General features: G+C 44.7%; 3 protein-coding genes and 1 pseudogene across 4 annotated transcripts; all 4 read right to left on the bottom strand.

The window, feature by feature from the left end:
• Positions 1-5,444: 5,444 nt before the first annotated feature.
• LOC310795217 (extracellular calcium-sensing receptor-like) lies at positions 5,445-10,927 on the bottom strand (annotated as a pseudogene). Its single transcript has 7 exons — positions 10,921-10,927; positions 10,373-10,580; positions 9,886-10,183; positions 8,799-9,589; positions 8,392-8,619; positions 7,690-7,813; positions 5,445-6,346 (listed from the first exon to the last, which is right to left on the bottom strand). The product of its transcript is annotated as an extracellular calcium-sensing receptor-like (transcript).
• A 1,116-nt stretch (positions 10,928-12,043) lies between these two features.
• Positions 12,044-24,538, bottom strand: LOC310795216 (extracellular calcium-sensing receptor-like; the record flags this gene model as incomplete). The annotated part of the gene is made up of 7 exons (XM_083657281.1): positions 12,044-12,769; positions 13,606-13,793; positions 16,408-16,531; positions 22,264-22,491; positions 22,670-23,464; positions 23,811-24,108; positions 24,306-24,538. The coding sequence occupies 7 exons, from the start codon at positions 24,536-24,538 to the stop codon at positions 12,044-12,046; spliced, it is 2,592 nt and encodes an 863-aa protein (XP_083513407.1).
• A 7,238-nt stretch (positions 24,539-31,776) lies between these two features.
• LOC310795215 (extracellular calcium-sensing receptor-like) lies at positions 31,777-38,241 on the bottom strand (the record flags this gene model as incomplete). Its single annotated transcript, XM_083657280.1, has 6 exons — positions 38,021-38,241; positions 37,527-37,824; positions 36,441-37,235; positions 36,031-36,258; positions 34,993-35,116; positions 31,777-32,690 (listed from the first exon to the last, which is right to left on the bottom strand). The coding sequence occupies exons 1-6, from the start codon at positions 38,050-38,052 to the stop codon at positions 31,777-31,779; spliced, it is 2,391 nt and encodes a 796-aa protein (XP_083513406.1). The 5' UTR covers positions 38,053-38,241.
• A 3,252-nt stretch (positions 38,242-41,493) lies between these two features.
• Positions 41,494-62,225, bottom strand: LOC310795214 (extracellular calcium-sensing receptor-like; the record flags this gene model as incomplete). Its single annotated transcript, XM_083657279.1, has 6 exons — positions 41,494-42,407; positions 52,202-52,325; positions 52,454-52,681; positions 53,980-54,774; positions 61,491-61,788; positions 61,993-62,225. 6 exons carry the CDS (start codon positions 62,223-62,225, stop codon positions 41,494-41,496), a joined length of 2,592 nt encoding a protein of 863 aa, XP_083513405.1.
• Between the last annotated feature and the right edge of the window lie 9,864 nt (positions 62,226-72,089).

The raw sequence follows: 72,089 nt of genomic DNA, 5'->3' as shown, positions 1-72,089 counted from the left end.
ACAGAATTACAGTACATATGCTACAGTCATCAAAGAGCATTCATTTACCGATTATCAACTCACTTTGTATCATTATAATGCTTGTTAATATAAGCAGATGGGCAATGTTTACCTTTGCTACATGTTTTCCAGACTGAGAGCTCCCAGTTCATCCTCTGGCAAAACGTTCAGCTGTGACGCTTTTCACATCACAACGCATCATAACGGAATTGCGGAAGCTCTGCTCCGAGGGCTGTTGATTCGGCTTCCAGGGCGCTGTTATTGTTAAAGAGCATTAATAGATGGTTATTTACGGTTAAGTAATGCTTATTCAGCACTCTTGTGCTTTTATGAAATGTTCCTTAAGTGATACATGTTTTCAGCTTTACAAGTGTCACAAAGAACATTAACACATTGAGTGCCAGCGACGCCATATGGCGTCATTAGAAATTTACCGTAGGCTGCCAGCGACGCCAAATGGCGTCAGTAACTCGAAATTGTTTTTTTGACGGGGGGGTGTCGATCTATGCCTCTTACATCGCCTCTTACAATATGATAGCTATTGAATGTGTCTAACCTATTTTACAGAACCCTTAGGTGGCGACAGCGCACTCCAGATGAGAGAAAGTGGAGTAAAACCATAGAGTAAAACACACAGAAGAAGTCGTTTGGGAAGAGGAAATCGCATCGCATCCGTCCGTATGCAGCTGCTTCATTGAAGCATAACGTAGCTGTGCCCCTGCAGCAGCCAATCTGCTGTCACAATTGAGCACCTCGTGTCCGCTGCAACAGTCCATTCGCATGATCAGCCGTGGAGTTCTCAACTGGAAGCATGGTGACATACACGCGGGTGTAAAAAAGCTGGACTAGCGGACTTTTCACTGCTGAGCACACGCAGAGCAAACGCACTCAGAGCAGAGCCGAGCAGAGCAGAGAGATACTCCTCCCACAACGGGGGGGGGGGGGGGGGGGGAGGAGGGGGGGAGGTGGGGCACGCAGGACACTACAGCATACAACAGACCCAGGCGGCTGCAGCATTACATCAGAAAATATTAGCAATGAGTCTGTTGAGGCAGGCTCACAGCCCTATACTGTAAGCCACCGAGGTGCTTGAATTACCGGGTTGAGTTGTGGCTGACTCGCTAGCTGTGCTGATGTTAATATATACGATAACATTGCACTGAGTGCTGTATAAGAACGACGAAGAAGGCTTGTCCTTGATGTTCGGAACCCATCCATTTATTCCATTTCACCGATGTGAATACAGCAAAGTTCTTTTCTACAGAAAGCAAATGTAGCACAAACATTACCGGCACGAGAGCACGCAGTGCGGTAAAAACCGTTCGCCCTTCCGGGTTCAAACACCTAACGACACCCAGTGGAAAGAGCATTAAATAGCTTACCTGAGCCCAGGTAGTCGTCACAGCGACGCCCCCTGGACACATACAATATTACACTCAAATAATCATACAAGAAACAAACCATGTCCCATTTGGCGCCTACAGAGTCAATGATGTGCTTGAAATGCTTCCTTTCACAAAAGGGTCATTATCTCAGCTCGTAGAAAAAAAGGGCTGTTTTTGGTCTAATCAAGCTATCTTCTCCGGCTCATAACTAAAGAACGGAAAATGGGATCAATAAACTTTTTTTTGCAGGTGATAGAAGAGAGTCTCATCGTTATTTGTGCGTGTTCAGTGTTTACATAGTAATTATTAAAGAAATTATATGACTGTTTTAAAATGCATTGCGGCCTATGTGGCACAGTACAGCACCTTTTGCCCAAGGGCCGTGGCACTCAAAGTGTTAATAAATGGTTTATTACAGTTAAGTAATGCTTATTCAGCACTCTTACGCTTGTTGTTATTCAAGGGATGTTTTCAACTTTACAATAAGGGTCACACAGAGCATTAATAAATGGTTAATTACGGATAAGTAATGTTTTTCAGCACTTTAATAAGTTTATGAACTGTTAGTTAAGGCATATATGTTTTCAACTTTACAATAAGGGTCACAAAGAACATTAATAAATGCTTAATTACGGATAAGTAATGTTTTTTCAGCACTTTAATCTGTTAATGAAGTGTTAGTTAAGGCAGACATGTTTTCAACTTTACAATAAGGGTCACAAAGAGCATTAATAAATGGTTAATTACAGATAAGTAATGTTTATTCAGCACTTTAATGCATTAATGAAGTGTTAGTTAAGGCATACATGTTTTCAACTTTACAATAAGGGTCACAAAGAGCATTAATAAATGGTTAATTACAGATAAGTAATGTTTATTCAGCACATTAATGCATTAATGAAGTGTTAGTCAAGGCATACATGTTTTCAACTTTACAATAAGGGTCACAAAGAGCATTAATACATGGTTTATTACAGGTAAGTAATGCTTATTAGGCACACTCAAGCTTTTATTAAGTGTTACTTAAGGGATATATGTTTGCAACTTTACAATAAGGGTCGCAAACAGCATTAATATATGGTTAATTACAGTTAAGTAATGCTTATAGAACATGCATATAAATTAGGGCCACATGAAGAAACGGAACCAGCAAACCTCAAATTAACGTTAATTAAGGGTTAATGGATGCTTATTAAGCACTACTAGTCATGTTAATTACGGTGTGTTAATTAATGCTTATTAAGCATTAACCAACCCTTACTTAATGCACATTAGTTCATGTTAATTAAGGGTTAATTAAGGCTTACTAAGCTTTACTAACCCTGTTAATTCATGTTAATTCATGCTTATTAAGCATTAACTAAGCATTAATTAACCCTTAATTAATGTACCCTTATTGTAAAGTGTTACCAAAATATGCATAGATAAAAGTGATCAAGGGTGCAGATTATTACAGTGTATGAACAGCAGAGGGAGAGATAGGAAAATGGATGGTGAATAGATGAGTTTTTAGTTTTCTTTTAAATATGGGCAAAGATGTGGCCATTCTAGCTGCAGCTAAAACCAGGGTCTTGAATTTAATGCGAGCCAGGATGGGAAGCCAATGTAGATGACGGAAGACGGGGGTGACATGGGAAAATTTGTTTTGATTGAAAATCAGACGGGCTGCAGCATTTTGAATGAGTTGAAGTGGTTGGATAGTGGAGGCAGGGAGACCGGCAAGCAGAACGTTACAGTAGTCAAGGCGGGGGAATGACCTTGCAGCACCCCCTACTTTAAAACTGTTCCAGCGTCCCTGGACATTTTGTAAAATGCTTATAAAAAAAATTATTTGCTTGGTCAAACTAAGCGATTCAGTTATATTTAGAATCCATGAGAGAATAACATTTTACTCTGACAAAAAAAATAGTTTTTTGTTAGCTTGTTTTCCCCCTTCTTGTGTCTGAGTGTAAAGGTAAGGTAAGGTCCCAACGATTGTCACACACCTGAGTGTGTGAAATTTGTTCTCCGCATTTGACCCATCCCCTGGTGGAGCGGTGAGCAGCAACAGTGCCGCGCTCGGGAATCATATGGTGATCTAACCCCCCAATTCCAACCCTTTTGATGCTGAGTGCCAAGCAGGGAGGCAATGGGTCCCATTTTTATAGTCTTTGGTATGACTCGGCCGGGGATCGAACTCACAACCTCCCAGTCTCAGGGCGGACACTCAAACCACAAGGCCACTGAGCTGGTAAAGCTGGTAAAATTCGGGGAGGGGGGGACCCTGGGTGCTTCAGTGAACAGGGGCCCCTGGGGGTGTTAATTTGGCTTTGCGGCCAAGCCTAGGAATCTAGCACATGTAGTGCGCGGGATTTCTAGTAAACAAGAAGACAATACTACTCCTCCTTAACCTACAAAAAAAAGCAGGAGAAAAGGGGGGAACAACAAAAAGGGTGACAGACCCCTACAGGGCTTCCTTAATTAACATTAAACAAGAATTAACAGGACTCAATAAATCAATAAACATAGTAGCAAAGTAGGCCAGCAAGAGAATACAGGCGTAACGTTAGGAGGGTACAACTAACAAAAAGCTGACGGCCTTGAGTACTGTATAAGCCAAGGCCAATAGGAAAGCTAAGTCAGCTACAGTAAAACAGCAAAGAGCCTGCAAATAACCTGACAGCTAATTGAAGTAGCTGTAGCTTCAGTGCACACACAGATAAATAGTGCTGGCTGTGAAGTGGCCAAAAGGCCATCTAAGAAAAAATGAGACATAAATGTATGTGTTATTCATTCTAACCTTTATTTAGAATCTCAAAGGATCATTGAGGTTTACCCTCATTTACAAGTGTAGCGTGCACAGGCTCAACCCGACGTTCATCTCGAGCCTACGTTAACTTTACCTGCCACCCCCTGCACATCACAACACAGGCTAAATGACGAGACACGAATATATGTAATTGTAACGTTATGGCATAAACGTGTTTTTATATGTTCACAACAATTTCACTAATAAATTGTCAATCAAATGTCATATATTCAACTAAAACAAAGGCACATGCATAAGAATGGACCAGACAGAAAAATATGTGATTTGACCTCGATTACAACCATTTAGTTAATCTCGTGGAGATTTCATTGGCACAATATTTATCTCTATGATTTATGTTTGCTGAAATAGGATTATCTTCTGGGCCAAATCTGACTAGTCATGATATGACTTGATCTGGACCCTATCGGGCTCTCATTGAGATCCGTGCTTGCTGGGATGCCATTGCTGATGCTGCTCCTCTTGGTCCTAGCTCTGCTCTGCTGTGCAGCCCAGGCTAAACAGCTCTATAGCTCAGAGCATGGCTCTTATGAATCTTCAAAAACAAGGGGGTTTAAACTCTCAAAACCTCAGGAGACTATAGACACCAGAGTTGTTTTTGTCATATAAAATAGTACAATACAATAAATACAATAATTTATTGTCCCAAAGAAACTTCAATTTCAGAATGAATTTGCGAATGAACAAACTATAGTAATGGCTCAATGGCTGACATTCCGATTCAAGTGTCAGATCATTGTTCTTCAATAAAATTAAGAAGAAGAAAAAAAGGCATTGGGTTTGCAAGAGCTAGTTTGCCAGTCTGAGAAATGAACCTCAACAACAACCTGTACAGAGGGGCGTTGGTGGGCGAGGTGGGTGGGGGGTGAAGGTTTGGGGTGACACAAACCACCACCGTCACATACCCCACCCGTTTAGCAAAGTGAGAAATTCTAAATTTTAACTGCTACATTCAATTTCCCCTTTGTTTACGCAGACAGAATCAAACCCAGACCCCTAAATTCCTCAAATTTGCACTAAATGTCAGGATTTTGACCTGGATTAGTCAACAACACTACTAAATTCCCATATACATTGATTACGTGGGGAAAGTGCTGACTATCTCTTTAATGATTGGAATTCATGTCAATGACAGTAACTACCATTATTTATAATAGTACCCTATTGCAATTATGAATGAAATGTGTTTTTATTGAAACAGGTTATTGTCATTCTACGATGCCTATTATATTCACTTGTCATGATGATTTTTATGGCATTTTACTCATCATGTTCTTTTTTGTATTCTTTTCTGGCTTCATTAAGATTATGTAACATTTTGGAATAAAAATACAGATTAGCAGTGCAAAACTGGAGGCCAGAATTGCAAATATCTCCACAGCAACACTGAACTTTCCTGGAGAGCTGACATAGGCAGGGATAAAGGTGATCCAAACTGCACAGAATATCAGCATGCTGAAGGTGATAAATTTGGCTTCATTGAAATTATCAGGCAGTTTCCGAGCCAAAAAAGCTAGAAAGAAACATAACATAGCCAGGACTCCTATATACCCCAACACAGCCCAGAAGCCTACAGCTGAGCCTAATGCACATTCTAGGATGATTTTGTCTTTAAAGTGTTTAAAATTCTTGAAAGGAAAAGGAGGAGAGATAGTTAGCCAAAGTATGCAAATCAGGACCTGTATGAGAGTGAAAGCCAGAACACTGAGTCTCTGCTGAGCAGGGCCGAACCACTTCATGATATTACTGCCTGGAAGTGTAGCCCTGAAGGCCAGTAACACCACCATAGTTTTCCCCAGCACACAAGACATGCAGAGGACAAAGGTGATCCCAAATGCTGTGTGTCGCAGCATGCAGGACCACTCAGAGGGCGGGCCGATGAAGGTCAGAGAACACAGGAAACACAGAGCCAGGGAGAAGAGCAGCAGGAATCTCAGTTCAGAGTTATTGGCCTTGACTATGGGGCTGTTCCTGTATCTGAAGAAAATAAAAGCCACAATAGCAGTCATGCAAGTTCCTAACAGGGACGCTGTCGTGAGCAGTGCCCCCATAATCTCTTCATATGATAGAAACTCTGTGTCTTTCTTTTCACAGTCATGTCTTCTCTCATTTGACCAGAATTCAGGATGGCATCGCACACAGGTGATGGAATCTACAAGTTAAAATCAAAACAGATGTTAGATTTCCTGAGTCGCTCCCTAAATTTCCCACGGCGGTGGCAGCAGGCCAAGCCGGGGTAAGAAGATGCCAAAGTCAGTACACTCACTCAGTCACTCATAGACATTTAGCGAAGGGGTGGGGCTAGGGAATAGGGGGCGTCGCGAGGGATAGGTAGGTCGTGGAGTCGGGGTTCGACGGGTGGGTAAGGGCAGTGGCTATGGGGATGTGGGTGGTGGGAGGTAAGGTGCGTGGCTAGGGAAAAGGGACCATAGCTAGGGATAGGAAGGTCGTAGACAGTCAGGATTTTGAGTAGTGTCTTAAAACAGATGTGTTGGCTCCTGCAATTTGCAAATGCTTCCGAATATACCCATCTGTACTTCATAGAATAGCATCAAACTTCCTCCGGTCTCTCAAAACAGAATAACATGGGACATCCGCTGAAGACAGGCACATCCGCAAATTTCTCCAATCACCAGCATCGGTTTTGTCACATGTATCAGACTGTCTCTGGAGTATTCGAAGATTGTGGAAGAGATAGACTGGCTTGAGAAACTAGGGTTCGAGGGGTGGCTGGGGGGATGTGAAGATGGGGAGGGGATGTGGAGGGGGTGGAGAGGGGTCACGTAAGGGTGTGGGGCTGCGGAAAAGACACTGTAGCCAGCAGTGGTGGCTGGTGTTTTTTTTGTCCAGGGAGGGCTAACAAAAATAGGGCAGGACGATAATATGGTTGAAATCAATACCATGATAATCATAAGGACTTTTCTTGTTATCAATCCCCCTTTCCTGATTGACTGGTTCTTGATAATCTATTGATTCTGAAGCCACAACAACTGTAAAAGACAACTATTACAGAGATTATTACAGAAATTAGCGCATGCTTCTCGTGCTCATTTCTAGGCTGGAGTCTCTGGAGACGTTGCACTATGGGTGCACTTTTTTTGGGTGCGACCAAACTGATCCCGGAATTCGGCACTGCACTCTGTTGGGCCCCCAGCAGCACACCCCCCAAATTTGAAGTCGATTGGACGAACGGTTCTCGAGAAACGTGAAAGCCATATTCTGATTGGTTGAAATGCACAAAATTCTACACTGCACTTTCTTGGTTCCCCAGCAGCAGGTTCTCGAGGTAAACCAATTTTTGTGTTGCCAGTAGGTGACGCTATCACTGAGACTTCTACTCCCAAATTTGATATTCAAATGCACTGATGATGTACTAAAAAAAATTTACTAGGAATTGTACACATAAATACTGGTATCATTTCAATATTTATTTGATTGCTGAAATTGAATTTACAGGCATTGTACTCTGATCCATTAATAATAATAATAGAGTACCTGTGGTGTTGCTGATTTCTCCTTCTGCACATGGTATACAATCATAGCAGCAGACCGGGTTTCCTTTCTGGAGAACTTTGCGTGTTCCTGGGGGACAGGTCTCACTGCACACTGACACAGGCACCTGCATGAAGAAAAAAGCAGTATGAGATACATTTTGATATGCTGTTGTCATTACAAGCCACAATTTGGAATTCTTTCTTTCCAAGGTTTGTTTATTGGATGACAATGTGTAGAACATTCCAAATACAGTATGCATCCCCCCCATGTTAACCCAACCCCAGGCATCCCACTGACAAGCACAATACATAAATCCCAGACACATGGCCACATACAAAAGATATTGACCAGGGAGGTTGAATATACAGTCTGGAAATTACACACAGAGAGATAAACAAATAAATTAATAGATAAAACCCCACAGACCTAAGACAAAACAAAGATATACAAAACAAAAACAGAAAAAGAACAACAAATAAATAAAAAAGATAATAAATAAGAATAAAGTAAATATGTAAAATTATGTTACGAGCGGTTACTCAGAGATGACAGTCTCAGGTTTCTCAAAAAAGGAAAGGAAAGGACCCCATAGAGAAGAGGAGTGTATCTTGCTAGGGCCAATTCCCAAACCATTTGGAATTCTGATCAAATCGACATTACGATACAATAATCCTGTAAGTTAACAATCCATATGGTATTAACCTGTTCTGAGTTCTGTGCCCAAATTAAGGACTCAGTGTGCAGAGTTAGTTGTTTTTCTGCAGGTAAAGATGCGTCGTAAAGACCAACTGTGACAAACTCCACACTGTCATTTTCGTTCGGCTGCCAGTTTATGATTTCATACTTTGCTGCTGGGTCTCCATTCTCATCAAAGTGAACGTCCTCCCCCTCCTTTGTCTTGAACTGAACCTTTTTTATGTGCTGCAAAATCTAAGTAGATATATTACTTTACTTCATATCCCTAAATGTAAACCTTGCATTCTGCAGAATGATGGACATGCAACAATGTATTAAACAATACTGTGAAAAGCAAAAAACAAAAAACAAACAATTGTTCATGTGAAGCACATAATGATGAACTATCATTCAGCCTTCAGTGTTCAACTCACCATGAATGGATCTGGCTGTACCTTATTGCCACATGTGCCTTTACAGCCAAGAATACTATGTAGTGCGTGAGCCACAGCATACACTCCTTTATAGGCATTGTTAAAGATGGGCATGAGTGACATATCAGTGAAAATGTTTTGCTGCCCAGATACATCTTCAGACCCTGTACAGTATCTCTGATTCCCTTCTGAGCCCTTCATCTGCTTGAACCTACAATCAAACATTGTCTCCCAGAATTCTGTGAACAATTCATTACTAGACGAATTGTGTGACTTTACATCCAACATGAACTCTCTCATGCCTGTGACATGGGCCCTGGTGATGGACAGCCCTATAGCACCATCCAGGATGTGGTGTCCATTCATAGTTGCAGTGTGAGAATCAATGATCCAGCCCTCACTGCCTACCCACTGGTACCCAGTCAGGTTGTGGGGGGCCATCTCATGTATTACTTCCAAATCCATGTGGGAGAGGAAAGCGACAATCACCTGTGAAGTAGAAGCTTTGATAATGTCAATTATTGCCTGTAATTCTTCTGGTGGATCTGTTCTAAAGAAGGATACAGAGTACTCTAGACAGATGCCCAGCTGTTGGGCCGTCTCTGTGAATATGGCCATACCGTTATTGCCATAATCATTATTGCTCCTAATTGCTCCGACCCAAGTCTAGCCAAAGTGCTTGACCAACTGGGCCAGAGCTCTGCTCTGGTAGAAGTCACTGGGTATTGTTCTGAGGAAGGAAGGGTACCGGATTTGTCACTGAGACAAGCACAGGTGGCAAAGTGGCTGATCTAGGGAGTAGAAATGAATGATATTCCAAAGATGAGGATGCAAATTAAATCTACACAGGAAAACATAGAGCACATTAGCAGTAATTCTAACTGTCTTTACTGTGAGCAGTCAGACAAATTGCAGTATACTGTAATAATTACTGTATTATCGAGAGAGAAAAATTTATCAAACTGGCCAAGGTTCAGTAGAGTACATGATTGTATATTTGTAAAATAAATAAATAAAATAAAATAAAATAAAATAAAATAAAATAAAATAAAAGCAAAAAGAAAGAAAACGAAAAAAGCCTACCCACCAATGGGATATGAAAAGGTCCAATGACAGTGGATATCGCCATGGAAGGAGAGGAGGAGGTCTCTCCTATAATGGCCTGCACTTGGGCCGGTCTGGTGCAGGGTGCCTTGGAGGCTGTGGATATATCCTCATTACCGTTAGCCAAGGCCAGTGCCACCCTGACTCCCCTTGCAATGGAGCCACATTCATCATAGATCTTGTAGCCCAGAAAGATGCCAGGCAGCAAGGCTGTGCTGTTGTTAATCTCCTCAATGGCAAAGAGCATAGCCTGAGCAAACTGGAACGCTCTGAAATTCAAACTTTACCAAGTTATAAATCATTGGTGTTATAGCCAGTATGTCCTTAAAATGATACAACATTAAATGTGAAACTATATGAGCAAACATTTCTTAAGAACCCTTTTTTAATCCATTTATATATCGACCCAGCTCTTCTAATCTTCTATCTTACAGTACTTATGTCAAGCAGCTTGCTACATTGTGATTTACCTTGTGCACTGCAGTGGCGGTGGTCTGTACATGTAGGTGTCCTGTCTGCCTTTCCAGCTGCTGTGGAAAGAGAAGATTCCACCCAAAATAATGTCCCCATTCTTAGACAGCTGGGGGATCTCCGGCTCCCCTCTCTGCCGACACACTGGCTCCTCAGCCCCAGAGAGAGATGCCACCAGCAGCAGCTGCAGAAGGGCCCAACCCTGCTCTGTCCACCTTTGTCATGCCTTTGCTCATGGCACACTCCTGACTATCTTTACTGGGAGTGTGACCCTCTGTGCGCACAGTGGAACTTTTGGAATAAAATCCTCCTAATATACATTTTAAACGAGCAACTCATTAATTGAAGAATCAACAAAGCATTTTAGTCATTTTTCCATTACAAATCTTATTACATCTTACAAAATTACTGTCTCACCAGACAGAAAAATATGTGATTTGACCTCGATTACAACCATTTAGTTATCCTCGTGGAAATTTCATTGGCACAGTATTTGTCTCTTTGAAATATTTGTTGAAATAGGGTTATCATTTGGGCCAGATCTGACTAGTCATGATATGACTTGATCTGGACCCTATCGGGCTCTCTGTGCTTGCTGGGATGCCATCAAGTTCAAGTTCAAGTTTATTAGTGTCCCAAAGGGCAAATTGAGTTGCAGCATATAGACATACAAATAAGAACATTGACAAGAAACAACACAAGTAGCATGTTAAATGTTACATGCCTATAGTTAAAATAAATAAAAGGCTAAATAAAACATCAAGGACCTTGTTTGTGGCACACAATGACCGATAATGTGCAAGGTAGCATTAAAGTGCACAGCAATCGGTAAAGTGCACAGCGATCGGTAAAGTGCACAGCGATCCGTAAAGTGCACAGCGATCCGTAAAGTGCACAGCGATCCGTAAAGTGCACAGCGATCCGTAAAGTGGTTGGTGAAGCTGCTCCTTTTGGTCCTAGCTCTGCTCTGCTGTGAAGGCCAGGCTAAACAGGTAAACTCAGGGCATGGCTCTTATAAACCTTCAAAAACAAGGGGGTTTGAACTCTCAAAACCTCAGGAGACTATAGACACCAGACATTTGTCATATCAAATAGTAAAAATTAAAAAAAGAAGAAGAAAAAAGAAACTACAATACAATAAATACAATAATTTATTGTCCCCAAGAAACTTCAATTTGCGAATGAATTTGCGAATGAACAAACTATAGTAATGGCTCAATGGCTGACATTCTGATCCAAGTGTCAGATCATTCTGACAAATGAACCTCAACAACAACACAGTGTACAGAGGGGTGTTGGTGGGTGAGAGGTGAGGGTTTGGTGGTGAAACAAAGCACCAATGTCACATACCCCACCTGTTTAGCACATAGGAAGAGTGAGAAATTCAAAATGTTAACTGCTACATTAAATTTCCCCTTTGTTTACCCAGACAAAAATCAAATTTGCACTAAATGTCAGGATTTTTACCTGGATCATTCAACAACACTACTAAATTCCCATATACATTGATTAAGTGGGAAAAAGTGCTGACTATCTCTTTAATGATTGGAATTAATGTCAATGACAGTAACTACCATTATTTATAATATTACCATATTGCAATTATGAAAGAAATGTGTTTTTATTGAAACAGGTTCTTGTCATTCTACGATGCCTATTATATTCAGTCGTCATGATGATTTTGATGGCATTTTACCCATCATGTTCTTTTTTGTATTCTTTTCTGGCTTCAATAAGATTATGTAACATTTTGGAATAAAAATACAGATTAGAAGTGCAAAACTGGAGGCCAGAATTGCAAATATCTCCACAGCAACACTGAACTTCCCTGGAGAGCTGACATAGGCAGGGATAAAGGTGATCCAAACCGCACAGAATATCAACATGCTGAAGGTGATAAATTTTGCTTCATTGAAATTATCAGGCAGTTTCCGAGCCAAAAAAGCTAGAAAGAAACATAACATAGCCAGGACTCCTATATACCCCAACACAGCCCAGAAGCCTACAGCTGAGCCTAATGCACATTCTAGGATGATTTTGTCTTTAAAGTGTTTAACATTCTTGAAAGGAAAAGGAGGAGAGATAGTTAGCCAAAGTATGCAAATCAGGACCTGTATGAGAGTGAACGCCAGAACACTGAGTCTCTGCTGAGCAGGGCCGAACCATTTCATGATATTACTCCCTGGAAGTGTAGCCCTGAAGGCCAGTAACACCACCATAGTTTTCCCCAGCACACAAGACATGCAGAGGACAAAGGTGATCCCAAATGCTGTGTGTCGCAGCATGCAGGACCACTCAGAGGGCTGGCCGATGAAGGTCAGAGAACACAGGAAACACAGAGACAGGGAGAAGAGCAGCAGGAAGCTCAGCTCAGAGTTGTTGGCCTTCACTATTGGCTCAATCCCACCACACTTAACAGCCCTGCACAGCTCGTCCCCACTCGGCTCCACTCGTCTCTACTCGATGGATGTTTTGCTTCGACCGGCGCTCGATCGGCCCCCACCCACCCCCGCCCACAGCTGGTCGTCTAAAAATAGCGACCGCATATCTGTCCTTCGGCTATAACATAACGTTACAATTAAATCCATCCACAGAACTTTTAAACTGTTTATGAAATACTGGTGCCTCTAAATGACCTACAGTGTACATGGGCAAATGTGACAATCGGCCAAGAGAATGATATCACAGGCATGCTGCGCTGTGCGGGGACGGGAGAGGCGCAACAGAGTGAAGCCTACCCCGCAGCCTCTCACCAGGCAAGACCGGGGCTTCCAAAAACCCGCTGCGGCCTAGCGGAGCGCTGCAGCCTCCACTCAGCTACAGAGCTCCCTGAGCGAGCAGCGGACTTTTTTCTCAGACAATTGAACACCCGCCACGATTTTATTTCACCGGAGGTGAAGGCAGCGACACAAAATACTGATGGAAATATACATAACAGAAGATAAGGTAAGACCACTAAACTGGTATGCAGCCGCCAGCATTGCATTGACAGTCAGTAGACAGAGTAAACACGATTCTCTCTGACCAATCAGTAGCCATCAGAGTTTTACGTCACCATTTGGGACCTACTCGCCAGCCCGAAGTACCCCGACGAGGCAGGGACCAAAAGTAGCACGACTCAGCCTCAAATCTAACCGGGCTGGCCCGGTTTATACCGGTGGGATGAGACCATTTATCGAGTCGAGCGGAGCGGGACCGCGCTACTAGCTGCGGTGGAATTGGGCCATTAGGGGCTGTTCCTGTATCTGAAGAAAATAAAAGCCACGATAGCAGTCATGCAAGTTCCTAACAGGGACGCCGTCGCGAGCAGTGCCCCCATAACCTCTTCATATGATAGAAACTCTGTGTCCTTCTTTTCACAGTCATCTCTTCTCTCATTTGACCAGAATTCAGGATGGCATCGCACACAGGTGATGGAATCTACAAGTTAAAATCAAAACAGATGTTAGATTTCCTAGTCGCTCCCTTATTTTCCCACAGCAGTGGCAGCAGGCCAAGCCAGGGTCAGAAGATGCCAACGTCAAGACACTCACTCAGTCAATCATAGACATTTAGTGAAGGGGGCGCCGGGGCGGGGCTAGGGAATAGGGGGCATAGCGAGGAGGGATGTAGGTAGTTGAGTCGGGGTTTGACGGGTGCATAGGGGGAGTGGCTATGGGGATGTGGGTGGTGGGCACTGACCTAATAATATGGACAAACCCATCCACTATTTTTGGGATTTACGTTTTGCAGGAAAGTGTTGTCTGTTGCCATCTTGGGGTCCTTGCGCGGCAGCTCACGTGAGATGGGGTATCCCAGAGCCGCAGCTCCGCCTAATATTGGTCCATGATCAGCAAGCTGCGCAATCACTGGACAGGTGACCTGTCAATCACCCCCTTTTATATCTATCTTACTCCAAACGGGCGACTCATAAGAAATGTACAGTTGTTATGAAAAGGGGAAATGATCTATATAGACCAAAACCGTGTTTCGGTCCAGGCTGTAAAAATGCTTAATCACTGTTACAAAGTGGGTAATTTTAACATGGGGGTGAACGGGAATGATGGGACTTCTGTGTCCTGCCTCAAGTGGCCATTCGCGGAATTACAGCTTTCAGGGTTACTTCCGCATCATTGAGTATCATAAAGTCTTTCTGATTCTGATTCTGATTCTGATTGTGGGAAAACCTCAGAGCTTGCCCACTGGTGGTGGAAGGGAACGGGGCGGGGCTGGGGTAAAGGGACCGTAGCTGGGATAGGAAGGTCGTAGAGAGGCGGAGTTCGAATAGTCTCTTAAAACAGATGGGTTGGCTCTCGCAATTTGCAAATGCTTCCAGAATCGCACAGAATTTGGCACTGTATTCCACCAGGTTCCCGTCAGCGCACAAGTTTGAAGTCGATCAGATGAACAGTTCTCAAGAGAAATCGCTTTTTGTGTTGCCAGTAGGTGGTGCTATGACTGCGTGTGTCCAAAACTTTGTCGGGATCCCAGCAGCCCACCCCAAGTTGGAAGTCGATCGGATGAACGGTTCTTGAGATAAAGAGTTTTTTGTGTTGCAAGTAGGTGGTGCTATGACTATGCATGTGTCCCTAATTGTACAGAATTTGGCACTGTACAGCACACTCCCCAAGTTAGAAGTAGATCGGATGAACGTTCTCAAGATTAATCACTTTTTGTGTTCCAGTAGGTAGCGCTATGACTCTGTGCATGTCCGAAATTGGGCATCGCACTCTGTCGGGTTCCCAGCAGCTCACTCCCCAAGGTTGAAGTCGATTCAATGGATGAATGGTTCTTGAGATAAACCGCATTTTGTGTTGCCAATAGTTGGCGGTATGACTATGTGTCTAACTGTAATTGGCGACCCCACTCCTTCGGGTTCCCGGCAGCACACTCCCCAAGTTTGAAGTTGATCAGATGAACGTTCTCTAGATAAACAGCTATTTGTTTTGTCACTAGGTGGCATTGTGACTATGCACGTGTCCGACAATTGAGTACCGCACTCCGTCAAGTTCCTGGCAGCACACTCCCCAAGTTTGAACTCAATCGGAGGAACGGTCCTCAAGACAAACCGCTTTTTGTGTTGCCAGTAGGTGGCGCTATGACTATGTGTGTATCTAAATTTGGGCACAGCAAATTTAGGTGGCACTGTCCCAACAGACCCTTTTCACGGGGGCATTTTGTGTCGAGAAGGCAGGGTAAACACAGATGCAAGCAAAACAGTAATAAGGGTTTCCAACTTCCAATCATGCACTTCACAGTACTCCCAAATTGGATATTCAAATGCTCTGATGATGAACTCACTTTTTACTATGAATTGTACTTGTACTGTGTATATAAAAATATAAATACTAATATTATATCTGAATATTTATTTGATTGCTGATATTGAATTTACAGGTGTTATCCTCTGATCCATCTCACCACACTATAATTGGAGAGGGAGTGACGGCGTGGCGCACAATTGCCCAACTGCACTTGCACAAAGCGCAGGCCAGTTGAGCAGGTAAGGCCGCGTAGCGGGCAAGGCTGAGCAGCAGGCGAGCTCCGTATGTGAGCCCGCGGGGCTGGGCGAGCGCGAGGCCAGGCGAGTAGCGAAGTGGGCAAGACCTCGACGGCAAACCAACGAGAGAAGGAGGGTGAGGCTGCTCAGCATCCAAGCCGGGTATGTGAGCCGAACGGTAGAAATGGGCAGTGAGGAGAAGGACGGGAAGGGGGGTCATCCCTATGTTCCCCGGGTCCTATGTTCCCCGGGTCCTATGTTCCCCGCTTTTCCCAAATAGGGTCCTATGTTCCCCACTATGTTCCCTGGGAGAGGTTAGGTTTTGGGTTAGGGTCTGGGGGAGGTTAGGTTTAGGCGTGGGGGGTGGGAGAGGTTAGGTTTTGGGTTAGGGTCTGGGGGAGGTTAGGTTTAGGGTTAGTGAAAAACGGGGAATATAGAACCCGGGGAACATAGAACCCGGGGAACATAGACATGATCCCCGGGAAGGAGGATGAGGACGAGGCACAGGGCTAGAAAGAGCGTGCTCTGTTTCTAGTTAAAATAATACTCTAGTACCTGTGGTGTTGCTGATTTCTCCCTCTGCACATGGTATACAGTCATAGCAGCAGACCGGCTTTCCTTTCTGGAGGACCTTACTTGTTCCTGGGGGACATGTCTCACTGCACACTGACACAGGCACCTGCATGAACAAAAAAGCAGTATGAGATACACTTTGATATGCTGTTGTGTTTACAAGTCACCATTTGGAATTCTGATGAAATTGACATTTCCATACAATAATCCCGCAAGTTAAAGTCGAACTGAAATGAAAAAGGACTTTAACTATTTCAGATCACATCCCTGGTTGTACAGTGCCCCTATTTAGCAATGCATGCTGCTGAGCGTCGACCCTACATCTGGCTTTGTCCTGAAGGATCATTCACCAATTTAGGAACCACTTCTGTTCAGTGACATCTGCTGCACACCAATCCAAGGAAGCCTTTCAGCCTTTGGGTGGGATGCTGCGGTACTCTAAGCCAATCACAAATGCCTGGCAAACGGCAGCAAACTTGGGTGCGAGAGATTGCTGCCTTAAAAGTATTGCATTTTGTTTAGAAAGCTCTTAAATTTGTTCTTGTTACTTCGCACATGACAACAGCCAGTCAGTCCGCAGTGTTTGGCTTGCACGTCGAAGTAAACACCCATTTTCTACCTCATTGTTTGAGCTACCACCAGTGAAGTGGAAAACAGACAGAGAAGCTAACTGGACAGCTAATCTAACGAGTAAATACTATGTAAGTGCATGCGCGCATGACAGCCACCGAGACATGTAAACGGCGGTGTCTGTCTGTCCGATGCAGGAGTGTACTGAAAACAGCAGGCCAGAGAGCAGAGAAACAGCGTTTCAACATGCTGCTGAACGATGCCGAGATGTTTACAGTAGTCTGGGCACCTTTCACCCCACTTTTTGTCATGGGGGCGTAAACCACAGAACCAGAATGAACACCAGAAGGAAGTGCACCAAAAAACGTCTTTGTTGCCGTTAGCTTGACGTCTCTTTCCTCGATTAATTGTCTGATGCAAAGCTTCTGTATTGGCTTAAAAGATGTGAGATTGTGAATCCGCAATGTTTCTACAAGAACTTCTTCAAAAACTTTGTTCGGTACGTCCATCTTTTGTTTTGTTGTTTGCCGTTCTGATGCGTTGTGTCTAATTGTCAAGTTAACGTAAAAGTTGACGCTGTTACTTCCTGTCTAGGGCGGGCCGGAACTAACCTTGCATGCAAGATGGCTAACCTTGCGAGATCAAAAGAGAATTTATTCTCTCGACGTAATCCATCTTGTCATGCACAGGCAGTTAAGATGATTGGCTGAGAAACCCGAACCATGGCCGGCTCGACGAATCAGCGGCAGCCTTAGGCGGGCTTTCTGTGTGACGCACATGTTCTTTGTAGTTCTTTTCACTCATCAACATCGCTGCCGCCGCGGAAGTGACAGGAAGTCTGAATGAAATTGAATGTTACGTTCCCAATTCTATATATTAAATTCTAAAAAACGACCCTCAACATTTGGGAAGGCTAAGCCACACAACTAGTTCATTATAATCGAACGTCATGCTTCGAAGGCGACTTTACGACGATGAGGACGGTGAGGACTCAATCACTCTTACAGGCACAGCCACCTTCCTCCGGTCGCAAACGTGACGTCAGAGGCATGGCGATCTGATTGGTTGAAGTTAACACACACCAGCGGTGATAGACAGATGGGTCATCCAATCACCTGCCAAGTAGCTTGGAAAAAGTGCCCGCCTCCGTCAACGGGTTGGATTACTGCATTGCCAGATGGACTGGTTTAGTGAAACGTAATGTGAAGCTAACCCGTCCATCTGGCAATGTCAGGTGAGGCCGGAACCATGCAGGGTGACAAAATCAATTGTGAACGGAGGCCAGGCTCTTTCTCGCCGAGAAGAGCCTGGTGACGCGAGGTTAGTTTACAGCAACCATTGAACCAGCGTCAAACTATATACCGCTAGCGAATATATGTTTTCCGGTGGATGATTTTCAAAGTAAAATAATGATTTTGCACAAGTACAGCACACACAGAAGCCACTGAGAAATTATTATTTTGCCCATTAAAAACAATTAATTAAGCATTTAAACCAAGCTATACCCTACAAATTATGTTTCTCTATGACAATAATAACATTGAGAATGTTCTTCTCAGTATCTAAATGGTAGCTGGTCTCAGGACAAGACTTACTGTCAATGTTTTTTTTTCTTTTTTCAAAATAAGATGAATGTATGGTCTGACAATTGCCAGTTGTGGCACTTTTGACAGTAATCTACAGGTGTATTTCAAGTAGAAGTAGAAATCTGCAGCACAAAAAAGAGAAAAGGAAAATCTCTAATTATATTGTGACGATTCAGGTATTCGTCCAGGAACAGGAGACTTATAGTTGGTACAGGCTTTTATTCACGGCTCACACTCATAGCTTCACAGCTCTTAGCCAACTCGGCTACGCTCCTAGCTTCACATACGTCCACTCATCTTCCCCACATATTCAGACTGACCTCATGCCCAGACAGGAAGTGCCACTTACACCCCGTTCCCCCCAGGAACAACCCCCCCACATCAGTTCCTAGCTAAACACCGAATCACCCCATTACATGTCAAAACCCTGGGTTGCTACATTATCACCTCCCGACATAGCCAGCTCCCACGCTGGCACCCACAAACCACACATCCCCCTGTACCAAAACACACCAACACTTTTTTTCCGTCACCACATCAAATTCCATTCCCATTCAAATAGTCCCTTCTTTTTTTAACACACCACTTAACTCTTCGTTCCACCACCACCATCATTTCCTTACTTCACATTATCACACTTCAATTAACATTCCCCTCAACAACATTCCCATTCAACCCGTCACATTTTCCCTCTTTTCACCAACATTTAAATTCAACTCCAACCCGACCCATTTACATTATTTCTCTTCTTTTTTTACACACATTCCAATTCAACAATAACCCCAACATTTACATTATTCCTTTTCCATTATTTCTTTTTCCCTTTTACCTTCCTTTCGACCACCACCATTTCCATCCCCCCTTTCAAAGCTTCTGTCCCACCTGAAGCACACTAGTCCCTCTCAACCCCCAGTGGGGTCAGTCCTCTGCAGGGTGACTCTCTTCGGTCCCCCCCCTGTGTCCCACAGCCATCGCACGCACTGCAGTAGCTCCGCACATCCTCCTTGTGTTTGCCCCAGTAGAAAAGTTTACGAACATCGCAGAGCATCTTCTCAGGCCCGTCATGATCCTTACCGCTGCGGCCCCTGTGCGCCCACTGCAACACCAATTTCCGCAGGCACCTGGGCACAACCGTCTGGAACCCCCTCATCCCGTGCCTTCCTTTCCTCTCCAAAAGCACATCTTCACCCAGACGCAGGTCCGTAAACATGTTCCACAGTCCCTTCGTGGCACCGGAACACAGGTGAATCTCCTCCACAGGGGGCCGGCGTCCGGCCGCCACCCACGCGAGCATCGGACTGATATCCGCGTCCTCCGCCTGTTTGCGTATCCACTCACCCATTTTGACATCCGTGATGTGCCTGTCCTCGTCTGTCGGGTCAACCTCTAAACAGTACTCCTCGTCTTCGTCCACCTCTTGCACTCGCTCGTCCTCCCGTCCCCCTCCCCCAGGGGGCGGCGTTTTCAGGACAGCAGGGGGAACACCACCGGCAGCGATCTCCACCTTGGCTTTCTGCGCAGCAACCGTGGGGGGTGTGGAGCAGCTAGGCTGGGCCGGCTCCTCCGGCACTAACCCCTCTCGCTCACCTGGAGACACGAGCGCCGCTCTCCCGACTGTAACAGCGTTGCAGATGATGTCTCTCTCTTCCCTCTGGCTGCTCAACACGATCCCCGCTCTCCTGATTGTCTCGTTGCTGATGATGATGTCTCCCTCTTCCGTCGCGGGTGCAGAGCAGCTAGGCTGGGCCGGCTCCTCCGGCGTTAGCAACACCCGCCCATCTGGACACACAACCCACACTCTCCTGACCGTAACAACGTTCTCTTCTCCCCGGCCGCTCACCTCCTCCCCAGCCTGTGTCTCTCCCCTGTCCTCTACAGTCTCAGTGCAGTCTCTGGCTAAGTGCTCAGGCAAACGGCAAGTCCAACAGAGTCTCACCTGCCCGCCGCCTGCACGTCTCTCCTCTCGCGCTGTCCTCTGGTCTCCGACAGCCTCTCGACACTCCCTGGCTAGGTGCCCAAATGCTCCGCACGACCAGCAGACACCCGACCGTCCCCAGTACCGTTGCTCCGCGTACCTGGTCTGTCCCCCGGGACCGCCGCGACACCACCTCGCTAGGTGACCAGGTTCCCCACAAGTCCAACACAGTCTCTGCGGCTCCTCCGGCCGTTCCCCACGCTGCGTTACCTCTGTGCTCAACAAGTCCCCACGCTGCATGACTTCCCGCAGCGTCCGCATCAGCTCCACTGCCCAGGCAGGCGTAGCTTCCAACAGCCGTCTGACTTCTTTCAACAAACGGGCTTCCATGCCCGCAAGCACCGAGCTGATCACCGTCGTCAGCTCCTCTTTCCTCCAGTTCAGCGACGGCCATTCTCCGTCGCACACCATCGCACGTGGTGCTCCTAGCAGCTAGCACATGCAGCTAGCCTGCTACCGCTAGGTCGCTCGAGCCCTCAAGCCGTCAATTCCAACTTTCTCCACCTTTCCTTCTCACTCTCTCCCCTCTCGGCCGACGCGGAGGCAATACTTCCCGCTTAACTTCTGACACCAATGTGACGATTCAGGTATTCGTCCAGGAACTGGAGACTTATAGTTGGTACAGGCTTTTATTCACGGCTCACACTCATAGCTTCACAGCTCTTAGCCAACTCGGCTACGCTCCTAGCTTCACATACGTCCACTCACCTTCCCCACATATTCAGACTGACCTCATGCCCAGACAGGAAGTGCCACTTACACCCCGTTCCCCCCAGGAACAACCCCCCACATCAGTTCCTAGCTAAACACCGAATCACCCCATTACATGTCAAAACCCCGGGTCGCTACAATATATTTAGCAAAATGTTTAACAATGCTGCTGCTGCTACAGTAGGCTCACCAATGCGTTCCCGCTTCGGCCATATGCTAGGTTTCGACCTAACCTTTTTTTTCCTGACAAAAATATTTTTTGTTTTTTCACATCAAAAGTCAACCATGCTGTGTTCATTCATAACGATATCTACAGTGTGCTGACATCAGGTAGTACTATCAAATTTCAACCCAATTTCAACCAATACTATCATGATATGACAGCTGCCAATCGATCGTCATGGCTATGAGAAGAGTCTGAGCAGGCAACATGGCTGCCTACATCGGCAGACTTTTCTAGCCCATAAATGTTAATATACTTTGCAAAGGACATGTAACTGGCTTGTTAACTCGCATTCGACTCATCGGATGCTTCAAGGCAGGCAGCCAGCACTCTCCCTCAGGAAGAAGGAGGCCCGGAGAGAGCCAACCATCGGTCCTCTGCTCTGGGGCTTGGTGCAGTGAACCAGCCAGCAAACATGCAGTGCACAGGCCTGTATACATTATATTGTGTTTGTACATAGACTGTTATTGAAACGTGACCGGTAGCGTTCAGATTTGTCTGGTAAAAAAAACATTATTTTGCAGACAGTTGCTGTCTCGCACTGCTCCAAGGCACAGATCACTCGCCTCACAATGCTCGCACCGCCCCATTCAGTCTCATCAACTCCAGTCACAAACACACCCACTTTCCAATGGTGAAATCAAACTCCTACACTTATGCCCCGCTTCTCTACCCTGTTTCCGTCAAAATAAGTCATGATAAGGAATCACAGACCATGGGAATCCCATTTCAGCACGACTTTAACAATCCATAAATGATCATACGGTATTAACCTTTTCTGAGTTCTGTGCCCAAATTAAGGACTCAGTGTGCAGATTCAGCTGTTTTTCTGCAGGTAAAGATGCATCGTAAAGACCAAAGGTGGCAAACTCCACACTGCCATTTTTGTTTGGTTGCCAGTTTATGATTTCATACTTTGCTGCTGGGTCTCCATTCTCATCAAAGTAAACGTCCTCCCCCTCCTTTGTCTTGAATTGAACCTTTTTTATGTGCTGCAAAATCTAAGTAGATAGATATTACTTTACTTATTCCATTAAATGTAAACCACCTCGTATTAGCTCTGCAGAATGATGGACATGCAACAATTTATTTAACAATACTGTAAAAAAGGCAAAAAAAAACTGTTCATGTAAAGCACATAATGATGAACTATCATTCAGCCTTCAGTGTTCAACTCACCATGAATGGATCTGGCTGTACCTTATTGCCACATACGTCTTTACAGCCAAGAATACTATGTAGTGCGTGAGCCACAGCATACACTCCTTTATAGACATTGTTAAAGATGGGCATGAGTGACATATCAGTGAAAATGTGTTGCTGCCCAGACACATCTTCAGAGCCTGTACAGTATCTCTGATTCCCTTCTGAGCCCTTCGTCTGCTTGAACCTACAATCAAACATTGTCTCCCAGAATTCTGTGAACAATTCATGACTAGATGAATTTAGTGATTTTACATCCAACATGAACTCTCTCATGCCTGTGACATGGGCCCTGGTGATGGACAGCCCTATAGCACCATCCAGGATGTGGTGTCCATTCATAGTTGCAGTGTGATAATCAATGATCCAGCTTTCAGTGCCTACCCACTGGTACCCAGTCAGATTGTGGGAGGCCATCTCATGTATTAGTATTTCCATATCCATGTGGGAGAGGAAAGCGACAATCACCTGGGAAGTGGAAGCTTTGATAATGTCAATTATTGCCTGTAATTTTTCTGGTGGATCTGTTCTAAATACTGATAGAGAGTATTCTAGACAGATGCCCAGCTGTTGGGCCGCCTGTGTGAATATGGCCATACCGTTATTGCCATAATCATTATTGCTCCTAATTGCCCCGACCCAAGTCCAGCCAAAATGCTTGACCAACTGGGCCAGAGCTCTGCTCTGGTAGAAGTCACTGGGTATTGTTCTGAGGAAGGAAGGGTACCGGACTTTGTCACTGAGACAAGCACAGGTGGCAAAGTGGCTGATCTAGGGAGTAGAAAGGAATGATATTCCAAAGATGAGGATGCAAATTCAATCTACACAGGAAAACATAGAGCACATTAGCAGTGATTCTCTTAAAACTGCCTTTACTGTGAGCTGTCAGACAAATGGCAGTATACTGTAATAATTACTGTATTAGCGGCAAAAGAAAACAAAATAGATCAAACTGTGGCCAACTGTCTGGACCCCAGGAAGAGTAGTCGCTACCTTGGTAGTGGCTATAATGGGGATCCAAATAAATAAATCAAAAGGTCATTACAGTACATGATACATTTGTTTAAAAAAGAAAGAAAGATAGAAAGACAGACAGACAGACAGACAGACTACCCACCAATGGGATATGAAAAGGTCCAATGACGGTGGATACAGCCATGGAAGGAGAGGAGGAGGCCGGTCCTATAATAGCCTGCACTTGGGCCGGTCTGGTGCAGGGTGCCTCGGAGGCTGTGGATATATCCTCATTACCGTTAGCCAAGGCCAGTGTCACACTGACTCCCCTTGCAAGTGAGCCACATTCATCATAGATCTTGTAGCCCAGAAAGATGCCAGGCAGCAAGTCTGTGCTGTTGTTAATCTCCTCAATGGCAAAGAGCATAGCCTGAGCAAACTGGAACCCTGCGAAATTCAAACTTGACCCAAACCATTATAAATAGTTGGTGTTATATAACAGTCCTTGGAATGAAACAAAATTACAATTTAAATTAAATGAGCAAACATTTCTTATTTCACAATTCAACATGATTTTTTTTGTATCCATTTTGTATATCTACCCAACTCTTCTAATGTTCTATCTTACTTCTGTCAAACAGCTAACATTGTGAATTACCTTGTGCAGTGCAGTGGCGGTGGTCTGTACATGTAGGTTTCCTGTCTGCCTTTCCAGCTCCTGTGGAAAGAGAAGATTCCACCCAAAATAATGTCCCCATTCTTAGACAGCTGGGGGATCTCCGGCTCCCCTCTCTGCTGACACACCGGCTCCTCAGCCCCAGAGAGAGATGCCACCAGCAGAAGCTGCAGAAGGGCCCAACCCTGCTCTGTCCACCTTTGGGTGGACATCATACTAAAGACTGTTAGACACCAAGAGTGATGTGAATATATAGCCTAGGTAAACCCAGCCCCCACGTGACCTGCTCTCTCAGTTCCCAGTCACTTACATCATCTGCAGATCACCAGTTACTCGTGTCAATATTTTACCCTAAAATGTTTTAGCATTGATTTTAAAAGAATTGCAAAGAATAACAGTTTTATGTTCTCCTGTAGGATGTGTTTTGGAGAGCATTGATAAGGACTACTACCGGTTATGCATTGTCATTTATGCTGTGATGGTAAATAAAAGCCACTGATGTAAATGTCCCCATTTATTACAGGTAAAACCAAACATGAAACTATACTAACAAGTACTGTACATAAAATGTAATTGTTGCACAATTGCAGTTTTATAAAATTTAATATGTCCAGGTGATCCATATAGTCAGGGTCCCTACACATCTCCAATTGAAAAAATTCCAGAGCTTGATTTGTTTTGAAGGTTTTGTCTGGTACTATTCAATATGATTTATGCAGATAAGACAGCGTGTCCCTGATAACTAGATCATATCACTGTATAGATGATGACTGTTCTTCACAGCCACAAATATCTCTCCAGATCTGCGGCCATCTGCAGCAGGGATCGAGGTTTGGGTCCGTGTAGAGTGTAGACAGTTGTCCTGTTCCTCTTTCATTCCCTGACCACCGTCACAGGAGTCATTGGCAGAGGCAATGTTCTCTCTTCTTGGAAGCTCTAATAATATAAAACGTATTAGTTACTGTATGTTACACGTGGCTAACGTTAGCTAGCTTCTGACATGTTTTTCTAGAATTCATTAGATCGTTAAATGCTCCCGTAATCTAGCTAACGTTACCTCGCTAACCCACTACAGCTGATGAGGAAAAGTCAGTCATTTATCGAATGTCTTTCTTACCAAACACAATTACGCTAGTTTCTGAGATAATAGTGTGGCATATACCTGTGAATAACATATTCTTACCTGGAAATCACACATCGATCCGTAGGCCGCTCTGAGTCTGTTTACATTTCGGGCGGAGGGGCTGCATCATGGCTGCATGGTTGTAGCCATTGCGTGCTAGCAGTACTGAAATGAAAAGTGTTAGCTGCTGTGCTAACAACAAAGGTCGCAGAGTGATGACGCCATCTGTTGCACTGCGCATGTGCTCTGTGTGCTAAGCTGGTTGGCTGATGGAGTGGTCTATTAAGGGAGGTACACCCGCCCCTCCCCGACGGCAGAAACCGGTTTGAATGGCTCGTTCGCCAGACCCTAGTGACTGAGAACAGGTCTGAGAGCAGGTCACGTGGGGGATGGGTTTACCCAGGCTAGTGAATATACAGCACGTAATTGCGATGCGAATTTTGACCCACCTGTCAATCACAGCAACAGATCGGAAGCGAATTTCTGACAAATCGAGCCTGATCCTAGAAAAAAAGCAATATCGCTCAGTGGAATTTTGACCCGTTGGTATGACTGATATAGGTTTACAAAATATTATTGATGTGCGAATTAATCACACAAAAGTAAGGACCTTAAGAGACAAACTGCGGGCAGGGCAGAGCTTGCAGCAGTATTTATAGATATTAAAGCATGACAAATAGTAATGGAACAGTGATGTTCCATGCCTCCACCAGGGGAACAGGACAGAGGAGGGAGGTGCAAAACTGGAAAGTTCTTAATGAGATTGGCAGTATTCAGTCAGATGAAATTGTGGTCTTTATGCATCCAATATTTGAATGTCTAATTGCACTAATTTGAACAAATAATTGGGGATGAAGGAGCGGTAAGGCCTGAAAAACTATATATTTTAAAAATAACAACTAACCCTAACCCTTCCCCCCCCCCGTTGTTACTTTTTGTTCTGGCTTACCCAAATGTTTTATGGTCACTCAAGATTCTCTGGATCACGTGTTGGCTTGGTTCGAGCCTTAAAACTCGTTATATTTGGATTTATCGAAATGTCTATGGAGAAAATGGAACTTACTTCCGGGGCAAATTACGTCACGAAAAGTCACGTGCCTGTTGAGCTCTATAACACATTGAATACAGGGGGGTATATATAGAGTTGTGTCTGATGTCTACTATAGCGTGCGTGCGTCAAGTCAATACAAGAAGTAAGACTGGACATGATTACAATTCATCAGCACTTCCTCCCACCCTTCAAAATAAAATAGCCATTTATTTCTACCCAGACTGCTTCGTAGGACTGATCTGAAAGATCAAATCCAGAAAGAAGCAAACGCGTTTCCCAATTGCTTCTTAGCGCTAAGGAGCTTCTTTGACCCTTCTTAAGGCTCCCGTAAGAAGCCAACGCGTTTCCCGATTGCTTCTTAGCCTAAGATGATCTTTCGTTAAGAAGGTTTTGTAAGAAGGGTCTGGGGCATTCCTAACACCTTCTTAACGATGAAACGCTCGGAGATTCAGCCGCGTCAGGCAAAAGGAGATAATAATATAGTGTCCACTGTTGTGTTTTTCCCTTTTTCCTTTCTTTCATGCACCCTTTAGTGTTTAAAATTGGGGAACACTTGAAAATCTCTCCTCTATGTAATATGGTTACTTGTGTTTTAAATGTTTTACCGTAGGCTATATTCCTCTAATCAGAATGGATTCCTTTTATAATAAGAATGTTGTGGATTTATATAGCACCTTTCACAGAACCCTTCTTAAGAGCCTTCTTTAGCGATGTGTTAAGAAGGAGTTTAGGAAACACTTCTTTGGAGCCTTCTTAACTCCTTCTTAACTCCTTAAGAAGCTTCTTAACGCCTTAAGAACAGGGCTGTAGTGGTGGCTAAACGCACGTAAACGGCGTTTACGTACCTTTTTCAATGCTCTGCAGCGTTTAGGCACCTTTTAAGATCGTTTACTCACATGTTTAAATCGTTTATGCACACTTATTATTGCACGAGTTTTAACACGTTCGCGTAAACTCCGTTGATGCGGAGACCACGCCAAGCACGTCACACACCAAAAGAAAAGAAAAAAGATTACTCATGGGCATGGCACTGACCAGGATCTCCGCGAACCGTAGCCTATTTTTGTGGAGCGCTCCGCGGGAAAGGTACACGGCCCCGGTCACGTTGGTGCCTTTATCGAGCTGTGCTTGCCTGCCCAGACAGCGCTCCCTTCAAACAACTTAACGGTGCCATTGTGCCAGCGATGCGCAATGCGCATTTGGAGAGCTGAACATAGGTAAGGTTGGTTAAAAATGTGTGTCAGGAGTGGGGAAAATCATATAGGCTCACCGTTTTACAACTGAAGAGTGAATCACTGGTGTAAGAAACATGATTGATTTCCCTCTGATCAAGTAAAGTTTGTAACATTAGGTGCGTGCGAGTCGACTTGAATAGTCCAGGTGCTAGGCTACTGTATAAAGCCAATATAATACGACCATGTTGAAAACTATCTAGAAACATACTGGTGTTTGTTGTGCCGAGATCTGTATAAATAAATATTGGCTGACTAAAATTTAGTGGCCAGAGTGGCAGAACTACTTTTATTTCCATGTACAGTATGTTGTCTACCTATCCTTGCCCAATTTGTGGACAGTTTGGTATGGTATGGTATGGTATGGTGTTTATTCTTAATCCCCGAGGGGAAACATGGTTTGAATTATATATTGGTATTCAAGAATCACAGATTAAATCTGTCTACACACTTTTAGCTATAAAGCTGAAGCTGACAATCACAGGTACAGTGTGTATGAGAGAAAGAACTATATTACTCTTCAAACTGTATATACTGGGTTCATACAAGGTCCTTTAAAGTAGGCTACCTACTGTATAATTTAACTTTTCATACCTGGAGAAATTCAACAAATGTTCAATAAATACATTTTATATTGATTGTTTAGGCCTAATTATTTGTAAAGTCACAACACATTAGAGATGTGTGTAGTTCATTTTGCTCTCAAATGCACCAGGTTGATGAATTTTACTTTAAAATGTAAAAAAAAAATCTTCCGGGGGAGAATCCCCCCGGACCCCCCTTGAGGGGCAAGGCCCATCCCATAGCCAGCTACTTTTTCTATCTGGCTGGCTACTCAGAAATGTGGGGGAACCCCCTGATATACCTTATAGGGCTATATGATTCACATTAAGTTGTTCTATATACTCTCATATTTTGTCTTGTATATCGGTCACGGAAGCTTATTTATCCGCCGTTATAACACTGCCGGTGCCGTGTGAGAAAGCTGCCTCGAGTCAAAAGTATAGTTTACCCACTTTTTTTTTTACCACTACAGCACTGCTTAAGAAGCTTCTTTGTTGGGAAACGCAGCCAATGTGTGTGAGTGTGTGTGATGATGTAAGAATTATGAGGGACAGGTAGTGAATGCTGCTATAGCGCCCCCTATAGGCGAAATGACAATCTTTTTCCTATCAGCTCAGAGTAGATCCCTACACACCTGTAGCAAAAAAAAACACGCTTAATCGCGAATAACGCCCAAACCACTTGACAAAACCCTTAGCGACGTCATCCAAACCCTGTCATCAATGAGCCGCACGTTTTGAGGTCTGGTGCGAAAAATGTGGGTGGCATAACGTGCCAAAAAAGTGTCAGATACAGTATAATAATTAGTATGGGGGACTTTATAGATTGCGACTTGCTTTCAGCAAGCATAATACTAAAGACAACTGCATGCGTGCAAGTGTCAGAAGTAAGGTTGGACATAATTACAATGAATCAGCACTTCCTCCTGCCCTTCAAAATAAAGTAACCATTTATTTCTCCCCAGACTGCTTCCTGTGCCTTCCAGGAAAATCTTATTTTTTATTTTCAAATATTTTTATTGATTTTTCCAAACAGACAAAACAAAAACTCACAAAACGTAAACCCCCCTTTCCCACATGAAGACAAAAACAAAACAAAACAAAAAACAAACAAAAAACAGCAGCATATAACTTTTGACCACTACCTCACACAGTTCCATCACCACCTTATTATAGAAACATAAAAAAGTAGACAGAATATCATTTTACTCTATTGTAGCTGTAGCATATTGGGATTCAAAATAATTTAAAAATGGTTGCCAGACTTTAAAAAACTTTTGCACAGACCCTCGAATTGAGTATTTCAACTTTTCAAGTTTTAGATGAGCCATCACTTCACCAACCCATTGTTTATGTGTAGGAGGTATAACCGACTTCCAATTGAGCAGGATGAGGCGTCTCCTTCCAGAAAATCTGAAAGTTCAAATCCGCTGTTATAGTGCTACCACCAGGTCAATCAATTGGTGTAATTCTTTCGTGGATATAAAGGCCTATCTGTGAACCTTCCTACCAAGTTAGGTCGCTCTGTATGGTTTCTGAGATACAGCTAATTTAATGCAAGATTTTTCAAAACCCCATTCAAGTGAATGGGGAAAAAACTTGCGCTTAATCGCGAATAGCGCCCAAACCGCTTGATGAAACCCTTAGCGATGTCATACAACCCCTGTCATCAATAAGCCGCACGTTTTGAGGTCTGGCATGTCTATGTGGTGCGAAAAATGTGGGCGGCATAACGTGCCAAACAAAGTGGCAGATATAATAATAATAAATATGGGGGACTTTATAGTTTGCCCCTTGCTTTCAGCAAGCACAATAATAAAGATAACTGCATGCATGCAAGAGTCAGAAGTAAGGTTGGACATAATTACAATGAATCAGCACTTCCTCCCGCCCTTCAAAATAAAATAACCATTTATTTATCCCCAGACTGCTTCCTGTGCCTTCTGGGAAAATCTGAAAGTTCAAATTCGCTGTTATAGCGCCACCACCAGGTCAATTCATTGGTGTAATTTTTTCGTGGATAGTAAAAGGCCTATCTGTGAACCTTCCTACCAAGTTAGGTCGCTCTGTATGGTTTCTGAGATACAGCTAATTTAATGCAAGATTTTTCTAAACCCCATTCAAGTGAATGGGGAAAAAACTTGCGCTTAATCGTGAATAGCGCCCAAACCGCTTGACGAAACCCTTAGCGACGTCATACAACCCCGGTGCCTTCCGGGAAAATCTGAAAGATCAAATCCAGAAAGAAAAGAAAGTGTGTGAGTGTGTGTGTGTGATGGATGTAAGAATTGGGAGGTACAGGTATAGTGCCCCCTATAGGCGAAATGACAATCCTTTTCCTATCAGCTCAGAGTACATCCCTACCCAAGTTTGGTTAGGATCTATCATTAGATCGTTTGGTCTTTTTGGAAGGAAAGGAGGTAGCCGGCACTACTTTCCAAACATGACCACCGACCTCTTTTCCTTCCAAAAAGACCGATTATGTGTATTTTGGATTAATATTTCATCGTGTGGTGAGTAGCCGAAGCACAACATGCATTTGGTACCATGAGATGTGTGTTTTGCCAGATTCTTAACAGATGTACCATTAGCCTTCATTTCATATGGCGATACTCAACGAACTTCACGACTGTGGCTCACTGTAAACTAAAAAAAAATAGTTTGTCACACCATGAGCTTTTTCATATTTGGTTGAGAATTGTGAAAAAGTGAGTGATGAATTGCAGGAATGTTCAGTATGTTCACATAAAGCAGTATGCTTTGAACAATATAAAAGACATTTTTGACAAATGTAATTTTTATTTATTTGTGTTTGACACTTGGGACAAAAAAGGCCATGTCACATCAACCACCCATTGGTATACAGTGTAAACGTAGTGTATATGTTCACTCTACAGTTCACACTATCCTGAGATTTTATCTTGCTGATGTACTTTATTTGATCTAGGTTAGGGGTACAGTATGTAAAAGCCTTCCCATGTCTCCTCTCCCCATTAGCACGACCAAGAGGAGCAGCATCAGCAATGGCATAGTTCTGCTGTGCAGGCCAGGCTAAACAGCTCTACAGCTCATGGCATGGCTCTTATAAATGTTTCAAAGCCTCAGGAGACTACCGGACACCAGAGTTGTTTTTGTCATATAATAAAATAGTAAAATACAATAAATACAATAATTTATTGTCCCAAAGAAACTCAATTTGAGAATGAAGAAATGAATGTCTCAATGGCTGACATTCGGCTGATAGATAATTTGTTCTTCAATAAAATAAAGAGGACTAAAAAGAAGAAAAAGAAAAAGCATTGGGTTTGCAAGAGCTAGTTTGCCAGTCTGAGAAATGAACCTCAACATAACACATAGTGTGCTGTATTAATAATTGGGATTAATGTAAATGTCAGCAACCACAGTTAATTATAATAGTACCCGATTGCATTCACCAATGAAATAAAAGTTCTTGTCATTCTACGATGCCTATTGTATTCACTTGTCATGATGATTTTGATGGCATTTTACTCATCATGTTCTTTTTTGTATTCTTTTCTGGCTTCAATAAGATTATGTAACATTTTGGAACAAAAATACAGATTAGCAGTGCAAAACTGGAGGCCAGAATTGCAAATATCTCCACAGCAACACTGAACTTCCCTGGAGAGCTGACATAGGCAGGGATAAAGGTGATCCAAACTGCACAGAATATCAGCATGCTGAAGGTGATAAATTTGGCTTCATTGAAATTATCAGGCAGTTTCCGAGCCAAAAAAGCTAGAAAGAAACATAACATAGCCAGGACTCCTATATACCCCAACACAGCCCAGAAGCCTACAGCTGAGCCTAATGCACATTCTAGGATGATTTTGTCTTTAAAGTGTTTAAAATTCTTGAAAGGAAAAGGAGGAGAGATAGTTAGCCAAAGTATGCAAATCAGGACCTGTATGAGAGTGAAAGCCAGAACACTGAGTCTCTGCTGAGCAGGGCCGAACCACTTCATGATATTACTGCCTGGAAGTGTAGCCCTGAAGGCCAGTAACACCACCATAGTTTTCCCCAGCACACAAGACATGCAGAGGACAAAGGTGATCCCAAATGCTGTGTGTCGCAGCATGCAGGACCACTCAGAGGGACGGCCGATGAAGGTCAGAGAACACAGGAAACACAGAGCCAGGGAGAAGAGCAGCAGGAAGCTCAGCTCAGAGTTGTTGGCCTTGACTATGGGGCTGTTCCTGTATCTGAAGAAAATGAAAGCCACGATAGCAGTCATGCAAGTTCCTAACAGGGACGCTGCCGTGAGCAGTGCCCCCATAACCTCTTCATATGATAGAAACTCTGTGTCCTTCTTTTCACAGTCATCTCTTTTCTCATTTGACCAGAATTCAGGATGGCATCGCACACAGGTGATGGAATCTACAAGTTAAAATCAAAACAGATATTAGATTCCCTGAGTAGCTCCCTTAATTTCCCACGGCGGTGGTAGTAGGCCAAGCCGGTGTCAGAAGTTGCTAAAGTCATAAACGGTAAATGGCCTGCATTTATATAGCACCTTTATCCAAAGCGCTTTGCAATCAGTAGGTAAATTCACCCATTCATACACCAATGGCGGCAGGGGGAAGCAATTTGGGGTTCAGTATCTTGCCTAAGGACACTTCGACATGCAGACTGGAGGAGCCGGGAATCGAACCACCGACCTCTTTTATCAAAGCGATTAGTGGACGACTCGCTCTACCTCCTGAGCTACAGCCGCCCCTACAGTCATCACTCAGTTAGTCACTCATAGACATTTAGCGAAGGGGGCGGGGCTAAGGAATAGGGGGCATAGCAAGGGATTGGTAGGTCATCAAGTCGGGGTTCGACGGGTGGGTAGGGGGAGTGTCTATGGGGATGTGGGTGGTGGGAGGGAAGGGAGCATGATAGCGGGCACTTTTGTGGGTGCAACCAAACTGATCCCGAAATTCAGTTCTCGAGAAACGTGAAAGCCATGTTCTGATTGGATGAATTGCACAAAATTCGAAACTGCACTTTCTTGGGTCCCCAGCAGCTGTTTCTCGAGGTAAACCATTTTTTGTGTTGCCAGTAGGTGGCGCTATGACATGTCCAAATTGCACAGAATGTTTCCACTGTACACCATCGTGTTCCTGGCAGCGCACTCCCCAAGTTTGAAGTTGATCAGATGAACAGTTCTCAGGTTTTTATGTTGCCAATAGTTGGCGCTATGCCTATGCGTGTCTCCAAAATTGAGCACCGCACTCCGCAGGGTTCCCTGTCAGCGCACTCCCCAGGTTTGAAGTCGATCGGATGAACAGTTCTCGAGATAAATCACTTTTTATGTTGCCAGTAGGTGGCGCTATGACTACGCACGTCTCCAAAATTGGGCACCACTCTCCAAAGGGTTCCCAGCAGCGCACCTCTCAAGTTTGAAGTCGATCTGACGTCGGTTCGCAAAATACACAGGTTTTGTCTTGTCAGTAGGTGGCGCTATGACTCTGCTGCATGTGTCCGAAATTGGGCATCGCCCTCCATCAGGTTTACAGCAGCGCACTCCCCAAGGTTGAAGTCAATCGGATGAACGGTTTTTGAGATAAACCACTTTTTGTGTTGCCAATAGTTGACACTATGACCATGTCTCCCAAATTTGCACTCCACTCCACAGGGTTCCCGTCAGCGCACTCGCCAAGTTTGAAGTCGATCGGATAAACGGTTCTTGAGATAAACCTGCGAGCCTGCAAAGCAGGCGAGACCTTGAGGGCGACCAACGAGGTACAGTAGAAATGAATGATGAGGAGGAGGAGGGGAAGGAGGACAAGGACGAGACACTGTAGGAGGGACACTAGAAAGAGCGCGCTCCGTTTCTAGTACTAATTAAATGTAGCCGATATTACTGTTGGAAAAAACTGGCATGGTCATTTTCAAAGAGGTCCCTTGACCTCTCACCTCAAGATATCTGAATGAGAATGGGTTCTGGGTAGGGTTAGGGCTACACCCCTTTAAATATGTTTTTGTGCTTTTTTTACAATCAACTCTAAATCTAACTAATGAAATTACTGTTAAGCAGATAAAAGGGTAATGTTTTTATTAGTTTGAAAATGTATCTTAGATTTAGAATGTAAATTGTCTATCAAATATCAAATATAATACATTTTAATGTACAGTAATTTAATTTTAACATCAACATTTATTTGGACAGACATACATATACGCATACAGCTTCCCAATTATGGTAGTAGGATGTTATATTCTAGTGATTGATGGGGGTGGGTAGATAATGACTGAATTTTTATTTTTGGGTGAACATATTTAAAGTTGTGGTGGTAGGCCAAATGTGATCATTTTGGCCATACAAGAAATAGTGTATATTTGACTAGGGGAGACAATATATAAGGAGGGAGAATGTAAGCTACTTATTTACATAAGTAATTGATTCATAATTTTACACCCAGTGTATGCTTGGATAGGTTCCAGCCCCCTGTTCCCCTGAAAAGGCTTCAGCAAGTAGTCAAAAAAAAAGTGATTGATGCATACTAGTTGTTCCAAACTAATTTACATGTTGACAGTATAATCACATACTGTAATGCAACTCAACCATTTTCTATAAATCAGAAGAAGACTTCACACACTACTCCCAAATTTGATATTCAAATGTCCTAATGATGAACTCAATTTTTATTACTTTTTACTATCCTTTCATCCATTAAATAATAGAGTAGGCTACCTGTGGTGTTGCTGATTTCTCCTTCTGCACATGCTATACAGTCATAGCAGCAGACCGGCTTTCCTTTCTGGAGGACCTTACGTGTTCCTGGGGGACAGGTCTCACTGCACACTGACACAGGCACCTGCATGAACAAAAAAGCAGTATGAGATATACTTTGATATGCTGTTGTCTTTAAGTCACCTTTTGGAATTCGGATGAAATCGACATTACCATACAATAATCCCACAAGTTAAAGTCAAACTGAAATGACAAAGGACTTTTTAACTATTTCAGATCACATCCCTGGTTGTACAGTGCCCCTATTTAACAATGTATGCTTTATTTTTTATTTTTTTATTTTTTTACAAAAATCAAATTTCTTTGGTTTTTCAAATCAAAAGTAAAACATGCTGTGTTGATATCGACATCGAATAATTATCATGATATGACAGCTGACAATCAATCCTCATGGCTAGGAGAAAACTTTGAGCAGGCAACAAGGCTGCCTATATGGAAAGAATTTTCTAGCCCATAAATGTTAATATACGTTGCAAAAGACATGTAACTGGCTCGTTAACTCGCATTTGGCTCGTAGGATGCTTCAAGGCGGGCAGCCAGCACTCTCCCTAAGGAAGAGGCTGTATGCCCGGAGAGAGCCAACCGTTGGTCCTCTGCTCTGGGGCTTGGTTCAGTGAACCAGCCAGCAAGCATGCAGTGCACAAGCCTCTATACATTATATTGTGTTTGTACATAGACTGGTATTGGAACATGACTGGAAGGTTTCAGATTTGTCCAGTAAAATTCATAATTTTGCGGAGAGCTGCTGTCTCGCGCTGCACAGTCCACTCGCCTCACAAGGCTTGCATCGCCCCATTCAGTCTCATCAACTCCAGTCACAAACACACCCACTTTCCAATGGTGAAATCAAACTCCTACACTTATGCCCTGCTTCTCTACCCTGTTTCAGTCAAAATAAGTCATGATAAGGAATCACAGACCATGGGAATCCCATTTCAGCTCGACTTTAACAATCCATAATGATCATACGGTATTAACCTTTTCTGAGTTTTGTGCCCAAATGAAGGACTCAGTGTGCAGATTTAGCTGTTTTTCTGCAGGTAAAGATGCATCGTAAAGACCAAAGGTGGCAAACTCCACACTGCCATTTTTGTTTGGCTGCCAGTTTATGATTTCATACTTTGCTGCTGGGTCTCCATTCTCATCAAAGTAAACGTCCTCCCCCTCTTTTGTCTTGAACTGAACCTTTTTTATGTGCTGCAAAATCTAAGTGGATAGATATATTACTTTACTTCATATCCCATTCAATGTAAACCACCTCGTATTAGTTCTGCAGAATGATGGACATGCAACAATTTATTAAAGAATACTGTAAAAAAGGCAAAAAAAAAAGTTCATGTGAAGCACATAATGATGAACTATCATTCAGCCTTCAGTGTTCAACTCACCATGAATGGATCTGGCTGTACCTTATTGCCACATACGTCTTTACAGCCAAGAATACTATGTAGTGCGTGAGCCACAGCATACACTCCTTTATAGACATTGTTAAAGATGGGCATGAGTGACATATCAGTGAAAATGTTTTGCTGCCCAGACACATCTTCAGAGCCTGTACAGTATCTCTGATTCCCTTCTGAGCCCTTCATCTGCTTAAACCTACAATCAAACATTGTCTCCCAGAATTCTGTGAACAATTCATTACTAGATGAATTCAGTGAATTTACATCCAAGATGAACTCTCTCATGCCTGTGACATGGGCCCTGGTGATGGACAGCCCTATAGCACCATCCAGGATGTGGTGTCCATTCATAGTTGCAGTGTGAGAATCAATGATCCAGCTTTCAGTGCCTACCCACTGGTACCCAGTCAGGTTGTGGGAGGCCATCTCATGTAGTAGTATTTCCATATCCATGCGGGAGAGGAAAGTGACAATCACCTGGGAAGTGGAAGCTTTGATAATGTCAATTATTGCTTGTAATTTTTCTGGTGGATCTGTTCTAAATACTGATAGAGAGTATTCTAGACAGATGCCCAGCTGTTGGGCCGTCTCTGTGAATATGGCCATACCGTTATTGCCATAATCATTATTGCTCCTAATTGCTCCGACCCAAGTCCAGCCAAAGTGCTTGACCAACTGGGCCAGAGCTCTGCTCTGGTAGAAGTCACTGGGTATTGTTCTGAGGAAGGAAGGGTACCGGACTTTGTCACTGAGACAAGCACAGGTGGCAAAGTGGCTGATCTAGGGAGTAGAAAGGAATGATATTCCCAAGAAAACATAGAGCTCATTAGCAGTAATTATCTTAAAACTGCCTTTACTGTGTGTCAGACAAATGGCAGTATACTGTAATTAAATACTGTATTATTGAGAAAATAAAACAAAATAGATCAAACTGTGGCAAACTGTCTGGACCCCAGGAAGAGTAGTCGCTACCAGTACCTTGGTAGCGGCTAATGAGAATCCAAATAAATAAATAAATAAAAAGGTCCATTACAGTACATGCTACATTTGTTTAAAAGAAAAACTACCCACCAATGGGATATGAAAAGGTCCAATGACAGTGGATATAGCCATGCAAGGAGAGGAGGAGGCTGGTCCTATAATGGCCTGCACTTGGGCTGGTCTGGTGCAGGGTGCCTCGGAGGCTGTGGATATATCCTCATTACCGTTAGCCAAGGCCAGTGTCACCCTGACTCCCCTTGCACGTGAGCCACAGTCATCATAGATCTTGTAGCCCAGAAAGATGCCAGGCAGCAAGTCTGTGCTGTTGTTAATCTCCTCAATGGCAAAAAGCATAGCCTGAGCAAACTGGAACCCTGCGAAAGTCAAACTTGACCCAAACCATTATAAATAGTTGGTGTTATGTCCTTGGAATCAAACAAAATTACAATTGAAATTATATGAGCAAACATTTCTCATTTCACAACTCAATGTGACTTTTTTTTTAATCCATTTTGTATATCTTCCCAGCACATCTGAACGTCTATTTTACTTATGTCAAACAGCTACTGTACAGTGTGATTTACCTTGTGCACTGCAGTGGCAGTGGTCTGTACATGTAGGTGTCCTGTCTGCCTTTCCAGCTGGTGTGGAAAGAGAAGATTCCTCCCAAAATAATGTCCCCATTCTTAGACAGCTGGGGGATCTCCGGCTCCCCTATCTGCTGACACACTGGCTCCTCAGCCCCAGAGAGAGATGCCACCAGCAGGAGCTGCAGAAGGGCCCAACCCTGCTCTGTCCACCTTTGGGTGGACATACTAAAGGCCGTTAGACACCAAGAGCGATGTGAATATACAGCACGAAATTGTGATGCGAATTTTGACCCACCTGTCAATCACAGCAACAGATGTGTACACGTCGGAAGCTAATTTCTGAAAAATCGACCCTGGTCCTAGAAAACAATATCGCTCAGCGATTGACTGATATACGTTTAAAAATATTATTGACGTGCGAATGAATCGCACAAAGGTAAGGACCTTAAAAGACAAAGTGCGGGGCAGCAGCAGATGTGGCCTAACAGTAGCAGGGCAGAGCTTGCATCAGCATTTATAGATATTAAAGCATGACAAAATAATGGAACAGTGATGTTCGATGGCTCCACCGGGGGAACAGGACAGAGGGAGGTGCAAAACTGGAAAGTTCTTAATGAGATTGGCAGTATTCAGCAGACATGGGACCAAGTCACATTGGTCCAGGTTTCAAATAAGTCCCAAGTCATTTGGTCCAAGTCTCAAGCAAGTCCCAAGTCATTTTGTTTTGGGCAAGTCATGTCAAGTCAGAGGTTTTGTCAAGTCGAGTCGAGTCCTTAGTTAAGGCAAGTCAAGTCCCAAGTCAAGTCACTTCCCACCCCCCACCCCCGACCTGTCTAATAGTGATATTGGCCAATGTACACTGGCGCCGGAACAAGGGGGACATGGGGACATTTTGTCCCCCTTAAAATTTGGTCCCCCTAAAAATCTGAGGGGGCAACTGCCCCTGACGCTTAGAGCCCACTTTACACTGTTTACACAGCCTGTGATGCTTGTTAAAGCCGTGATCATTGTGGGATTATTACACCTGGGCGGACTGGGATCATAATTCAGGCTGGGCATTAGATACCAGGCAGGCCAGGCCGATACGGGCCGACGCGCTGGGAATTTTTTTGGCCGTTTGAAGCCCAATTTGGGCCGTTTGAAGCCCAACTTGGACCGTTTGAAGCCCAATTTGAGTCGTTTGAAGCCAGATTTGGGCCCTTTGTAGCCCAATTGGGGTCGTTTGAAGCCCAATTTGGGTCGTTTGAAGCCAGATTTGGGCCGTATGAAGCCCAATTTGGGTCGTTTGAAGCCAGATTTAGTGAATATAATGCTAACACGATGATACATGTTACCTATTTGTTCATTAATAGAAACATCAACATTGCCTAGATAACTGCAAGTATAATATGAAGAAGTAAAACCAAAAACATGCCTCTGTACAAACGCTTCACAGCAAACTTAATTTAAGGAAGAGTGATCAGATTGTGCATACTGCGTTATTCTCCACAGGCTTAACCCTAGAACACTAACGTGATTTAAAGTCACACCATCACTAACGTCGGGTGTATTTCACCCGATGCAATATACCCCATAAAACATACTTCTCATCAAAATATCTTAAAGTACAACAATACATGGCAAATTGAGGTACTCTTCTTTTGTTTTTAAATGTGAAATATCACAAAAAACACAAAAAAATTTATTATGGGGGACACTATAAAAAATATGTCAAATTCGGGAAAAATGAGGTAATCGTTACAACCCCCCCCCCCCCCCCCCCCCCCCCCCAAAAAAAAGGAGCTCCCAACTTCTCCTTCGGTCCACCCATTCATGGGACTTGTGTGGTAAAAATCACCACACAAGTCACCACAATACCATAAACCCTAACCCGAAGATATTTTACCCTCTATCACTAACGTCGGGTGAAAATCACCTGAACACGTAGCCGGTAGAAAAAACCATGAATGGGAGCAGGGAAACAAACCTACATTCAATGACGTCAGTGAGCATCCTGAAGGTACCTAATGACCCGCCCACCTCAGACAGCAGCAAGACAATGAAAATCATGTGAATTCAATTGTCCGGGTGAAAATCACCCGACATTAGTGTCCTAGGGTTAAGAACTACACGTCATAACAATAACAATAATAATAAACATTGACATATTCTCAGTTTCATTAAACATCTTCCTGTTTAAGCAAGCCCCTATAGACATGGTAGTGTGTTCTGCTCAAGCCCCAACTTTTGTTTCTGAAAAATTAGGCCAACAATGGTTTTAGTCTCTATAGCCTATAGCCAAGTGTTGAGCAATGCAAAACTCAAGGCTCCAACACAAGACTCCACACGGTGGCTCTGTCCATATTTTCATGGTTCCGAGCTTCTGAGTCCAATTTTACAATGAGATGCACCCACTTTAACCCTGAAGTGTAATTATTACTTCAGACTAATTAATAAAGTAATAAAACCACTAGTAAACAAAAAAACAAAAAACAAACAAAATGGCAGGCCAGGCCAGGCCAGGCCAGGCCACCGGGCATTTGCCCGACGTGCCCGATTATGCAGTCCGCGCCTGGGTACTGATCATTAAACTATTACTGTGTGCATGACAGAATGTGTAAATGTGCACAGTATAGACTATTTACACAATGCTCATTCTCGCCCATAAATTAACATCAAATGATTTTGCCACATTTACATATAATCGGACAATATTTTATTATACATGTCACTTCATTTTTGAGGGAATTCTGCACCTGGCTAAGGGGATTAAAATTACATTTTTGACAGTCGCTCCAAATAAACAATTAAATCACCACAACTGATTCACTGTAGCAAGGTGTTGGACCGTGTGATATTTAATTTGCTTTTGTTATTTTTGCGCCATTGGGCTGTTTAATAGCCTGCTGATGCCTCTTAGGCCAGGTTTAATTAAAGATATAGTTGTGGAGATGATTGATCCCAGAACTTATGATGACACTTCTATTTGACCATGGTGTCGCCTTTTGAACTCAAAGAAACTGCACAGAAAAAAAAAAAAAAAAAAATGTACCTTCTCTGTTGTACACTATGTATTTATATCGTACTGCTATAATTGGAGAGTGGTATGTATGTCCATCCATATGTATGTCCAGAGTTGCAAGTGCAATGTTGCTCCGATAAGCTCCAAAATTTACCGGAACACTTTTCAGCGGTCTGGCATTAATCTGGGACGGGGGGGAATGAAAAAATTGCGGCAATGTTTTAGATTTTAAATGGATAGATAATTTGTTCTTCAATAAAATGAAGAGGACTAAGAAGAAGAAAAGGCACTGGGTTTGCAAGAGCTAGTTTGCCAGTCTGAGAAATTAACCTCAACAACACATAGTATACTGTATTAATAATTGGAATTAATGTCAGCAACCACAGTTAATTATAATAGTACCCTATTGCATTCATCAATGAAATAAAAGTTCTTGTCATTCTACGATGCCTATTATATTCACTTGTCATGATGATTTTGATGGCATTTTACTCATCATGTTCTTTTTTGTATTCTTTTCTGGCTTCATTAAGATTATGTAACATTTTGGAATAAAAATACAGATTAGAAGTGCAAAACTGGAGGCCAGAATTGCAAATATCTCCACAGCAACACTGAACTTCCCTGGAGAGCTGACATACGCAGGGATAAATGTGATCCAGACCGCACAGAATATCAGCATGCTGAAGGTGATAAATTTGGCTTCATTGAAATTATCAGGCAGTTTCCGAGCCAAAAAAGCTAGAAAGAAACATAACATAGCCAGGACTCCTATATACCCCAACACAGCCCAGAAGCCTACAGCTGAGCCTAATGCACATTCTAGGATGATTTTGTCTTTAAAGTGTTTAAAATTCTTGAAAGGAAAAGGAGGAGAGATAGTTAGCCATAGTATGCAAATCAGGACCTGTATGAGAGTGAAAGCCAGAACACTGAGTCTCTGCTGAGCAGGGCCGAACCATTTCATGATATTACTCCCTGGAAGTGTAGCCCTGAAGGCCAGTAACACCACAATAGTTTTCCCCAGCACACAAGACATGCAGAGGACAAATGTGATTCCAAATGCTGTGTGTCGCAGCATGCAGGACCACTCAGAGGGCCGGCCGATGAAGGTCAGAGAACACAGGAAACACAGAGACAGGGAGAAGAGCAGCAGGAAGCTCAGTTCAGAGTTGTTGGCCTTGACTATGGGGCTGTTCCTGTATCTGAAGAAAATTAAAGCCACGATAGCAGTCATGCAAGTTCCTAACAGGGACGCCGCCGTAAGCAGTGCCCCCATAATCTCTTCATATGATAGAAACTCTGTGTCCTTCTTTTCACAGTCATCTCTTTTCTCATTTGACCAGAATTCAGGATGGCATCGCACACAGGTGATGGAATCTACAAGTTAAAATCAAAACAGATATTAGATTTTCTCAGTCGCTCCTTTATTTTCCCCACGGCGGTGGCAGCATGCCAGGCCGGGGTCAGAAGATGCCAAAGTTAGGACCCACTCAGTCACTCATAGACATTTAGTGAAGGGAGCTAGAGATAGCAAGGTTGGAGAGTCGGGATTCGAGGGCTGGCTATGGGGGAGGGGGTGTGGTGAGGGAAGGCTAGGGAAAAGGGATGGTAGCTAGGGATAGGAAGGTTGTAGCTGTAGAGATTCTGGGTTCAAGTAGTCTCTTAAGACACATGCCTTGCCTTGCAAATGCCTACCCGTTTGTACTTCATAGAGAAATTTGGTCAAAACGAAAATAAAGCGGGCAGTAGGTGGTGCTATGACTATGCATGTCTGAAATTGAGCACCGCACTCTGTCAGGTTCCCAGCAGCACACGCTGCAGCGCATCGGATGAACGGTTCACGAGATAAACCGCTTTTTGTGTTGCCTCCGAAATGGGACATCGCACTCATTCAGTTTCCTGGCAGCGCTCTGCCCATGTTTGAAGTTGATTGGATGAATGGTTCACGAAATAAACAGCTTTTTGTGTTGCCAATATGTGGCACTATGACTATGTGTGTGTCCAAGATTTGGCACTGCACTGTGTCGGGTTCCCGGCATCGCACTCACGTCTCTCGAGATAAAACACTTTGTGCTGCCAGTAGGTGGTATTTTTTTTAACAGTACAGTTTTTACATACATCATTAAATTGATATGGATGGATCTATACCTCTTATTAGACTATAAATACTCTGGTTGGTTGGTTGGTTGGTTGGTTGTTATATTTGCCTTTTGGTTGACAGCACAAAGAGGGAGAGAGGAGGATAGTGAGGGAGAGGAGGAGAGAGAGAGCAGGATGGAGTTGGCACAGAAAGAGAGAGAGAGAACAGGTGAGAAGTAGTCAAGACCCAGAATATCTTTATTGTCAGATTTGATTTTGAATGGGCTACATGCACAACTCCACTACTTCCTGAAATTAGTACAGCTTCTTTATTTCCTGTCATCACTATTGGATGAACTGATTAATGTCAGGTGTGCTGCAGTCACAACAATGATCAGGCACACCTGATTAATCAGTTCATCCAATAGTGTAGGACAGGAAATAAAGAAGCTGTACTAATTTCAGGAAGTAAAAAAGTTGTGCATGTAGCCTATTCCATGAGTATCTGTATTGTATCACAGTTAACATGAGACTGCGGGCTCTATCGTTGCAACGGCCTTAAAACAGTGCTTAGCGCCAGGCGCAGCGCAGATTAGTGGGTGTGGACCAGCGCACTCGATATTTTGGTGTCGGCACTACATGCGGCCTTAAGCATTATAACCACGCCTTTTAAGCGTAAAATTATGCACAGCCTGCTCATTGGAGAAGTGCAGTAAACAAATCACAAGCTTCCCTTTTAAGCTCCAATTCCATGGAGCGATCCAGTCCGGCTTCAGAAAAGCAGAGGCGCTCTGAGCTCCCCCCCTCCCCCCCTCCCCCCCAATCTCACTGCAGTTTAAATACTGCAAGCATGTAAATATGCTACACTATAGCAAGATCAAAGTGAAAAGAATGTTCTAAACGCATCGGCTAGAAAAATATAGCCTATCCCTATATGTCATGATGAGATTAGATTGGTGAAAGTTTGTCCAGAATGATATCGTTTTCTCTCGCTACCCTTTCTTCTCCCCTGCTGCACAGGTAGGATGTGCACATAAATATAGCCTACATTATGTAAAGTCATTGCATAAATGTGTTTTTATTGTAAAAGTAAATGTGAAGTAACCCCAGTCTTATTAGAGCGGACATCACAGCAGGACATCACAGTAGAACCGTGTTACGGCTGTCACTCATCTAAATCACGTTACAGTAAATCTGCGAGGGATAGATATACCACCTGGATTACATACATGTTTCACATAGGGTTGTGTTTTGATTTCTATGTTTTATTTTGTCCAATATTGAAATGTTCTAGAATTGCATGTTGTGTTAACAGAAACATTATTTATATCTACCACTTAGCCTATTTAGGCTGATTTGGTTGCTATTTCTTATCAAAATGTATTAGCCTCAATGCATGCTGGGAGATTTCACAAGTGGCTCAACAGCCTCTGAATGACAGGAGCTCAAAACTACGATATAACAACTTTTTATGACAGGGGCTCAAAACTACGATATAACAACTTTTGTTATCTTTGTGCCTCTCTGACGCACGAGAGAGAGGGAGTGAGAGAGAGAGAGGGGGGGAGAAAGTGTGAGATCGGCCTGACGCGTGAGAGAGAGGGAGTGAGAACCATGATGGTATCTTCCCGAGGCAGGCGCAAGGCGCGTTTTTTTGCGTTTGGCTGTGGCTCTAAATAGTATTTTTCTGCATTATCTAACAGTGTTAAGTTCTTGTACATTACATAATGATGAAGTTTAATAATTCTACATTTTGCTGGAGAGCCCTAGAAACCCCTCAAGGACCCCTGGTGGTTGGTAAGATGGGCTGGTTGAGCCAATGCTAAAACAAGCTTTATTTATTATTTATTTTTACTTTAAAACTCTATCTTTTAATTTGGTGCCAATACCATTTGTAATGACACCTTTGTAAATGAAGTGATGGCTTTGTTGCTCAACATTAAAGTACATTTTATCAGATTTGTTGGTGTCTTTCTAGTCACACAATTGAATAGTCAGTGTTTCCCATACACTGATCTATTTGTGGCGGTACACCCCAAATAGATTTTGACCACCACAAATACTGCCACATATTCATTTCAACTATAGTTGACTGCAAACTCCTGCTTTAGGGCTTACAGTATATTATTATCTTGTCTGAATATTATTCTAGCCAATAAGTTAGGAAGTTCCCGTTTGATTTCATGTTACTGTTATTTTCAAAGCAATTGTTACTTCAGTTGAGTTCTCCCCTGGAAGTGATTTTGGTATATGGGTCACTGTATTATTTAAGCAAGCAGAATTCTACCATATACCTGTATGCAGAATATATATATAGGGAGACTTATTATTTTTTCATCATTTTAAAGCCACAGAACAGTAAAGAGGATATTAACTCATTCACCGCCAAAGACGTCTTTGACGTGTTATCAGAAATAGCCCTCCCCGCCAATGACGTGTTTGACGTGTTTTTGTTTTTATTAGTGCAGCGCGTAGTTCAAACACTTCCCCAGCCTGTGACATGTTATCAGGTCCCTAGCCTCAAAGCCAAGCCGACAACACGCGATCAAACACATACCGCAGCTGTTGTTTTGAAATGAGCAGGAGCAAAAACAGAAAACAGAGAAACGTGCTTCCTTGTGCACAGAGGAGAAACGCCATTGAAACACACCCCTCGGCGCGCTGCACGAGCTGATCGGCTTGCTGCAGGGCAGCGGACATCGATCGTTCGCGCTAGTCAAACCCGTGACCAACATGATCGATCCTGGTCCCTGGACCCCGTTACTGTGTCCCAGCCAGAAAGAGACGAGACGGAGTCACAACTGTGTGAGGAGGAGAACAGCAGCCTCGCCACAGAAATGGCTTTCACACAGAGCAAAGCAGCACGGCCACTTTCCTGTCAAGGGCGAGGAAGACTGGATTCCAATGCGACAGGACCCGGATGATCTTGCGGTAAGGAGTGTGTGTGTGTGTGTGTGTGTGTGTGTGTGTGAGTGAGAGAGAGACTACACTGATCTCTGCATTCTATTCTATGATCACACTCACTCACACTGAGAAAACTGTATTGTTGAATGTAAAAAAAGCACTTCATGTATATATATATATATATATATTTGTCATTTGTGTCATAACGAATAATATTTACATGTCTGATGTCAATACAGTTCAAAATAAAAGAATTGAGAGCGAGTTCTGCCTGAGATTGTGTGATTTACAAAAATGCCATTTTCTGCCATTTCTTTCTCAGAGAGACCTTTTTGGTGAAAACAGGGTGTATATAAATGGCTATAAGTAGAGTACAGAACATGCTAAAAGCTCACTTTTTTTTTCCTGGTGAACCCAGAGATGTACATCTTCATTTTGAGGTATTGCAAATCACTTTGGTGCTAATAGATAATTTACTGTGGGTCTTGAAAGATGACCAACAATTATGAAAATCTTTGGCCTGTGCTAAATATTGGCAATCCTAAACTGGCCATGAATGAGTTAATGTGATGTGTGTAGTTCTTCATAGATCTAGTCTCTTCATTTTGATCTCAAAGTGCACCAGATTGATTATTTTTTACTTTAAAATGTAAAAAAAAATATCCCGGGGGGGCATGACCCCGAACCCCCCTAGGGGGTCTGCGGTCCACCCTATATTCTCTTTGGGGGAAAGCTCTGATCCTAAAACCGCCCCTGGTCACTACTCAGGGCCATACAATCTATGTAGGCCGAAAGAAAGCGAGAGCTGTGTCCGGGTTCTCGGCAGTAAGTCGGACTCATTCAAGGTGGGGTTTGGCCTCTGCCAGGGCTGCGTCTTGTCACCTGTCCTGTTTGTGATATTTCTGGACAGGATTTTGAGGCGTAGTCGTGGGGGGGTTGCAGTTTGATGAGCTAAGGTTTACATCGCTACTTTTCGTGGACGATGTGGTCCCTGATGGCATCATCGGTCTGTGACCTTCAGCACTCACTTGATCGTTTCCCAGCTCAGTGTGAAGCGGCTGAGATGAGGATCAGCACCTCTAAATCTGAGGCCATGGTTCTCAGCAGGAAACCGGTGGACTGTCTACTCCAGGTATGGAATGAGTCCTTAGCCCAGGTGAAGGAGTTCAAGTATCTCAGGGTCTTGTTCTTGAGTGAGGAGACAATGGAGATGGAGATGCGCTGGAGAGTCGGACCAGCAGGAGCGGTATTGTGCTCGCTTTACAGAGCGGCCCTTTCCACCCGCTCCAGCACTCACGGCCACTCACAGCCACTCCACTCCAGACCGCTCCCCGCTCGATACAGATTTCACCCACTCGCACTCACCGCTCCGCTCAAAAGAATAAAAAAGATAAAAATGCCAGGGTGTTTTAATTTGCGTTTAAACGCCTGGGCAATGGGCATTGCTCACTACAAATAACATGAGCTCAGCAGAGTCAGCTGGATGTTCGTTTCTCTTTCTTCTCGTCTCGCAGCAGCTGGCAAGAAAATAGTGGCCGTGCATATGGCCACGCACCGATGCATTCTGGTTCGAACACGTTGTGATTGAAACTGGAGCGGGACTGAGCGGGTGATCGGTGCCGCTCCAACTTCCCCTCCGGTACCACTCTCGTCCCTGCTCACCGATCAAGCGAAAATCCCCCCGCTCGCTCCACGCTCCGCTCCGCTCACATGCTCTGGATGAAAAGAGAGCTGAGCCAGAAGGCAAAGCTCTCGATCTACCGGTCGATCTTCGTTCCTACCCTCACCTATGGTCATGAAGGATGGGTCATGACCTAAAGAACAATATCGCCGAAGCAGACGAAATGGGTTTTCTCAGGAGGGTGGCTGGCATCTCCCTTAGGGATAAGGTGAGAAGTTCAGTCATCCGTGAGGGACTCGGAGTAGAGCCACTGCTCCTTTGCATATAAAGGAGCCAGTTGAGGTGGATCTGGTAAGGATGGCACATGGTGTTCCAGGCACGTCCAGCTGGGAGGAGACCACAAGGCAAACCGAGGGCTAGGTGTTGAGATTATATCTCCACGCTGACCTGGGAATGCCTCGGGATCCCCTGGCTAATGTGGCCAGGGAAAGGGAAGTTTCCCAGATAAACGGTTGGAGATTGATGGATGGATATCCTTTAAAGTCGTGTGGTAGGCCAAATGATAATCATGCATGAAATAGTATATTTAAGCAATATATCACGAGAGCAAGTGTGTTGTGGTGAATATATCCCGCTGATAAGCTGTTATGCCGAGTGGGATAACAGCTTATCAGCGGGATATATTCCACAACACACGCTGCTCGAGTGCTATTCATAGCTTTCAAGGGGCGTTACGTAAGTACAAGGAACGCCCATTCTGGCGGTCAAAACTCAAAACAACAATGGCGCTGAACACTGACCAGACGCAGCTCCAGCAAAAAGCGGTCTTTTTTCCACCAGTTTCCAGTCAGGAATATTTAGACCATCTATCAAGCGTTGAAAAAGAACGATATCTAAACAAACTGCACGTTTTGGGCACTTCAAACAAACCGAACTATCGTTAACGTTACTGTCCAACACATGGCAGTTCGGAGAAATTGTTTCACAACAAACTGCGTGCGGAGTGCGGACTCGTTTTTATAATGTTGTGGAGAGAGAGCACAGCCCTCGTCGCGTGTGAAGAGAGAGGGAGAACGGGTGAGACAGAAGCAAACTATTTTTTGCAGATCTCAAAAGCAGGTAAACCACTGTGGGATTAGTGAGACTATTGCTAAAAGAGAAGATACTGTAGTGATGCCTGTGCTGTCTTCCGCTCAAACAGTACTTAGCAGTACTGTTTGACCGTCAGGTGGGCGTTCCCGGCATCACGTAACGCCCCTTGAAAGCTATGAATATTGCTTTTATAAAACGGTTTCCAAGTATAATAATATAATAATAATAATACTATAAGTCCGACTGGCATCGTATTCTGATAGAGTCAGTTGAAACACTACTGTAAGGCGGGACCTCTAGCAAGAAGATAGACGTGCGGGTGATTTGATTGGATCGTTCTGGAGACTGAAGTCGACATTGGCCAATCCTGGCGCTTGCTGAGAGCTTTTTGCAAAGCTCGACACCAGAGCCGTATGCCGACACCAAGTAACGTTACGTCTTATTTAGAAATGCGGGGTTAAGAGTGAGGGCGCGCGAGAGAGGGGTTAAGACATTAGCCCGCGTCTATTCTTGTACAAAACATCATTTTCTGCGAAGTATTAGTAAAGTTATAAGCGAAGATCGATTCACAAGGATCTGAAAACTGTCTCCGCCATTTTGTTTTTGAGGTAACCAAAGCCTAAGAGAGTTGCACCATCATGCGTCTGGCTGCAAGCGAGTAGCTTTTTGTTTTGACACTACTGTAAGGCGGGACCTCTAGCAAGAAGATAGACGTGCGGGTGATTTGATTGGATCGTTCTGGAGACTGAAGTTGACAGTGGCCAATCCTGGCGCTTGCTGAGAAGCTGAGAGCTTTCTGGAAAGCCCACGGAGCTCGAGAGCAGAGCTGCCTTTTAGTAAGAGAGTTGCCATGGCAACCAATAACCCATGGCCATGGGTTATTGAACTCGGTTACTGGAATTATACAATGGCTGTGAACCAATCAGATTGCTTGATTTGAGAGAGCCGTTTTATAATATATATTATAATAGTTTATACCATGGTCTGGGTGAATACTCGATTCTGATTGGCTGCAGGGTGTCCATTAAAAAGTGATAATGTACAGTTGGTAAATTCATTCAGCCAAATGGTCTGTTCACCATTCATATCAATGCGCCATAGTTTCAACAGTGTTATCAAGAGAGCTGTTTGAGCTCTATGGGGCTCTATTCTCCCACAGGCCATCGGCGCTATTACGGGCCTTAACCGCAAAAAAACGTGCCTTGCGCCTGTTTCGGCAAGATAGCAATAGGCTTTAGGCTGCCAAATGCGCTTTAGGCCGAATGGGCGTGGCGCAGTCCCAAAGTGGGCGTGTCGGCGCTAAATACCAGCCTAGTGATATCTTGGGACCTGGCCTACATTTAGCGCTTTGCGCTTTTGTAAAGCAGGCCTATTCTGTGCCTTCACTGCTTCTTCTCTGTCACCCTTCTCTCTCTCTCTCTCTGAGTTCCCAGCATGCATTGTGTTTCTTCATTTCGCTACTAAATAGCCACCAAATGAGCCAAAATAGATATAAAAGGTAGTTCTAAATTAATGTGTAATGGTAACACAGCCTGCCATTGTCAACATTTCAATATTGGACCAAATAAAACCTCGAAATGAAAACACCACCCTTTGTGAAACATATATGTCCTCCTGGGCCTATATATACCCCTTGTCGAGTTAACATGATTTAGAGAAGTAACAGCGGAACGCGCTTCGGAACGCGCTTCTAATGGCATCTGCTATACTGTGATGTCCCTCCAATAACTTGGCCCTATTTCACATTTAGTTTTACAATAAAAACACATTTATGCAATGACTTGACATAATGTAGGGTATATTTATGTGCATCATCCTTCCTGCAGCAGGCGAGAGAAAATGATATCTTTCTGGACAAACTTTCACCAATCTAATAGGCTATATTTTTCTAGCTGATGCATAGAACATTATTTTCACTTTGATCTTGCTATAGTGTAGCGTATTTACATGCTTGCAGTATTGAAACTGCAGTTAGATTGGTTTGAGAAGCATAATAATATGGAATAATAGCCTATAATGCAGACAGACAGGCTGGATGAAGGGAGGGGGGGGGGGGGGCAGAGCGTTTGGCTTTCGTCTGGTTTTGCGGAATCACTGGAATTGGAGCTAAAAAGGCAAGCGTGCGATTCGTTTATTGCACTTATCCAATGAGCATGACGGTGCATAATTTTACGCCTAAAAGGCATGGTTGTAATGCTTTGGGCTGCATCTAGCGCCAGCACGACGATATCAAGTGCGCCTTTCCACGCCCACTGCTTTGATCTGCGCCTGCCGCTCGGCCTAGAAACTGCGCCGATGCAACGATAGGGGCCTATATCCCCGTTAAGGGTTAATATGACAATTTTGGAAGTTGAGAAAAAAATGGAGTCGGTCAAAGTAACTATTTAAATCACCCCTGTGTGCTCAGTTTATCAAAAATAACTCTTATTTACAATTTTGATTTTCGTTTCGGAGATTTCTAACCTCGCGTCACCAGGCTCTTCTCGGCGAGAAAGAGGAGATTTCCCTCAGGGGCGAGCCCGGCGCGAGCCGGGCCTTTGACAGAGAGAGAGAGAGAGAGAGAGAGAGAGAGAGAGAGAGAGAGAGAGAGAGAGAGAGAGAGAGAGAGAGAGACAACCTCTCTGCATTTCACTTGAATCCATTCTCATCACTTCCTGAAACTCTTCGCTCTTAAATGTTAATATACTTGGCCAATACATATCTATCATACAAAATAAAGCAAGTGGCCAAACGGTAATGTCTTCATTTAATGTAGAACGTAAAACATCGTTAAACCCACATTCCTGTGATAAAGTTAGCGTTTGAGTCGGCTTTAAAACGGAGGGTGGTGGAGGTGGGAGGGACTATTTTATTTCGTGGAAGACTGATTTACAGTATGAATAACAGACATTTAGCCATTTAGATTGCTTTATTTATTACACATGGAAATATAAATGACTGGTCTTATTGTTTTGTTGGCAAGTGACCATGGTATAAGCGGGTTAATGCACTTCGAGGTGTACATTATCACTTTTTAAGGGACGACGCGAGAGGCGTGAACCGTCCGAGGCGAAGCCGAGGATGGTTGCGAAGATAATGTACACCTCGTCGTGCATTAACCCTTACATATTTGACTAGGGGAGAAAATATATAAGGAGGGAGAATGTAAGCTACCGTACTTATTTGCATAATTAATTGATTGATTCATCATTTTACACCCAATGCATGCCTGGATAGGTTCCAGCCTGCTGTGACCCTGAAAAGAATTAAGCAGCTCGTAAAAATTAATGATGCATATTAGTTGTTTGTTACCTACAACTAATTTAGATTAATGTTTACACTACTAAAAAAAAAAAAAAAAAATGTTTTTTTACTGATGATGAATTGTACTGTATATAAACATATAAATACTGTTGTTGTATTTGAACATTTATTTAATTGCTGATATTAAATGTACAGGTGTTATACTCTGATCCATTAAATAATAATAGAGTACCTGTGGTGTTGCTGATTTCTCCCTCTGCACATGCTATACAGTCATAGCAGCAGACCGGCTTTCCTTTCTGGAGAACTTTATGGGTTCCTGGGGAACATGTCTCACTGCACACTGACACAGGCACCTGCATGAACAAAAAAGCAGTATGAAATGCTGTTGTCTTTACAAGTCACCATTTGGAATGCTGGTGAAATCATTACCATACAATAAACCTGCAAGTTAACAATCCATGAATGATCATATGGTATTAACCTGTTCTGAGTTCTGTTCCCAAATTAAGGACTCAGTGTGCAGATAAAACTGTTTTTCTGTAGGTAAAGATGCGTCGTAAAGACCAACTGTGACAAACTCCACAGTGCCATTTTTGTTCAGCTGCCAGTTTATGATTTCAAACTTTGCTGCTGGGTCTCCATTCTCATCAAAGTAAACTTCTTCCTCTTCCTTCGTCTTGAACTGAACCTTTTTTATGTGCTGCAAAATCTAAGCAGATAGATATATTACTTTACTTATTCCATTAAAAGCAAACCACCTCGTATTAGCTCTGCAGAATGATGGACATGCAAAATGTTATTAAACAAGGCCAGGTGGAAACCTGGCATAGGGCCGGTGCATGGTAGCCTATTGCCTATTACTTATCCTACTGCATAGGCTAAAATACCCGCTAACGTTCACGTAGCATATTAATTAATTAATCGTTCGGGGAATAGCTTAGTATACGCTGTAACGTTATGGACTGCTAACGTTCACGTAGCATATTAATTAATCGTTCGGGCAATTGGTTATTATACGCTATTATACGCTGTAACGTTATGGAGATTTCATTTAAATTACTGCCTGTCTATTGTGTTATGTTATACAACTGCTACGGACTCCACTCGCCAGCACCCCCCTCCCCCCAGCTCTTTCTAAACAAAGACTCCTCATGTCTCCACTCGGCGAGTGCATATAGTGGAGACATACCTAGCAACAATGAGATGATAGCCTATTACTTAGCCTACTGCATAGGCTAAAGTACCTGCTAACGTTCACGTAGCATATTCATTACCCTTACTGTGGCATGTCAAGCTGCAGCGTCCTCCGTGTAACGAGCAAAAAAGTATTGTGGAGCTGCAGCATCCTCCGTGTCCGTGTAACGAGCTAGCCACAGTATACCTGGGCCGTTTCTCAATACCAAGAATGCATTCTTGTTCTTGTGTTCTTGGGGAGAACGTTCTTGCTAGTCGTTCTTGGAAGAATTAACTTGCTAGGTCACAAGCACACATGACGCTGTTGGCAGTTTGAGACGATGCGTTCTTGAGGGTATTGCGCAATACCAGCGCAGAGGCCGCCTGCAGTACTACCCAAATAAAAAGCTCAGCTGATGTAGATGAAGCCAATTGTGCTCTGGAACTTTTTGCCATTTTTCGCCATAAATGTTCGTAAAGTGGCACTTATTGAAACCTACTACCCTGCTTGTAGGCATCAAAAGTCATCAGAAATTAATTTAGTGATGAAATAAAACTTTAAATTGTAAAAAACTTTCCGGAGCTTATGCCGTCTTCTCTGCTGCGTTCTGCCTCTGCTTATGCCGAAATGCATGCTGGGAGTGTGGAAAGACATTTAGAACCTGAATCCGTGCTCAAATCTAGGCGACAGAGTCGAATGTAGGGGCCCTGCTGTGCATGCACACCGGCCCCAACAATACTGTTTAAACAAAGAGCAAAAAATGAAAAAGAAAAAACGGTTAATCTGAAACACATAATGTTAAACTATCATTCAGCCTTCAGTGTTCAACTCACCGTGAATGGATCTGGCTGTACCTTATTGCCACATGTGTCTTTACAGCCAAGAATACTATGTAGTGCGTGAGCCACAGCATACACTCCTTTATAGACATTGTTAAAGATGGGCATGAGTGACATATCAGTGAAACTGTTTTGCTGCCCAGATACATCTTCAGACCCTGTACAGTATGTCTGATTCCCTTCTGAACCCTTCGTTTGCTTGAACCTACAATCAAACATTGTCTCCCAGAATTCTGTGAACAATTCATGACTAGATGAATTGAGTGACTTTATATCCAGCATGAACTCTCTCATGCCTGTGACATGGGCCTTGGGCATGGAAAGCCCTATAGCACCATCCAGGATGTGGTGTCCATTCATAGTTGCAGTGTGGGAATCAATAATCCAGGCCTCAATGCCTACCCACTGGTACCCAGTCAGGTTGTGGGCAGCCATCTCATGTATTAGTATTTCCATCTCAAAGGGGGATTGGAAAGCGACAATAACCTGGGAAGTGGAAGCTTTGATAATATCAATTAGTGCCTCTAATCTTTCTGGTGGGTGTGTTACTCTGAAGGATTCAGAGTATTCTAGACAGATGCCCAGCTGTTGGGCCGTCTCTGTGAATATCGCAATACCGTTATTGCCATAATCCGGTCCGGACCTAATTACCCCGACCCAAGTCCAGCCAAAGTGCTTGACCAACTGGGCCAGAGCTCTGCTCTGGTAGAAGTCACTGGGCATTGTTCTGAGGAAGGAAGGGTACCGGACTTTGTCACTGAGACAGGCACAGGTGGCAGAGTGGCTGATCTAGGGAGTAGAAAGGAATGATATTCCCAAGATGAGGACGCAAGTTCTAAAAAAATGTACACAGGAAAACGTTAGGGTTGTGCTACAACCCAGGTTTTACGAGTGAGAACGAGAGCTCTCACTAGTGCCTTAAACGCTGCAACGCAGCCCTATGGAAGACTGTTATTTTGCTCCAAAATTACTTTTCATTAAAACCTGACCACCCACCCGTAGGTGGCGTGGTACCCCCTGGGACTGACACGGATCCACGTGACTACGTCACGTCCTGCCAGTCCAGGGCAATCACTCTAATTTCTTCCAGCCCGCTGAGATCCGACGCACCCCGTGACGCATCGACACAGCAAGGCTGGGTAGTGAGAGCTCTCGTTCTCACTCGTAAAACCTGGGTTGTAGCACAACCCTAACGTTTTACTTCGTTTCGAACTCAAGCTCTCACTAGTGCCTCCATTCAACCGACCTTGCTGCCGGGAGCACCCCACAGGGCGACCCGAACGGCACCGGTGAACCACGGCCATATGGCAACGTTTATGCCTAACCGTCTGACATATTAGAGTGGCAACGATACTACTTTCTTGCCACCGACAGCACCGCGTGCGCGAACTGCGCACCGGACACGTCGAGACTGTAGTACCTGACAAAAGTGTGATGAGAGGACCATGAGGCCGCAGCACACTTGTCCTCCACCGACACACCGCGCAACAACGCAGAGGATGTCGCAACACCTCGCGTAGAAAGCGCCTTGATACCCTCCTGGGGAACCTTGCCCACGGCAAAGTATGCCAACGCGATCGCCTCCACTATCCAGTGTGATAAGCGATCCTGGAAAGGGGTCCGCCCTGGGCCCTTTGCCCAAAGCAAACCAACAGCTGATCTGTAAAGCGTAAATAACGCGTCCTGGCCACATAGGCCGAGAGCGCCCTTACGGGGCACAGCATGAGCAAACGTCTCTCCTCGCCCGTCTCTAACTGAACGGCGGGGGACAGAATGCTGATAAGTCTATGACCATAGACCTAAAGCTGCATTAATAATCTTAGGTTGGTAAGCCGGGTTAGGTCGCAACGTAACCCTGCGCCCATCATTACCACACAGGCCTGCTGCACTGAGAGGGCAATCAGGTCACCAACTCCCTTTCCTGACGACAAGGCCAGCAGCAGCGCGGTCTTTAAAGACAGAACCCTTAAATCGGCGGAGTCCAAGGGCTCAAACGGATGACCCGTTAGCCCGTCCAGCACCGTAACCAGGTCCGATTTGGGGGGAAAAAACGCACCGCGACGGCGGGCGCAGTTTACGCGCCCCCTTCATGAGGCGCAAGACCAAATGGTACGCCCCCACGGGGCTCCCTTCAATTCCCCTATGGCACGCAGAATCGCGGCTACGTACACATTAAACGACTGCGGGGACTGACCCGCGTCAAGCAGGCTCTGAAGGAAACAGAACTGGTCGCACACTGCAGTTCACTGGATCCACGCCCTACTTGCTGCATAGTGCATCCCACATTATCAGGCAAGCCCTGGGCTAGCAACTGGTCCGGTTCAGGAGCCAGACCGCTAGCTTCCACCTGCCTGGGGAGGGGTGGAACACCTCCCCCTCCGCCTGGGATAGGAGATCGGCCCGTACCGGCAATGCCCAGGGCGGATCTTGCGCCAGGGAGACCAGGTCCGCAAACCATGTCTGCCTGTGCCAAACAGACTAAAACGAGCCGGAGGCGCTGTTCCCTCACCCTGTCCAACACCTGACGGATCAGGGGGGGTCGGGGGAAACGCATAGAGCCCCTCCCTCGGCCACGCGTGCGCTTTTAGCGCGTCATGACCTAACGGGGGCTGTCCTCCTAGATCGAGAACCACAGTGGGCAGTGTGTCGCGCGCCGCGATGCGAGAGATTGACGCAGGCGCGACCAACCCTGGCCCAAACCTGTTCCATCACCCGAGGGTGGAGGCACCACTCCGTATAACGGGGATTGCCTCGAGACAGCAGGCCGGTCGTAACTCCGCCGTACCGGCAGATAGACCGCTGACACTGAAAGGAGACGGGGAAACACCCACAGGTGAATCCCCGCTATGGTTCAGCGCCCCCGACCGCACACCGCCCTGTTTGTTCAGGTGGGCGATCGCTGCCCTATTGTCCGAGCGAATCAGCACATGGTGCCCATGTGTGAGCCGCTGGAAGTGTTACCTCCGCATGCCGGGGGGACTGCGGAGGCAACGTTCTCTTTCGAGTCTGGCCGCACGCGGACTTGTCCGGCAGTGCGGTCCCCAAGAGAGCTCCCAACCAACGATGGGCCCATGGCGCCATTGATGGTGGGCTTGTCCTGAGGCAGAGCCCGGCGAATCGCCTTCAGCTCTAGCACGTTTATGTGGCGAAGCTCCTGAGCCTCCCACCGGCCGTTCGCCGAAAAATGCCCGCAAATCGCACCCCCTCCCCAGAGGGAGGCGTCTGTGCGAATCACCATCCTGAGCGGGACAGGGCCCCACCGAGTACCTCTCGAGAGGTAACGGGGGTCCGCCCATATAGCCATCGCCCGCCAGGCCTGACCTGTCAGAGGAACCCTGCGATGACGGTCCCCGGCCGAGTCCAGGCGGAGCCTGAGATTACCATATTTGGACCACGAGGGCATGTGTAGCCTCCCTAGCGGGAGCACATGCAGTGCTGAGGCCATCAGGCCCAACATCACTGTGCACTGATGCACTGACACCGAGGGCACAGACCTAACGTCCTTGGCTTGCCGTCCGAACCGTGCGAGCCTGTCGCTCTGGCGAAAGGCTCGCAGGAAGTATAGCTCGAGCCCCAGGAAGGTCGCCGCCTGCGCTGGGACGAGGCAACTCTTCTGCCGGTTCACCAAAAACCCTAAGGTTTGCCGGTGATCGGTCACCACTTGGTATGTTTCGCGGCACCGACCCTCGAGTCGGCCGCTAAGAGAACGACGTTGAGATATAGGAAGACGCGGATCCCCCTCGCGCGGAGGGGAGCCACGGCTGCCTCCACGCAAACCGTGAGGGTTCGCGGGCTCAAAGACATGCCGAATGGCAAGCCACAGAACTCGTAAGCCTTCCCCCGGAAGGAGAACCTCAGGTATTTCCTGTGTCTCCTGACCATGTGGACATGGAGGACCGCACCTTCCAGATCCCTGGAAGTAAGAAATCCCCCTGTCTCAACTTGAACAGGCGGGGAAGAGAGCATTCGGGATGGGACTTCCTCAGCGTCTTGTTGAGACGCCGAAGGTCCAAATTTGGACGCATGGAGCCGTCCATGGCCTCCTCCTCCACGGCCAGATCGGGGGTCCCGTCGAACGTGGGTGGGCAAACTGTAGCGCGTATCCCCTCTGGAGGGTGCGCCGTAATGGGGACGGGGGAACATAGATGCTCCCAGGCATCGAGCCTGTTGGACAAGATGGTCTCTTGTGGCCAACGGAGCGGAACCCGTTCCACCACTCGGATCATACTCTCTCCCTCAATGTCCCCATAGGAGACAGTGAACGGTCATCAAAAGCAGAGAGCATATGAACTGAATCAAGTCTCTCTGCCCGCTTCGCGCTCAGAAGAGAGTATCACCGTCTCATCATCGTGGATAGCGAGACTGAACATTTTAGAAACACATTTCTCAAGTTAGAAACTATAGAAATGATCCTTGAAATATAGTCATGTTATTGCTGGGCACCGGGACCTTTCGATCCGGTGCCCTGATGGGGGGCGGGACGTGAGAGGCTACGCCCCCCCGCCGCATGGACCGTTCCGTAGAAGCTGTGCATGCTGGGGGAGAACTTCTAACGCGAGCTCCGCCTACTGACGCGCTGTTGTATCGAAGTAACCCCCCCCCCCCCCTGCCGTGCGTCCTTTCGCAGGCTGGGGGGACTGCGGAGGTAACGTTCTCTCTCGAGACGCACGTGGACTTGTCCGACAGTGCGGCCCCCAGGCGAGCTCCCGACCAGCAATGAGCCGTTGGTGCCATTGATGGTGGGCTGTCCTAGGAGCCTCTAGCCGAGGCCAGGCCGTAGCCATGGACCAAGGCGAGCCTTGATGCTGGATATGAGACCCTGGGCGAGCTCCCGACCGAACTCGGGCCTTGGGCACCGAGGACGGTGGGTCTAAAGCTACAAGCCGCAGGCTGGAACTAAGCCCAGCCTTGGTGAGCCAACCGGTGGGCTTGACCTGGGCGCCGCCAACCGAGGCCAGGCCGTGGCCATGGACCAAGGTGCGCTGTGCCCCCAGCCAGGCTCCCTGCACTTGCAGGGGGCACCCCAACAAGGGAGTGCGACCCATGGAGAGCTCCCAACCACCCCGGGCCTTGGGCACCAAGGGCGGTGGGCTTGTCCTTAGAGCTACAAGCCAAAGGCTGGCACTGAGCCCAGACCTTGGCGAGCTGTAAGCCCTGCTGGACGCGTAGCGCCAGCAAGGAGCAGTATGTCTATTGTAGCGGAGGTATCTCGCGCCCAATGTACTTAGCACACAGATACTAACTGCACGGGTGCACGCCAGCTATCTGCAAAATGCTATCGTTCTGTGCTAAACAGTACTAATATTGCTATCTGCACCTATGCAAGGCAGGCTAGCTTTAACACTTCTTTGAGAGCGGACCTTGGCCAGCTCTCAAGAGCTTAGCTGCGGACCAGACCGAGGGTTCAAGGCGCCTGTGCAGCGTGCTCGTGCCCAAGGCCGAACACGCACTTAACGTGCCGATTCATACTCGGCCCAGTAGTTTACTAATAGCAAGCTCCCGCAGGGCGCACCCTATTAGCGGGAGTACCGCTTAAGCAAGCTAGCAAAAAGCACATGCTAGACAGTAAGCAACCCGGAGGCTAGCGAACGTGCGCGTGCAATGGTAACGTAAGCGGCAATAGCCCACCCCGAAGGGGGGGCACCAATACCCACAACCTGTTAACCCGAGAGAACAGACGTGGAAGCCACTAGCTAAGCTAGCATAAGCACTGAGAGACAAGCGTGCGCTAACACAAGCCTGCGCCCAGGCCAGTGCCGCGCGTCTCTACCCTGAGTAACACGGGGAAGCAAGCATGACCGCAAGCATTAGGCCAGCGGCCCGCGAAGCTAGTCAATCTCAGAAGAAACTCCACAGAGGGAGTTGCAATCTAGTAGATGCTAATTGCACGAGGCAAGCAAACACTTAGCAGACAAGCAAGCTGGCTAAGATGGCGTAAGTACTGAGAGAAGCGGCCCACACAAGGTGCGGGGCGAGCTCACCTAGCTAGCGAATCGCCCAGCTAAAATCTCAGACGCCAGTAAAAGCTACACTACATTCATGTAGGTCCCAGCAACGCCTGTTCAAATTAATTGTGCCGGTCGTAATCGGCCAGCGTAGCCTCACAGCTAATACAGCACCTAGCTGTTCCCCCCTCTCTGTGTCTAACAGGAAAACGGGGTTAACGTGCAAGCTAAGCCTGCACCGGTAAGAGCTGGAGTACTACACATCGCTAGATACTGGCTGCACGGGAGCAAGCTAGCTAACTAGCTATTTCACTGAAGAGCATTACTACTCTCGCTTAAGGCGCGCCCTACAAGAGGTAGCTGGCGCGAAGTACTTAGCACACAGACACTAACTGCACGTGTGCACGTTAGCTATCTGTGCTACAAGGTAGTCCAAGCTAGCTGCACTGAGCAAACTAGCTAACTATCTAACGCGCGAGCTCTAAAGCCGGCGTTCCTAAAGTACCTAGCAACAGAAGCAACCGCACGAATGCATCTAGCTATCTGTGACAACTGTGCTATCGGTACAAGCTATTCTGCATGTATGCAAACCTAGCTAGAGTTATGAGTGCAGACCTGAGTCATGCGCTCAAGAACAACGTTACCCCGTTTCCGGGGAAACGTTTCACATCAACTGCACGGAGGCAGCTACAGTAACAACGGTTAACTAAGGAAGATACTCTTAGCTTTTAGATGACTTGTTCCGACGCCGCAGGGTGAAGGGTACAGGGTCGGTCTCCGAAGCCTGCTTTATCCCGTCCACGCGAACCTCTTGAGGCGGGCAAGTTAGCCGGGACGAGCCTAATATCTAAAGCTATATAATATAACTCCTCGTTAACCGCGGGAGCTTTCACAAACACGTCTTCTACAGCGGGTGGAAGAAAGCGGAAGTGATTGCCCTGGACTGGCAGGACGTGACGTAGTCACGTGGATCCGTGTCAGTCCCAGGGGGTACCACGCCACCTACGGGTGGGTGGTCAGGTTTTAATGAAAAGTAATTTTGGAGCAAAATAACAGTCTTCCATAGGGCTGCGTTGCAGCGTTTAAGGCACTAGTGAGAGCTTGAGTTCGAAACGAAGTAAAACATTAGTACTTTAGCAGTAATTATCTTAAAACTGCCTTTACTGAGACCAGTCAGATGAATTGCAGTATATTAATTACTGTATTATCGAAAAAATAAAACAAATAAATAGCTCAAACTGTGGCCAATCTTTACAGTACATCATTATACATATCCCCTGTGTGGCAGGCACACCCACGCGTTACCCCCAGACTCTGACAAGTGCCTGTGGCACTCACACTGTTATACACTTACACACATCCAGACATACACACAACAGTACACATTTTATAACAGTCATCATGAGGACCGCAATGGAAATAAGCTGTTAGCTTTATTGCGTTTTTATCCTTTTGATAATGGTGAGCCTGTGTATGTATATATGTATATTGTATATACTGTGTATTCATTATCAATAAAGAACTCAATCAATCAATACATTTGTGTAAAAAAAAGCCCACCAATGGGATATGAAAAGGTCCAATGACAGTGGATATCGCCATGGAATGAGGGGAGGAGGACACTCCTATAATGGCCTGCACTTGGGCCGGTCTGGTGCAGGGTGCCTTGGAGGCTGTGGATATATCCTCATTACCGTTAGCCAAGGCCAGTGCCACCCTGACTCCCCTTGCAATGGAGCCACATTCATCATAGATCTTGTAGCCCAGAAAGATGCCAGGCAGCAGGTCTGTGCTGTTGTTAATCTCCTCGATGGCAAAGAGCATAGCCTGAGCAAACTGGAACCCTGTGAAAGTCAAACTTAACCCAAAATGTTATAAATGGTTGGTGTTATAGCAGTATGTCCTTGAAATGAAACGAAATTAAAGGTGAAATTAAATGAGCAAACATTTTGTATTTCGCAACTCAGCGTGATAACCTTTTTTTAATCAATTTTATATATCTACCCAGCTCCTGTAATCTTCATCTTACTTATGTTAAGCAGCTTGCTACATTGTGATTTACCTTGTGCACTGCAGTGGCGGTGGTCTGTACATGTAGGCATCCTGTCTGTCTTTCCAGCTGGTGTGGAAAGAGAAGATTCCACCCAAAATAATGTCCCCATTCTTAGACAGCTGGGGGATCTCCGGCTCCCCTCTCTGCCGACACACCGGCTCCTCAGCCCCAGAGAGAGATGCCACCAGCAGAAGCTGCAGAAGGGCCCAACCCTGTTTTGTCCACGTTTGGGTGGACATCATACTAAAGGCCGTTAGACACCAAGAGCGATGTGAATATACAGCACGAAATTGCGATCTGAATTTTGACCTGCCAGTCAACAGACGTCGGAAGCGAATTTCTGAAAAATTTACCTTGGTCCAAAAAATTAAATGCTGCAATATCACTCAGTGAAACTTCGCCATTTGTATGCACGGTTGCATTGACTGATATTGGCTCAAAAACTACTATTGACGTGCATATTAATCTAACGAAAAAGAAAAAACATGTGTGTGAGGACCGAGACAAAGTGCTCGGCAGCAGCAAAGGTGGCCTAACAGGAGCAGGGCAGACCTTGCATCAGTATTTATAGATATTAAAGCATGACAAATAGTAATGGAACAGTGACGTTCCATGGCTCCACAGGGGGGACAGGACAGAGGAGGGAGGTGCAAAACTGGAAACTTCTTAATGAGTTTTGGCTGTATCTTATGAGTAGTAGCCTAGCCTAGGTCTGATTTGCACTAATTTGAAAAAATAATGGGGGATGAAGGAGCGGTAAAGCCTAGACATTTATATTTTAAATGGGTTAACTGAAATGCATTCCATAAATATATATATTACCTGATATACAAGTCATACTGTAGGTGTTCCTGATTCAGGCATTAAAATAACGGAAGTACGGGGTGTCTGTTAACCAGGTACGAATAGACACGCCGTGCGGCAGTTGCTCTAGATACAGTCAATGTCTCGTCATAGACGCTGGGGTAGCTGGTTGGGGATGTGGTCAGAGTGGGGTAAATCATCCCATTCAGCATAGCATTTAGCTGCTAGCCCAGCCCAGGCAGACATGATTGGTGATTCAACCACCGCAGTAAACGTACATCTGAACAGACAATGGCCCCTATCTTCCCACTGGCCTTAGGCGCTAAAACTGGCGTTAAACGCAAAGAAAATGCGCCTTGCGCCTGCCTCAGGAAGATAGCATCATGGTTTCGCCAAAGAGGCGTGGCGCAGTCAGTGGCGCTGGAAGTACTTTTAGGTAGGGGGTGCTGTAAGGAAGGGACTCCCTTAGGGACTTGATGTTTTTTGGACTTTTAGCCATATTTAGAGGAATATTTCATTTTAAATTAACATTACGATTATACTGTTATATGTCATTGTTCAGTATCTTCTCCTTTTCTCACTCACTTTCATGTAACCACTTGCTCTCCCTTTAGTCGTTTTACACTACAACAGACAGCAACACAGGCATAAACACTGAACTTATTATTATTATTATGGAAAACCAGATTATGATGAAAATCAAACACTTTTGAAGAGAGAGCGTATGAAATAAGATTAGAGCTGGGAAGCACAAACTGTTTTTGAATGCATTTTGTTGCTGTTATAAACACAAGACAGCCAAATCCAACAATTTCGAAAATCCCATCTCTTGCCACCAGGGGGTGCTGCAGCACCCTCAGCACCCACCTTCCAGCTCCCTTGGGCGCAGTGCCAGAATAGGCCAGAATGGGCGTTTCGGCCTTAAATACCGGCCTAACGCTATCTTCCCCCCTGGCGTTAATTTAGCGCTTAGCGCTTTTCAAAACCAGGCCTTATTCAGTGTTACTGTGCGTAATTGCGCGGAGCTCTCCTCTGCCATCTCACTCTCTCTCCCCCTCTCTCTCTCTCTCACTCCCTCTCTCTCGCACGTCAGACAGGCACAATGAAAAAAAAGTTGTTATACCGTAGTTTTGAGCCCCTGTCATTCAGAGGCTGTTGCATCATCCTACCTGTGCGCTCCCCTACCAAAGCCACACATGTGAAATCTCCCAGCATGCATTGAGGCTAATACATTTCGACAAGAAATAGCAACCAAATCAGCCTAAATAGGCTAAGTGGTAGATATAAATAATATGTATGTTAACACAAGATGCAATTCTGGAACATTTCAATATGGACAAAATAAAACATAAAAATCAAAACACAACCCTATGTGAAACATATGTAATCCATAGCAACCAAATCAGCCTAAATAGGCTAAGTGGTAGATATAAATAATATGTATGTTAACACAAGATGCAATTCTGGAACATTTCAATATTGGACAAAATAAAACATAAAAATCAAAACACAACCCTATGTGAAACATATATGTAATCCAGGTGGTATATATATCCCTCACAAATACAACATGATATAGATGGGTGACAGCCGTAACACGGTTCTACTGTGATGTCCGCTCCAGCAAGACTTGGCTTAAGCTTCTGGCATACTCTTTGCGCCCAGCCAAGCGCATAGAGCGCGCGGCGATTATGACGTCATCGCACGGGGCATGTCGGGGGGCGAGGCCTGAGCGCAGCGCGGCGCGTCCATGGAGATTTTTCTATCAGCGCGTCGGGTTTTGCTGCCTGTGCCTGTGAGATCTCCGTGGTAGGCTATCAGCGGATATCTGCTGTGATTGAGTCCTCACCGTCGTACAGTCGCCTTCAAAAGCATAATGTTCGATTATAACAAACTAGTTGTGTGGCTTAGCCTTCCCAAATGTTGAGGGTCGTTTTTTAGAATTTAATATATAGAATTGGGAACGTTACATTCAATTTCATTCAGACTGCCTTTCACTGATCGCCGCCATTTCTGGAGCACTCACTATGTTCTGTTTTGGCCTGCGCAGAGTGCGCGCGCCCTCCATGGAGCCCCGCCTCCAGCGCGTGCGCGAAGAGTATGCCAGAAGCTTTAGGCTACTTCACACATACTTTTACAATAAAAACACATTTATGCAATGACTTTACATAATGTAGGCTATATGTATGTGCATCATTTAGCCTGTACAGCAGGTAGTCTACAAGTTATAAAACTACCTGCCCTGAATGAGCCGAGTGGGGGTGCTTGTTCACTATTGTGAATGTTATGTGTTAACAACATAAAGATCATGGAATTGGATGGTCTCAGGAATGTCACTGAGAGTTAACGTTCTATATTGTAGGCTACAGGGAGACTGCATCAGCCCTGCTGAACAGATCTGTATTTGTCTGGCTGTAGGTTGAATAGTTTTATTCAGGTTATGATCTGTGATGTTGTGAATAATTCTACGCTTAAAAGGCGTGGTTATAATGGTTAAGGCCACGTATAGCGCCGGCACGAGAATAGCCAGTGCGCCGGTCCACTCCCATTAATATGCGCTGCGCCTGGCGCTAAGTGCTCATTTAAGGCCGTTGCAATGATAGAGCCCTATGTATCTGCTCTAGAAACCCCAATCCTGTAGTGTAGAGCTACAGCACTGTCCTTTGGTGAGTCAGCCCATTGATATATACAGTATGTTTTTTTTACCCCACTCACGCGGCAGCCATATAACATTTTGTGGGCGTTCCCACACAGACCGACTGTATCTAGGAAAGAAGTGTCGTCTCCAAGGCAGGTCGATGTGTGGGCAGTATCTCAAAAAATCATGAAGAAGAGAAGCAGGCGGAGGCAGATGTTTTCAGGTCTCAATCGAACAGGGTTTATTCAAATGAAAACTTCAACATACAAAAGGACAAGGTGACTTCTAGCAGGTAATCACCGAGAGAAAAATAAACTAAGTCTTGAGAGAGTTTTAGAAAAGCCTAAGAGGAGAATCTCTAAAAATCTAAAAAAAGTCAGGTTAAGCTCTAGCCTTTTTTTGCTCTGCGCTGAGTTAAATAACCTCTCACTTTCTTTAGCCCCTCCTATCTGACTCCACCTCTCCCTCCTATTCTGACCACTCACGGCTCTCCTTTCTCTCCCTCTGTCCAATCAAAAGTTTACTGTAAAATGTGTGTGCGTTTGCTCCCCGTGCGTTTCAGTGTGTAAGTCCCTTTGTTTCTCTTCCTGCTATTATCTCACCTTGCATCTTGTCTCCTCCTTTGAACCTTGCCTTAACAAAAGTTGAACATTTGCTTATCACATTCAGGACCTTTTCCCCCCAAAGACCCCCCTTTCTCTAACCTTTCAAGTTCCTTGCCCAGAGCCCCCTCCTCTGCTCCTCTCTGCCCTTAAGACAATACAGCTGCTGTTTTTGTGTGTGTGTGCCTCTCCCTTCCTGCGTTTGAGTGTGTAAAGGTGTGACTTCTTCTGTCTTCCATCCTTTGATAGCAATCAATGCCTTTTGTTCTAATCTTAAGTCTCCCCATTTACTACTCTCTCCCCCCTCCCCAAAGGAGTCGGACTGTCTGGCCTTTGTTCCCTCTGCTCCTAGTTAGTTAAAAGGTTAAATGCTATGGCTTCACTAACTATCCTATGCCCCCTAATTTTTAATATCTAGACTATTGTAAACTATAACTTATAATCTAATTAAGGCAGGCCATGGGCAGACAGTGGGCAGCTCAGATACCACATGCCCCCCTTGCTAATGAAAAAAATACATTAGCACAAAAAGTCAGATTGTTAATTTACTAAGGGTATGTTTAATACTAGGCTATCCAACTAATCTCTAATCCTAAATCCTATTTTCTTTTCTCTCATTTGTCCTTAAACCATGCCATTTTCACTCAAACAATCCCCATCTCTCCTATTTATTGCTATTTATCATCGATCCTCGATTTGGGATCTTACTTAAATTCCCACACACAGGGATTACTTAAAGTAAGGTAAAACTACTTCATTTTTTTCTTTTTAACTCTTAGCTCATTTTGTTCTCAAATAACCTCCTAAGAAGATCAAACATTTCCTCTCTACTTTTCCACATGCTTTGCAAAGAGAAACACTGATCATCTCCCACTTCTTTTCCATCGCTCCAATCATTTTCTCTTTGCCAAGAATGCATCATTGCAGGATTTTCATAGATATGTCCAATCTCCTTTAAACATTAGTGAGGTATAATCTTCAATTCTGGCCAAATAATCACTCTTTCTAGAAAAAGTGCAAAAAAGACCAGTGAGATTCTTACGCCTATTCAAAGCAACCTTCAGCCAATTCGTTGCCATTTCCACATGCATTAACCTCTCTATTTTACGCCAGACTCTTATCATTTGACTATAGCTCTGAGACCTTCAAAAATAAGTCCAATTATAATCACCATTTTCCTATTTACTTACCATCCAAATTGTTGTCAATTCAATTCAAATTAACCTATATCACTAATTTTACAAATCTATATCTACTAGAGAAACTCTCTCTTAACTCATACAGTTTTAGTCTATAATCACAGTTATCAACATTCTTAAACATTTTCTTCCCACTGTTACACACATCAAAAAATATAAAAACCTGTAAATCCAAAAACATAAAAATCTGCAACCTTTAACTTCTTCAGATTCCATTGTGTTCCTCAAAAACCCCTGTTATCTTTTAACCCCCAAAGCTTCCCAAGTCCAGCTCCAGGAGAGTGCCCCCAGTGCTTATCCAGGGTCAATTGTCCATTGTTAAGTCTCTGAGTCCATGTAACCCCCAGACAGCAATATTCTGGACACTCCTGGTTCATCCTCGGCCATTTCCTGAAAGCAGAAAGAACAACCAGTATCTTGCCCCGACAAATTTTGAGGATAACACATTGGTCTAACAATTATTTTCCCTCTAAATCAATCATGCTCATTCCATTTTAGCGACTTTCCACATTAACCTCTTTAAACAGTAACCCTTTCCCCTCTTTGGTTTCCCTTAAACAATATTTATTTACAATAGAAGCATATGCCTCCTTTTTATTTCCCTTATTAATTTTCTCTAAGTCTCTATTTATGGCTGAGAGCATCTCTGATTTAGTTACACACTAAGTCACCTCTCACACATTTTGAGGTTTCTATATACATCAGTTGACACTCATACATTCCCCTCCATTCAGTTTAATCAATTCACAACCTCCACTTCTATGTAAATTAAACTTCATAACAACATCTTAAAAAAAGTAAAAAGAACAATAATTTCCACACAATTTTTCTCTTTGAAATAACTCATGCAACTCATTTCAACAGGTTTTTCCTTTTTCTATTTTTTTTTCTTTTTTCCTCCTTCCCCCCTTTAAACTCACCTCAAGCCCACCTCTCACTTCTCTACTCTTTCTAAGGCCTCCTTATTCTCATCATTGCCATCTGTAATGCTTGAATGTTCATTGCTCTCTCAATTCCCTTTCCAATCAACTGTCTAACCAGCGGAATACAACAACATAGCACAATTCCCAGACTCACCAAACAAATCACAATCACACTCCCAATCTTTGCAAAGTACAACCCCCAGCCTCCAAAGCTCTGTTTCATCCACTTCATCCATTCCGGTTCATAACCTACATTACGGTGCACTTCATCTCTCAACTTCTTCAGTCTCTGCATGGCTAAGGTAAAACTCCCATTAGATCCTGTGTTTCTGGGAATGTAGGTACAGCACTGTTCTTGTCCAATTAACTCACACACTCCTCCACTACTTGCTAGCAGAAAATCCAGTGCCTGTCGATTTTGCCACGCCATTTCACTGGTTGCATCTAGTTGTGCTCCTAATGCATCTAATGACTCATGTGTCTCATTTATAAATTTCATTTGATTGTAGTAGATAAGATTGATCCACGCGGTTTGCATATTTATAGTATAGGCAGGCAGGAAAATTGAAGACAATGCTGATGATAATGTACTTATGGCTTTTGCGTCATCCGGCACTCCATACGGAATTCCTCCTTGCATTGATATACCTTCTCCGAAAACTCCTAGGTCCCTCTTGACTCTTGAGCTCACTGGCATTGTCTCTAACTCCCCCTCTGGAATAATTACTATTGGTCTAAGCGCTTCTACCCTTGCACATCTTCCATTCCAGTTCGTAGGTAATGTGGCAAGCAGATTTTCCCCATCACAGATCCAAAACTGATCAGCCACTGCTTGAGTAGCGTATTGATAAGCACACACTTGCGGAGTCGGGTACACTTGTTTTCCCTTCTTTACAGTTGTTGCTGTAATGCGGCTTCTCCTCGTCTCACTCAAAATAGCACAGTCATTCTCAAACACATCTTTGTTTTTTGGCCCCTTAAACGTCAAGTCCCATATGGTACTGCACTTCCTCTCATCCAAAAATCCCACTTCTTCCAACCCCCTCTTCTCAAAACATTCAAAAGTCCCCACTAATTGTAATATTGTCCCCTTTGGCACCTTTGGCTCTCCCATGCGTACATCCAAGTTCTTACATTTAAATCCTATCTCCTTGATTGTCTCATTTCCTTCCAAATCTACAGTCTTTGCTCCTGTCAGTGAGTCTTCACTATAGTACTCCTTGGATCCCAGCTGTTGTAGACATTGTGCTTCACAGAGGGGTGTCATTGTTATCCTCCCTATCCCTCTAAACCTATTTCTCATCACCCTCTCAAAATCTCTCACACTCCGCTCACAACTTTTCCAGCTATGTTTGGTATTAACTATCAACAAAAGGTCATCTCTCGCTCTAGAGCATATGTAACACTCCTCCTTACCCTGAGTCTTCCCTGTATACTTCATCCATTGATACCAAATATTGTTTTCTGCCTGTCTAAACAATGGCTCTAATAGCTCTCTAGCCCTCTGCCTATGTCCTCTCTTCTTCTTCTTCCCTCTCAGATGCCTCGTCACTCTACTCTTCTTACTGTCACTATCTTCCTTAAACACTCTCTCTCTCTGTTCTAACTCCTCTATGATCTCCAACTGCACTTCCTCCTTAGTCATATTAGCTGTCTCATTAGCTGTCACAATCTCTTCCTCCCCAGTCCATCCAATCATACTTCCACTACCATTCTCATCCACTTTCACTTCAGTCATCATTCTCTCATCCACCACCAACGTCACTCTTTGAAATGCAAATCCTCCTCTCATCACCTCATCTTCACTCTCTGGTTTTACCAACTCTGAGTCATAGAAAATACACACATATTCTCCCTCATCTCCCTTCTCTACATCTCTTATCCTCAGTGAACAATCTCCTTCCTTGCCTACCATCATTTTCTCTCTCTCATAGTCACTAAGCATCGCATACTTTCTCTCCTCTGCTCTCTCTCCATCTCCTGACTCACTATACACCAGATTCACCCACTCCTTATTCTGCCAGTGCCCGTCCAACTCCGGGCAACTACATGGTAGATGAACAACTTCTCCTGACTTCCCTCTAACTATAGTCTTCAAACTTCCTGGGCTTAACTTTCTTTCTGACTGGTCTTGAATCCCTTTGCTCTGCTGACCCTCCGTGCTGTTCACCTGGAGTACCACTTCCCTCTCTACTCTCTTCTTCTGCCTCACCCCCTCCTGCATCTGACTCACTTGGGCCTGGTACATCTTGTAGGTCAATGGTCTCAAATCTTCTCCCTTCACTCTCTGTGTCTCTCCCTCCACTTGCTTCACCTCCATCATCATTATTCCCATCATCACCCACGCTAACAGCCACCTGTTCCTCTGGTACCTCCTCTCTCTCTTTTTCTCCTGTCTCTTCTCCTGTCCCCCCTCCCTCTCTCTCATCCTCTGGAGCTTTAACACAGTGATTAACATGATGCCACGTCGGTGATCCCTTCACTTGCACAGCTGTACCAGTACTACGCACCACTTCAAAAGGCCCCTCCCTCCTGGCGTTATACCATTTCCTGCGATACACTTTTACAAACACTTTGTCTCCTTGTTGTATCTTCCTTTCTTGCGTTTCCTCTCCTCTGTCCCCCTCTGCCTGTTTTTCAGAGACATATGTAGCAATACTTCCATGGAGAGTTGATAAGTAATTCACATATTTTCTCATTTCCTCCTCTAGGAGAGACAAACTTGGACCTTTCCCCCCCACTCTCAGACATGGTGTTGACATCCTCCTCCCCATCACCAGTTCATGTGGTGTCAACCTCAGTCCACGCAGTTCACTCGAACGACAGGCCATCAGTGCTAACGGAAGTGCGTCTACCCAATTTAGCCCTGTTTGCCCACAAATTTTCACTAGCCGGTTTTTTAGCACCCCATTCATCCTCTCTACCGCCCCCTGGCTTTGTGGATGATAAATCGATCCGAGCCTCTGTTTTATGCATAACTTCTGCAAGAGAAGTTTAATCACCCTGTCCACAAACTCTTTCCCGTTGTCCGATGTAACTCGATCTGGTATCCCCCAACGAGGGATAATCTCTCTAAACAGAAACTTAGCCACTGAGTGCGCATCCTTGTGTTTCGTCGGACAGGCCTCCACCCATCTGCTATATTTGTCAATAACAACTAACATGTATCTCTTCCCCCCCACTGGCTTTATCATATCACAATAGTCAATCATTAGGTCTCGCATCGGGCCGTTTGGTGTCGGAATGTACCCTGGATGTACAAGAACTCCTCTCCTCGCATTGTTTTTCAGACAATTGATACATCTCCCTATCACCTTGTCTATTTGCTCCAGTAAATACGGAGCCCAAAATCCATATTCCTGTGTTATCTTTCTCTTCACCTCCCCTCTTGAAACATGTGCCAATCCATGTGCTTCCTGGATAAGTAATCCTAGCAGATCTGCAGGTGCTACTACTAATCCCTCATGGTTTCTCCACAACCCAGTGCTGTCTTGACTAGCCCCTCTCTCTCTCCACAGCTGTTTGTCTATCACATCCACTTCTTCCTGCATCAATACAATATCTTTCAGTGTGATTTTATCCTCTAATTCTATCTCATGCATCACCAAAAGAACTTTCCCTGGCTTATCAGCTCCCGCCACTTGCTTCGCTGCTTCATCTGCTGCATTGTTCCCTCTCGTCACTCTAGACACACCTGACTTATGTGCTGCACATTTAGCTATCGCTATCTCTTTAGGCTTCATCATAGCTTGTAGCAACTTCATAATCTGCACATTGTGTTGTATTGGTGTGCCATCAGTTTTCCTAAACCCACGACTCTTCCACACTGCTCCAAAAAGATGACAGACTGAATGTGCATACCCCGAGTCAGTATGTATGGTCACTCTCTTACCCTCTGCCAAACTACATGCTTCTGTCAGAGCTATCAACTCTGCTAGTT

The sequence above is a fragment of the Poromitra crassiceps genome, assembly GCF_964638095.1.
Source record: "Poromitra crassiceps genome assembly, chromosome: 21".
In the NCBI taxonomy this organism is placed as follows: Eukaryota; Metazoa; Chordata; class Actinopteri; order Beryciformes; family Melamphaidae; genus Poromitra; species Poromitra crassiceps.
This window is presented reverse-complemented; position numbering and strand designations above follow the sequence as displayed.